General features: G+C 38.9%; 6 protein-coding genes across 7 annotated transcripts; 3 read left to right on the top strand and 3 right to left on the bottom strand.

Moving 5' to 3' along the window:
• Window positions 1-26,062: 26,062 nt before the first annotated feature.
• LOC107820196 (uncharacterized) lies at window positions 26,063-32,720 on the top strand. Its single transcript, XM_016646424.2, has 7 exons — window positions 26,063-26,443; window positions 27,743-27,809; window positions 28,305-28,351; window positions 31,362-31,449; window positions 31,565-31,698; window positions 31,790-31,888; window positions 32,409-32,720. Exons 1-7 carry the CDS (start codon window positions 26,120-26,122, stop codon window positions 32,487-32,489), a joined length of 840 nt encoding a protein of 279 aa, XP_016501910.1. The 5' UTR covers window positions 26,063-26,119; the 3' UTR covers window positions 32,490-32,720.
• A 275-nt stretch (window positions 32,721-32,995) lies between these two features.
• On the top strand, window positions 32,996-35,992 carry LOC107820193 (pentatricopeptide repeat-containing protein At4g04370-like). Its single transcript, XM_016646421.2, has one exon. It carries the CDS (start codon window positions 33,337-33,339, stop codon window positions 35,599-35,601), a length of 2,265 nt encoding a protein of 754 aa, XP_016501907.2. The 5' UTR covers window positions 32,996-33,336; the 3' UTR covers window positions 35,602-35,992.
• Window positions 35,993-38,100: 2,108 nt separating this feature from the next.
• Window positions 38,101-39,818, top strand: LOC107820204 (uncharacterized). Its single transcript, XM_016646434.2, has 3 exons — window positions 38,101-38,579; window positions 39,130-39,153; window positions 39,243-39,818. Exons 1-3 carry the CDS (start codon window positions 38,369-38,371, stop codon window positions 39,548-39,550), a joined length of 543 nt encoding a protein of 180 aa, XP_016501920.1. The 5' UTR covers window positions 38,101-38,368; the 3' UTR covers window positions 39,551-39,818.
• Window positions 39,819-40,120: 302 nt separating this feature from the next.
• LOC107820197 (glycosyltransferase BC10) lies at window positions 40,121-55,071 on the bottom strand. Of its 2 annotated transcripts, none has more exons than XM_016646426.2 (11): window positions 54,818-55,071; window positions 54,400-54,723; window positions 54,175-54,291; window positions 53,564-53,664; window positions 52,687-52,758; window positions 52,438-52,519; window positions 44,708-44,788; window positions 42,058-42,099; window positions 41,381-41,440; window positions 41,029-41,175; window positions 40,121-40,637 (listed from the first exon to the last, which is right to left on the bottom strand). In XM_016646426.2, exons 2-11 carry the CDS (start codon window positions 54,682-54,684, stop codon window positions 40,458-40,460), a joined length of 1,167 nt encoding a protein of 388 aa, XP_016501912.1. In that variant the 5' UTR covers window positions 54,685-54,723; window positions 54,818-55,071; the 3' UTR covers window positions 40,121-40,457. The 2 variants fall into 2 exon arrangements, with proteins under 2 accessions (XP_016501912.1, XP_016501911.1); XM_016646425.2 differs by having other exon boundaries at window positions 53,564-53,676; window positions 54,818-54,991.
• On the bottom strand, window positions 47,241-50,371 carry LOC142171599 (uncharacterized). Its single transcript, XM_075234781.1, has 2 exons — window positions 49,012-50,371; window positions 47,241-48,639 (listed from the first exon to the last, which is right to left on the bottom strand). Exons 1-2 carry the CDS (start codon window positions 49,588-49,590, stop codon window positions 48,037-48,039), a joined length of 1,182 nt encoding a protein of 393 aa, XP_075090882.1. The 5' UTR covers window positions 49,591-50,371; the 3' UTR covers window positions 47,241-48,036.
• A 4,749-nt stretch (window positions 55,072-59,820) lies between the features above and the next one.
• Window positions 59,821-69,625, bottom strand: LOC107820198 (leucine--tRNA ligase, chloroplastic/mitochondrial). The gene is made up of 20 exons (XM_016646427.2): window positions 69,196-69,625; window positions 67,140-67,284; window positions 67,012-67,068; window positions 66,149-66,268; window positions 65,951-66,055; window positions 65,586-65,809; window positions 65,429-65,495; window positions 65,192-65,346; window positions 64,767-65,031; window positions 64,414-64,608; window positions 64,185-64,264; window positions 63,210-63,272; window positions 62,989-63,070; window positions 62,487-62,564; window positions 62,317-62,418; window positions 62,033-62,205; window positions 61,712-61,889; window positions 61,512-61,589; window positions 60,752-60,883; window positions 59,821-60,371 (listed from the first exon to the last, which is right to left on the bottom strand). The coding sequence occupies exons 1-20, from the start codon at window positions 69,567-69,569 to the stop codon at window positions 60,126-60,128; spliced, it is 2,919 nt and encodes a 972-aa protein (XP_016501913.2). The 5' UTR covers window positions 69,570-69,625; the 3' UTR covers window positions 59,821-60,125.
• Between the last annotated feature and the right edge of the window lie 1,039 nt (window positions 69,626-70,664).

The raw sequence follows: 70,664 nt of genomic DNA, 5'->3' as shown, positions 1-70,664 counted from the left end.
TACGACGGGTATAATAGAACCGATCATAATCAAGCATGCCACACAACCCCGTGTAACAAATACGAAAATCATCCCTTGGAACTACAACAAAACTGTAGTAACCTACAAAGGCAAGGAAATCATAGAAGAAGTGGGGGAAACTGGAGGTTTGACTCGATCAAGGGGGTGTTACTCTCCAGAAGAGTTGAGGAAAGCTAAGCAAATCAGAGAAGGCCAAATGCCAATAAAGAAACCAGTCACTCAAGAAGAGGCGGAAGAGTTTTTGAAAAAGATGAAAGTTCAGGATTACTCAATCATTGATCAGCTGAGAAAGACTCCTGCCCAAATCTCTCTGTTATCTCTGCTCATACACTCAGAAGAGCATGCCCGTGTACTAATCAAAATCCTGAACGAGGCACATGTCTCAGAGAATACCACCGTGAATCAGTTAGAGAAGATGGCTAATAGATTTTTTGAGGTGAACAAAATTTCCTTTACTGATGATGAACTTCCTGAGGAGGGATCCGGTCACAATAGGGCTTTGCACTAGATTGTCAAATATGAGGGGCATTATGTGAAGCGAGTCATGGTTGATGGAGGCTCGAGTGTAGATGTATGCCCCCTCTCTACCTTGCAAAGTATAAAGATCAATACAGACAGGATCCGACCCAGCAATGTTAGCATCCGAGCTTTTGATGGCTCAGCGAGAGATACCATTGGGGAGATCAACCTCATCATGACGATTGGGCCTGTTGATTTTGAAATTGTCTTCCAAGTAGTGGACATGGAAACTTTTTATAACTTTCTTCTTGGAAGGCCATGGATCCATACGGCCTGAGTTGTGCCATCCACCTTGCATCAGATGCTCAAATTCGAGCACGACATGCAAGAAATTATTGTTCACGGAGAAGATGGGTCATCCATTTATAAAGACCCGTTAATCCCATGTATTGAGGCCAAGGAAGGATGTGAGTCTATTGTCTATCAGGCTTTCGAAGTGGTTGTTGTGGACCATGTTGAGGAAGGAAAGCCCATTCTGCATCCTCGTCTCTCTGCCACATCTGTAATGGTGGCTGCACTTATGATGAGACAAGGTTATGAGCCAGGAAAAGGCTTGGGGGCATCATTGCAAGGAATTTCAGAACCCATTTCTCCGTTCAGTAACAGGGGTACTTTTGGTTTAGGCTTCAGGCCAACACAAGCGGACAAAGACAAAGCCAAGCACCGTAAAGAGTACGGGTGGGTCTTGCAGCAACCTATCCCTCACATTTTCTACACTTTTGTCGAGCCACGATTCAAACATGGTCAAAATTCCACTGCGCATGTAAACATTGATGAAATTTGCCATGGCCTCAGGCAGATATTTTCTGAAGTGGATATGATCCAGGCTGGTGAAGGCACTAGTCGTGCCGATATGCAACTAATTGGCCCAGAAACCATGCTCAATAACTGGGAAGCAACTCCTCTCCCCACAAGGAAGGAGTCTTGGTAGTTGACTTTTGCAGCTTCTTTGTTTTGTACTTTGGGTTACTTTCGGGGTTGTAATCCAAATATCTTAGTATGATTATTTTATTTTGACGTTAACCCTTCTATCCTTTCAAATTCAATGAAATGCAGTTCAGTTTCATATTAAATTTTGTATCTTTTCCTTTTCCTAATTCCTGTCATTTTATTTCTATTTCAGTTTTGTTAATGTCGGCTTTAATAACATAACATGCATGCAGAATTCATGCCCAGATCTCAAAAAGCTGTCTAATTTCGAAATAATGCATCAAGAGGTCGAATATGATGAAGATAAGGTTTTTGATGAAATAAAAAGAGAGTTGGAACAATTTGAAAACAAGCCTAGGCCCAACCTAAATGAAACTGAGCCAATTAATATCGGAGGTCATGAAGAAGTCAGAGAAACAAAGATAAGCATTCATACTGAACAAAAAATCAGAGATGCCTTGATTCAACTTTTATTTGAGTATAGAGATGTGTTTACCTGGTCTTATGATGATATGCCTGGTTTAAGCGCCGATTTAGTGGTTCATAAGCTTCCCACGTATCCTGATTTTCCACCAGTCCAACAGAAGCAACGAAAATTTAAAACGGACATGAGTGATAAAATCAAAGAGGAAATAATGAAGCAATTGAGCGCCAATGTTGTCAGAGCCGTACGATACACCACCTGGGTGGCAAATGTTGTGCCCGTGCCAAAGAAAGATGGAAAAACTAGAGTCTGTGTTGACTACAGAGACCTGAACAAAGCAAGTTTGAAGGATAATTTTCCTTTGACGAACATCCATATTCTTATTGATAATTGAGCAAAGCATGAGATACAGTCGTTCGTGGATTGCTATGATGGGTACCACCAGATTCTAATAGATGAGGGTGATGCAGAAAAGACCACTTTCACCACTCCATGGGGTACCTTTTGTTACAGGGTCATGCCATTCGGTTTAAAGAATGCAGGGGCAACTTACATAAGGGCCATGACCACCATTTTTCACGACATGATGCACAAAGAGATTGAAGTATATGTCGATGATGTCATCATAAAATCAAAGACACAGGCTGACCACGTGAATGATTTGAAAAAGTTCTTCGAACGGCTTCGAAGGTATGACCTTAAGCTCAATCCAGCCAAATGTGCGTTCGGGGTTCCATCTGGGAAACTCCTCGGTTTTATAGTTAGTCGGAGAGGCATCGAATTGGATCCATCTAAGATAAAGTCCATTCGAGATCTGTCACCCCCGAAGAACAAAAAGGAGGTCATGAGTTTGCTCGAAAGGTTGAACTACATCAGTAGGCTCATTGCTCAGTTCACAACCACATGCGAGCCCATCTTTAAGTTGCTGAAAAAGGATGCTGCAATCAAGTGGAGGGACGATTGCCAAAATGCTTTTGACAGGATCAAAGATTATCTATCAAAAGCCCCTGTACTGGTCCCACATGAACCTGGTAGGCCTTTGTTTTTATATCTATCGGTGATGGATAATTCCTTTGGATGCATTCTGGGGCAACATGATGCAACAGGCAAAAAGGAACAAGCAATATATTATTTGAGCAAGAAGTTCACCAATTATGAGGTTAAGTACACCCTTTTAGAAAGGACATGTTGTGCCTTGACTTGGGTCGCTCAGAAGTTGAGACATTATCTTTTGGCCTATACTACTTACCTCATATCCAGAATGGATCCTCTGAAGTATATCTTCCAAAAGCCAATGCCCACCGGCAGGCTCGCAAAATGGCAAATCCTGCTCACAGAGTTCGACATCGTCTATGTCACTCGCACCGCGATGAAAGCACAGGCTTTGGCCGATCATTTGGCAGAGAATCCAGTTGATGATGAGTACAAGACACTTACCACATACTTCCCATACGAAGAGGTCAACTCAATAGAGGAAGTAGTTCCAGACGACAACCCTCTATGGAAAATGTATTTTGATGGAGCTGTCAATATCAAAGGAGTTGGGATCGGGGCAATCCTCATCTCACCCATTGGACAGTATTATCCTGCAACAGCCCGACTTCGGTTCTTCTGTACCAATAATACGGCAGAATACGAAGCCTGTATCATGGGTTTGAAAATGGCCCTCGATCTAGATGTGCATGAACTATTGGTTATGGGAGATTCTGACTTGCTTATCCGGTAAGCCCAAGGCAAATGGGAGACTCGAGACATCAAGCTTATTCCATACAGACAATGTGTACAAGATTTGAGCAAAAGATTCAAATCCATCAAGTTCAGGTACATTCCCAGGTTTCATAACGAGCTAGCTGATGCTTTGGCTACTTTAGCCTCGATGCTCCCTTATCCGGGAAACACCCATATCGATCCACTAGAAATCCAAGTTCAGAATCAACACGGTTACTGCAATACAATTGAGACAGAACCAGATGGTGAACCATGGTATCATGACATAAAACGATTCCTGAAAATGAGAGAATACCCAGAGCACGCCAAGGGAGATCAAAAAAGAACTATAAGGAGGCTCGCCAGCGGTTTCTTCCTGAATGGGGAAATTTTGTACAAAAGGACCCCAGATTTGAACTTGTTGAGATGCGTAGATGCCACAGAAGCTGAGCGGATCATGAGTGAAGTGCATTCGGGGGTATGCGGACCTCACATGAATGGATATGTTTTGGCGAAGAAGATTCTGCGGGCAGGGTATTATTGGCTTACAATGGAGCGAGATTGCTTCAGTTTTGTTCGCAAGTGTCACCAATGCCAGATTCATGGTGACCTGATTCACTCGCCACCTTCGGAGTTGCATCCCATGTCCTCTCCTTGGCCTTTCGTTGCTTGGGGAATGGATGTTATTGGGCCAATTGAGCCAAAGGCTTCAAATGGGCATAAATTCATTTTGATTGCAATTGATTACTTCACCAAGTGGGTGGAGGCCGTCACTTTCAAAGCAGTCACCAAGAAAGCAGTGGTAGACTTTGTTCATTCCAACATCATCTGCCGCTTTGGTATCCCAAATACCATTATCACTGACAATGCAGCCAATCTCAATAGTCATTTGATGAAGGAGGTATGCGAGCAATTTAAAATTATGCATCGCCATTCTACCCCTTACCGGCCAAAAGCCAATGGAGCCGTTGAAGCAGCGAACAAGAACATCAAGAAGATTCTTAGGAAAATGATCCAAGGTTCAAGATAATGGCATGAAAAGTTGCCTTGTGCTCTTTTGGGATACCGCACGACTGCTCGCACATCTGTTGGTGCAACTCCTTATCTATTGGTATATGGGACGGAAGCTGTAATATCGACTGAAGTCAAAATTCCCTCTCTTCGGATCATTGTGGAGTCGGAGTTTGAAGATACAGAATGGGTAAAGACCTGATTAGAACAACTAATGCTGATTGATGAAAAACGGCTAGCAGCAGTGTGCTTTGGCCAGTTATACCAGCAAAGAATGGCACGCGCTTACAATAAGAAAGTGCATCCAAGGCATTTCGTTCTGAAACGCGTTCTTCCACACCAGGTAGAAGCTAAAGAAAAGTTCGCCCCAAACTGGAAAGGACCCTACATCATCAAGAAAGTGTTACCAAAAGGGGCCTTGCACTTGGTAGATGAAGAAGGACGGGTACCAGACATGACTATTAATTCAGATGCAGTCAAAAGATATTATGTCTGATATATACCCACTGTGGAACTTTCACGCATGATTTTCTTAGATCGAGATGACAAAGGCTACCATTGCTCGCTATTCCAAGCAAGTGTCACCCTTTTGTTACCCCCTTTAAGCTGTATTTTTCTTCCTTGTTTTCCATTTTTTGGAACCTGTGTACTCAAAAAAAAAATTGAGTCATTGAACTACGTCCGACCTAATTCCGAAAGGATACGTAGGCAGCCTTACCCTAGGTTCGGTTCCATCGCAACAAAAATCCATATTCCCAATACTCCAAAACTGGAGCAGAAGTTTGTTTTTATCTTAAGGTTTTCCCGTAGAAACAGTTCCAAAAGTTGTAATTCAGTTCAAGGTTCTTTTCGACTTTTCCTGTTAAGAATTTCTGATCGATCTTTGAGAATACTTGAAGTCCCCATGCCAGGGGCATTGGCCAATCTTCCGCATGAAAAAAAAAAGAAAAAAAAGAAAAAAAAAAGAATTGAGAGTGACTTATTGGTGAAAACCCGTATGGGCACCATAAGGCAACAGTGATTAGAGAAATGAGAGAGGTCAGTTAGCGAAAACCCGCAAAGGGCGCTACTAGCCGAATGAGGGTCTTCGATGCTCCGGCATGAGCACAACCAAGACAGTTTCAAGATGAACATTTGCGACGTATTTTGAGAATTAGACAGCTCAGACAGATCAAGCGTCCATTCCAAAATGCAGGTCATGATTCATTGAAGTCTGCACATATCTCCAGATAAGTCTTCTTATTTCTCTCCCCGAAAGGAACACCTTTTATTTAGACACAATTCCTTTTTCACTTCCAATTGCTCTTCTATTCTTTTCCATAATTTTTCTTAGATTCTCTTTCGGTCTAATCTTGCATCAAAAGCAAAGCAAAAATGGCTGCAAAACTGTCTACAGTTTTTCCGTAATACCGAGCACAATTTGGAGCATATACGGCATTGACGAAGGCAGGAATCCATCTGTGATCTTTTTTGATAAGGCGGACAAAGTGTCTCAAAGAAACTGAAAAGGTCGCCTAAGCAAGACTTGTTTCATGGGAAAAGTTGATAAGCACTACAGACACAAATTGGTTCTGAGTGCAAGACAACTAAGTTTGATTTTAAAGAAAAATTGCTTTGCCTTAGATACAAGGGTTAACGGTACCGTGGACATCCGGGTATGAAACAGCCAGGGGAGACGTCAGAAAGACAAAGTCTCCAGAAAATGATACAAAGTATCCGAGCATCTTGGTACCACTCTGATAGAATCAGTTCTTCGACAACGGGGTGTCCGTGAACTCAAACTTCTCAGTGCATCATGGCCACAAACCGACCACCACTTTAAAAACTCACAAATTTTCTTTGTTTGAAGCAGGAACAAAGCAGTGCAGAATGGCGGTTCTCAAAGGATGAATGTCACCAAATGTAAGCTCCTTATTATCTTCAGCATGCATCACTACTGTCCATACCTCTCATTTTCGTAGCTTAACCCATGTAGAACCTTTTCGCCTAGGGGGATCCAGCTCATAGTTCCGGGTAGAAGTACTTTTCGCTCAGGTTGTTTTACGTAGCTTAACCCAGGTAGATCTTTTTGCCTTGGGGGATCCAACTCAAAGTTCCGAGTAGAATTACTCTTCGCCCTAGGCTGATTTTCGTAGCTTAACCCAGGTAGAACCTTTTCTCCTAGGGGGATCCAGCTCATAGTTCCAGGTAGAAGTACTCTTCGCCCAGGTTATTTTACAGTAGCTTAACTCAAGTAGAACCATTTTGCCTAGGGGGATCCAGCTCATAGTTCTGGGTAGAAGTACTCTTCGCCCATGCTGTTTTTCATAGCTTAACCCAGGTAGAACCTTTTCGCCTAGGGGGATCCAGCTCATAGTTTTCGGGTAGAAGTACTATTCGCCCAGGATTGGTTTTTGTAGTTTAACCCAGGTAGAACCTTTTCGCCTAGGGGGATCCAGCTCATAGTTCCGGGTAGAAATACTTTTCGCCCAGGCTGTTTTAGGTAGCTTAACCCAGGTAGAACATTTTTGCCTAGGGGGATCCAACTCATAGTTCCGGGTAGAAGTGCTCTTCGCTCAGGTTGTTTTACGTAGCTTAACCCAGGTAGAACCTTTTAGCCTAGGGGGATCCAGCTCATAGTTCCGGGTAGAAGTACTCTTCGCTCATGTTGTTTTACGTAGTTTAACCCGGGTAGAAACTTTTCACCTAGGGGGATACATCTCATATTCCGAGTAGAAGTACTCTTCGTCCAGGTTTGCTTTTCGTAGTTTAACCTAGGTAGACCCTTTTTCACTCCGGGGATTCAACATTTTTTCAGTAATACAGGGCGCCAACCCCTGGTTATATTTCCTTTTCCAGTAATACAGGGTGCCAACCCCTTGTTACATTTCCTTTTCAGTAATACAGGGCGCTAACCCCTGGTTACATTTCCTTTTCAGTAATACAGGGCGCCAACCCCCTGGTTACATTTCTTTTTCAGTAATACAGGGCGCCAACCCCTGGTTACATTTCTTTTTCAGTAATACAGGGCGCCAACCCCTGGTTACATTTCTTTTTTTTAGTAATACAGGGTGCCAACCCCTGGTTAAATTTCCTTTTGAGTAATACAGGGCGCCAACCCCTGGTTACATTTCCTTTTCAGTAACACATGGCGCAAACCCCTGGTTACATTTCCTTTTCAGTAATACAGGGCGCCAGCCCCTGGTTACATTTCCTTTTCAGTAATACATGGCGCTAACCCCTGGTTACATTTCCTTTTCAGTAATACAGGGCGCCAACCCTCTGGTTACATTTCTTTTTCAGTAATACAGGGCGCCAACCCCTGGTTACATTTCTTTTTTTTAGTAATACAGGGTGCCAACCCCTGGTTAAATTTTCTTTTGAGTAATACAGGGGCGCCAAACCCTGGTTACATTTCCTTTTCAGTAACATATGGCGCAAACCCCTGGTTACGTTTTCTTTTCAGTAATACAGGGCGCTAACCCTTGGTTACATTTTTCTTTTCAGTAATAAAGGGCGCCAGCCCCTGGTTACATTTCTTTTCCAGTAATACATGGCACCAACCCCTGCTTACATTTCTTTCTCAGTAATATAGGGCGCCAACCCCTAGTTACATTTCCTTTTCAGTAATATAAGGTGCCAACCCCTGGTTACATTTCCTTTTCAGTAATACAGGGCGCCAACCCCTGGTTACATTTCCTTTTCAGTGATATAGGGCACCAACCCCTGGTTATATTTCCTTTTCAGTAATACAGGGTGCCAACCTCTGTTTACATTTTCTTCTCAGTAATACAGAGTACACCAATCCCCTAATTATATTTCCTTACCAGCATAGGGTACACCAATCCCTGATCTCCTTACCAGTATAGGGTACATCAATCTCTAGATGTGTTCTCCAACATAGGGTACACCAATCCCTAGTTGATTTGATTTTAAATATAGGATACACCACTCCCTGGAATCATTGCCAATATAGGGTATCCCATTCTCTGACCATATTTTTCCAACATAAGGTACACAAATCCTTAGTTGAGACATTCTTTTGGGACAATAAAAAAAATAAAATCATCATGACCTTTTCAGGGTACACCATTTTGTTGAGACATTATTTTTTTATTTTTTTATTTTGCTTTCAATAAAGAAGTAGTTTAGAATTTTATTACAATAACTCACGAAATTTTTCTAGTGAAAACTGGGGCAGAAAAATTTCGTTCGTTTGTTTGTTGTGATGTCTGAGCAGGTTTTACCTCGAGGCACAAGGTTCGAGATGAACAAAAGAAGAAGTTTGAATCCAAAATAAAGAAAAGAAAAGAAAAAAAAGTGAATCCAAATGCAGAAGCAGATGGAAATGATATGGACTGCTCAAAACATGACTGAAGTTACGAGCTTCACATTTCCCGTTTTGCTCAGAAGAAGCCGTAGAAGAATGGACTAGCACCTACAGCTAGCAAGCATCAAGGTTCAGATCAGAGTCTGCATGAACAACCAGTCAAGACTCAAGATCAAGATTCAGAAGACTTACAAATAGGAATCTTGTAACTTATAGATGATAGGTTTGTTTAGTTCCTTTAGATTTTGATGTAATAACAGGGCCACGGACCGGAGCCTCGACGGAACCTAGCTCGACTTTAGAACTCATCACTCCATCATTTTTCTTGAACTACACGTGACCTGATTCCCTTATAACCCGGGATATGTAGGTTGTCCAAAACCAGGACTCGGTTGCACCTTTTTCTTTTATTTTCTTCCTCTTTTGAATAACGATATGGTCAAAACTTAGTCACACGGCTCACTTTATCTTTGTCTGAAAACTTTTAATGTTTCCAAGCAAAGAGGGACATGCTGAGAGCACCTAATTTTTTACCGTGCTTGAATATTTTCCGCTCCCATCTTCCCACGCGTGTCCCCACTCTTTGTCCCTCACACTTTATCCCCACTCCACTTTCTCTTGTCCTCCATGCTTGCCCTCATGCTTGTCCCCCCACACTTTGTCCTCACTCCACTTTTCTTTGTCCCCCATGATTGTCCTGACTCACAACCCCCATATATGTCCCTCCTTCAAGAAAAATGGCAAGGGACCCCCTCCCTAAAACAAAGGACACGCCCAAACCAACCCTTTGGATTCTGCTGAATAAGGGCAACAAAAATAGCTCTCAAACCATCCCCAAAAGGAGGTAAAACTCCATAGAAAGCACCAAAAATTCAGCCAAAACACAGCTGAAATTGCTCCCTAAAACCATCTCAAATCCCACCCTAAACGAGCAGCAAAAACAGTTGCGAACATCTGCAAAAACGACCTCAAATCTGTCCCAAAAACCAGCACCAAAAACCAATTCAACACTATCAAAATTCATCCCCATAACAGCCCCAAATCAGCTGCAAAATCCAGCCCAAGAGAGCAGCAAAATAAGCTACGAATCTGCTGAAAAATCAATCCAAAACCACCAGCAAAGCACCTCATTTTCAACACCAAAGCGCTGTAAAAAATGCAGCAGTTCACCTCCCAAAACAACCTTTAAATTCCCCAAAGCAGCTGAAATTCACCACCAAATAGCCATGAAAATTCCACAAAACAGCAACATCAAGAGTTGAGTTCGAGGGCGCCGTTCGAAAGATCCGATCGTCAGTTCCGGTTGAGGTTGTCGTCGAGATCGTCGCACGATAGAAACTCTGGTTTCAATGTGCCAGTCAGATTTTGATTTTTAGCATTTGAGGTGATTTTGACTCTAAAGAAGGTTCATTTCTCACCTTTATACTTGATTAATTTATGATTGGAAGTCCTATGTCGTGAATCTTGAAGCGAAATGAAGTTATGTTTCCTTGATGAGTGTGCTTGTCTGCTTTAATATTTCCCTCTATGTGGACTTCATCTCTATTGCATTATTTCAGCTATGTTAATGAAAAATTAGTATAAGTTGTTTAGTTTGTGCTATAATGCTTTTTCTTAAAAATTTTATTTTTGTAATTTTTCTTATGGTTTGTTGCAAGGCTGAGTATGATTTAGGACTTGGGCCAAATGCTTTCGATAATAAAAGAGGTACAACAGCTCAATAACAAATAATGGAGCTAACTTAGTATCTAAAGTAAGCTAATCTACCTTTTAACTAATTTACTACATTTCTTCCACAATAAATTCCATAATCAATTGCCTTGGAATAATCTCAAAATTAGTTTTTTTTTTTTAAAAAAATCTTAATAATTGCTAGTATGCTTTAGGCGCGCATTAATAAATAAATTATCGTGATACTGTACATATTTACATGACACCATTATGATTTCTAAAATTAAAATTGAAGTATGTGTTCGCGCAACTTTGGAAAAAACAATCTTAGTGTAATAAAATGCTATTAATTGTGTATACGTACACGTGACATGATTTTGGCACAATAAACAAAACGGATTCACACGAGTGATTCGTTTCAAAGATAATTCTATATTTTTATAATTAAAAGCGGATAGATAAAATATAAAAACCAATAAATTACAGTTTATCTAAAATTAATTTAAGCCAAGTTTAAGTCAATAAAGTAACCATGCTAGAACCACGGGACTCGGGAATGCCTTACACCTTCTCCCCGGTCAACAGAATTCCTTATCCGGACTTTGTTTTCGCATACCAATAATAATAGAGTCAAACATTCCTTTGACTAAGGATTCAAATAAAAGGTGACTTGGAACATCCAAAAAATCAATTCCGAGTGGCGACTCTGTAAATAAAATAATCCCTAATCAAGTTTGTCACTTTAATTGGAAAAACTCTTTAACCCACCATCCATAATACACATTATCGTTTTGGGGGGGCATAAAAGGGGTGTGACAAATCTCGATGTAAGTAATCTCGGAATTGTAGTGTTATTCTTATACCTATGTGAGGATGAGATAATAATTGCGAGATAATTAATTTCAGGATAATTAATTCTGGGATCAATTGTTTTCCAACCGACCGACCCCGAAGAGCTTATAAAGATCTTGAATTATACTCTACCACTGATATCTTTAAGATTTTGAGTTTGATGCTCAAATTCTATCACACGTTGCAATTTCATTTCCAATGCATAATGCCCCCTTCCTCTGTTTACTACACCTTTCTCTAACTATTCTCGAGCTAGCACACTAGAATCATTATAGTAAGAAAGAACAACAAAAAAGTGATGATCTCATTAATCCAACTTTGACAGCTCAATTTACTACGTGTTTATCCGAAAAATGGATAGAATTAAATTTGTACGTAGTTCTAAAGGAATGTGGTAGAACTTGACACAAATCATAAGAATGAATAGAAATATCGAGTGTTGACTGTAGAGAATGAAAAATAAGTAACATTGGAAAGAAGATGATTTATGGATTAAGCAAGATGAATCAATCTATGAAGCTAAAAAGGATAACTCTTCAATATATGAGTGTATGATATCTCAGTTACAATGTATGCTAAACTTGGTCCTTACAGAAATATAGCCATCCTTTTTTTATAGTGGGGGGATCCTACTTTAAATATAATTAAAAATGCATAGTGGGGAACTCATGATAAACCAGTTTTTCCCTAATTCCCGACGAGATTCTCTCCCTTAGTGCGACTGCAACGACTCTTGTCTATGAGCTCGATCTTGATCGGAATCGGTATTGATCAGTTTCCAGTTTTAGAGCTCGATGCGGGTTTGAGGTCGATGCTGACTCGGGGTCCGGTAAAGACTTGGGCTCGGTATTGGTTGGCCTCTGACCCTTAAGCTCGATTCCATCACATCTCATCATAGTTCCATTCCGACCCGAGCTCGGTATTTAACATGTACCTGAAATATAAAGCTCGTTTGTGCCTTCTTCGTATCCCATCTCGATATTATGAAAACTTTCTTCGGTCCATTATGTTCCCATCTTGATCAGACATACGAAGACCGAAATCAGTTTCGACCGTATACAAATAGTCCCCTCATGTATCGGGAAGGATGTGGCGAGAAACGATATGATATCCCAACGGCTCGATCAGATATAAGCTGACGTTTATATCGGGTTCGATCATAACGCACGTGATAGTTGTCCCGTCGGTATAGTTTTTCAAGGCATTTAATGCATGTCAGACGATGGTCGACCATTGTTGATACTGAACCGACGTTGCTTAATCTATATATAGCTCCTTTCTTTACCATTTACCATTTTTGCGTCTCGAATCTCCAAATTTTATAAAGTTCTTTCTTGCATCTTCTGAGTTTATCTGTAAATCTGTGATTTTTTCACTGCAAAATCTCTCTTCAAAAAATACCAAATCTTTGTGACCTCCTTCTATTTTCGATCTTTAAATCCAAAAATGGCGAAAACATCAAAAACCATTCCTCAGAAAGAAAAAGCTTCTTCTTCACAACCTGCCACCGACAAAACATCGGTGGAGCCACGGCCTGACGAGTGCGTTCCTGGGGCGTGTGTTCTTACCTACGATTTTAAGGTTGATAAAGGCTCGTCGGTTCTCGTCTGATGTGAGCCAGTATCGAGGTATATGTGTTCGATAACCGAGGGGCACCTCGAACAGCTAAAGAAAGATTGCAATTGGGAGAACAAAGAAACAGTAATCCTGTCTTCTGAAGAAGATATCACCACTTACGTGAAAGGGTTTTTAAGTGTGTATACTTACCCTTTCACGTTAGGTCCCCTCGACCCTGTTATTATTGATTTATGCCGTCAATACCAAATAACCCTTGGCCAGATCCATCCTTCTTTTTGGCGAATCGTTATTTTGATCTGTTACTTCATGAACAAAATCGAGGGGATGTCTTTCACCCTCGACCATCTCATTCGATTGTACTGCCCTCGCCTATTTTGAGGGGGGTTAATAAAACTTTAGCGCCGGGCTACCAAGGATCTGTTCTTGAGCATAGACGGGGACATGGATTGAGGCTGGATGGGCAGGTTCGTTCGAGTGAAGACTTCAGACCTGATTCCAACTGAAAAGATGCCATTTTTCGAGTGGAACATGAAACATAAATGTAATTCTGTTGTTATCTCCTACTATTTTGCCCCTTTATTTCTTTTCTCACCACTATCCCCTTTTTGTGATGCAGTGGCTCCTTGGATGCTCAGTGCAGTTCCCGACCTCAAGAACTGGGTACGGGATCTAGCTTCGACCTCCACATATGCTGAGCGCTCATGGCGTGATTTGTCAAAGGGCCGATGGGAGGCCAAAAATCGTGGTAAGCCTCTTTCTCGTATCTTTGGTAATTCGAATGAGATGCTTTGCATATACTTAAATCAGTTTTCCTGTATGTAGGTGTGGGCAAAAATACGGTTCTGAGGCCCCCGCCCGGCGAGGAAGAGGCTTCGAAGATCCAAAACCAAAGACGAGGATGGCTCGTAAGCCGAGGAAGAATACCATCCCTTTAACCATGGAATCAGTTCTGCGTCTAAGGGATGAAGACGAGGAAGAAGAAGAAGAAGAAGAAAATGATGGGTCAGTGCCGGTGGCCCGAATGAAGAAAACCATCGATGCCCCAAAGGCAGCTGCGTCGATGGTGATTTATAAAGCTCTACCTCGGACTGAGGAGATATCGGAGGAAGGTTCGGACAGAGTCCCTGAACCGTTAGAGATCGAGGATACTTCCCACTAAAGTCAACAAACGGTGGGTATATCAGAAGAGGCCGATCTTGAAGCTCTCCGAACTAAGGAGAACACCCCGAGCGAGTCACTTGGGACAATAGTAATCAGAGACTCGCCCAATCACCCTGCCTTTTCTGAAGGGGCGATTCGGGAAGCCCAAACTTTGGGGGCCCACGAGATAAATCGATCTCATGAAGGATGTTGTTGGCCCTAGTGATGTGTCGGGCCTTTTCTGTGAAGTGCAACAAGCTAAATCGAGTAAGCTCTAACTCCCTTCGTTGATACCACTTTCATGTTTGCTATTCTTTTCTAACTTCTTTTCTTCTTTCTTCGTAGGTCGCAGTAGTTCATCGAGAAGCATGTTCCCAGTCTAGAGTCGAGCTGCGTCGATACGAGGCCGACCTTCAACGGGTCATGGAGGAGAGGAACGCCCTTAAACTCCTCTTAGGGCAAATGGGAGAGGAAATCAAAGACCTCCGAGCTGAGTTGGCCAAGGCTCACCATGATCATACCGATATGTCCGAGCAGGTTGGCTAATTTTTCGGTCTCACAGCTGTAGCAAAAACTTGAGATGATAGGGAAACTCCGTGAGGAGGTCGATGTGGTAAAGGCGGAGTCCTTGAAGTAGAAAGAAAGTATGGACCACTTTGCTACAGAGAAAGAGGCTGCTCGAGCCCAATTATCATCAGTCGAAAACCAATTTCAAAGCATGAAGGAGAAAAGCTCGGTTCAAGAAAGAAAAATAGAGGAGCTTGAGGCTCGGTTGGCCTCCGAACGTGCCAAGGCCAAATCTGACGCCGAAAAGGCAAAGGCCGATGCGGATGCATTCGTGGCCGTCTATCGGGCCGATGCTGAAGCTGCTCAGATACAAGTAAAAGAGGCAGCCGAGACCGCCAACACTCGAGCACATTGGGTTGCTGAACTTGCTAAGTGCCGATCTCGGAGGGAGACCTTCGAGGAGATCCATGCTCGAGGTTTCAATCTCACCGAAAAGATAAAAAAGGCTAAGAGCTTGAAGCCGATGCTGAAGCCTTGGCTTCCGATGATGATGATGATGGTGGTGATGGTGATGATGATGTTGATGATGGGAGCAAGAGTGGGTCCGAGAGCGGGGAGGAGCCCGATGGAGAAGAGACTGCCCCCGTAGATAACCAAGAAATTTTAGCCCTTAGTTTTCATTTTGGTTTTTTGTGTAGGGTCTTGTTCGGACATTGTAAATATTCTTGTATATATATAAGGATCTTTTATTTTCCCGACTTTCCTCGGTTTTATATTCTGCCTCGTGAAGATTTTGTTTCATTCATGCCTTATGAAGATTTTCATAAGGCTTTAGGCAATTTGATCGTATTTGGACCTTGTAGCCTTTATAACCGAGTGAGTGATTGCTCAAACTCGAAGTGATATAGCCCGTAGGCTTTATTAGTCGAGTGAGTGATTCGAACTTGAAGTAATGTAGCCTGTAGGCTTAATGATCGAGTGAGTGATTCGAACTCGAAGTAATGTAGCTCGTAGGCTTAATGATCGAGTGAGTGATTCGAACTCGAAGTAATATAGCTCGTAGGCTTAATGGTCGAGTGAGTATTTGCTCGAACTCAAAATAAGAGTAGCCCGTAGGCTTAGTAATCGAGTGAGTGCTTTCTCGAACTCGAAGTGATGTAGCCCGTAGTCTTTATTAGTCGAGTGAGTGATTCGAACTTGAAGTAATGTAGCCTGTAGGCTTAATGATCGAGTGAGTGATTTGAACTCGAAGTAATGTAGCTCGTAGGCTTAATGATCGAGTGAGTGATTCGAACTCGAAGTAATGTAGCTCGTAGGCTTAATGGTCGAGTGAGTATTTGTTCGAACTCAAAATAAGAGTAGCCCATAGGCTTAGTAATAGAGTGAGTGCTTTCTCGAACTCGAAGTGATGTAGCCCGTAGTCTTTATTAGTCGATTGAGAGATTCGAACTCGAAGTAATGTAGCCAGTAGGCTTAATGATCGAGTGAGTGATTCGAACTCGAAGTAATGTAGCCAATAGGTTTAATGGTCGAGTGAGTAGGTACTTGAACTCGAAATAAGAGCAGCCCGTAGGCTTAGTAGTCGAGTGAGTGCTTGCTCGAAATCGAAGTGAGAGTAGACCATAGGCTTAATGGTCGAGTGAGTAGTTGCTCGAACTCGAAATAAGAGCAGTTCGTAGGCTTAGTAGTCAAGTGAGTGCTTGCTCGAACTCGAAGTGACAGTAGCCCGTAGGCTTAATGGTCGAGTGAGTATTTGCTCAAACTCGAAACAAGAGTAGCCCATAGGCTTAGAAGTTGAGTGAGTGCTTTCTTGAACTCGAAATGATGTAGCACGTAGGCTTTATTAGTCGAGTGAGTGATTCGAACTCGAAGTAATGTAGCCCGTAGGCTTTATTAGTCGAGTGAGTGATTCGAACTCAAAGTAATGAAGCTCGTAGGCTTAATGATCGAGTGAGTGATTCGAACTCGAAGTAATGTAGCCCGTAGGCTTAATGGTCGAGTGAGTATTTGCTCGAACTCGAAACAAGAGTAGCCCGTAGGCTTAGTAGTCGAGTGAGTTCTTGCTCAAACTCGAAGTGATGTAGCTCGTATGCTTTATTAGTCGAGTGAGTGATTCGAACTCAAAGTAATGTAGCCCGTAGGCTTAATGATCGAGTGAGTGAATCGAACTCGAAGTAATGTACCCCGTAGGCTTAATGGTCGAGTGAGTAGTTGCTCGAACTCGAAATAAGAGTAGCCCATAGGCTTAGTAGTCGAGTGAGTGCTTGCTCGAACTCGAAGTGAGAGTAGCCCGTAGGCTTAATGGTAGAGTGGCAGTCCCCGATTTGTGGGGTAATCATCGTCCCTTGATCCTGTTTGCGTAATAGATCATGAAATAGAGGATGGGTTGTGAGACATGAGATATGGGCAAAGAAGTTTCTTTTCATGTCATTATACATGTGTTAATATTTTGTACCAGGGATCGAGCAATCTACACGAGCATGGTTCGTTTTGACCATTTGGCTCTTACAATTTTTCCTATCGGAACCCTGTTGTTATGAAGTAACTTTCTTGCATCGAACTTGATATATTTGAGGGTAATGCCCCACCAGTATTTGAGGTTGATTGTAAAGAGGTATCGGATACTGTTAAATTGTTCTAAGTTAGCACGATCAATGGTTGCCTCATTAAAAACCTTGACGAAAACCCATTTGGGATAAAACAGATCTAAGGAAAAAAGAGTATAACGCGTGCTTTCACACATAAGGCTTCGTGTTGAATGATCCATCCTTGTTCTTGATTGAACTCCTGCAAGGGTTAGTTTCGAAATATAAACGAACATGGGAGGGTCGTACCTTATCAGTAGTATCGTTTTAGGTGTGACACGTTCCAATTGCTTGGTAGTTGTTTGTCGTTTATAATACCGAGTTTGTAGGATACTTTACCGATGTTTTCGAGTACTTGATACAGTCCTTCCTAGTTCGGACCCAGTTCTCCCTCGTTTGGATTTCAGGTGTTGAGGGTGGCTTTCCTTAGCACTAAGTCCCCGATTTTAAAATGGTAAAGATTGGTTCTTCGATTATAGTATCTTTCGATCCGCTGCTTTTGGGCGCCAATTGGACGAGAGCGTCTTCTCATTTTTCATCCAATAATTCGAGGCTAGCATTCATAGCCTCGTGATTTGACTCTTCTACTATATATCGATACCTGGCACTGGGTTCCCCGACTTCAACAAGAATCAAGGCTTTCGAGCCATATACTAAGGAGAACGGGGTTGCCCCCGTACTGGATTTTGATTTTGTTCGATATGCCCAAAGAACTTCGGGTAGGATTTCTCGCTATTTTCCCTTAGTGTCGTTCAACATTTTCTTTAGGTTTTGAATGATAGTCTTATTCGTCGATTCGGCATGTCCGTTCCCACTAAGTGATACGGTGTCGTTAATATCCTTTTTATTTTGTGGTCTTCGAGGAATTTTGTCACTTTGCTGCCGATAAATTGTTTCCCATTGTCACACACTATTTTAGCGGGTATCCCAAATCGACATACGATATGATCCCAGATGAAGTCTATAACCTCTTTCTCTTTTACTTTCTTGAACGCCTGTGCTTCAACCCATTTAGAGAAATAGTCAGTCATAAATAAAATAAAATTAGCTTTACCTGGGGCCGATGGCAGAGGGTCGACGATATCCATTACCCATTTCATGAATAGCCATGGGGATAGGACTGAGTGAAGTTGCTCTCCGGGCTGATGGATCATCGGTGCAAACCTATGACATTTGTCACATTTTCGAACAAACTCATTTGCATCTTTGTCCATATCGATCCAATAATATCCTGCTCTGGTTATTTTTCGGACTAATGAATCGGCACCGAAATGATTTCCACAAGTACCCTCATGAATCTCACGTAGGATGTAGTCGGTGTCTCCTGGACCTAAACATATTGCCAATGGTCCATCGAATGTCCTTCAATATAATACTCCATCTGCAGTCAATGTGAAGGGCCCTCGAAGTTTTAGGGTCCGATGGGAGTTTTCCATTCTCCCAGTATTCAATATACTTATTCCTCCAATCCCAGGTTAAGCTTGTAGAATTTATCTCGGCATGACCTTCTTCAATCACGGACCTCGAGAGTTGAATGACAGTCCCCGAGCTGATCTCATCTTCCTCGACCGATGATGCCAAATTCGCAAGTGCGTCAGCCTCATTGTTTTGTTCTCGAGGTATATGCTGTAAAGTCCATTCTTTGAAACGGTGCAAAGTTACATGTAGTTTGTCCACATACCTTTGCATTCTATCCTATCGAACTTTGAAGGTTTTGTTTACTTGATTTACCACCAGTAAAGAGTCACACTTGGCTTCAATGACTATTGTTCCCAAGCTTTTAGCTAACTCGAGACCTGCAACCATGGCCTCATACTCGGCCTCGTTGTTAGTCAACCTAGTAGTTTTGATAGATTGTCTAATAGTTCTACCCATAGGCGGCTTTAAAATGATGCCTAGCCCGGACCCTTTTAGGTTCAAAGCCCCGTCTGTGAAAAAGGGTCCATACCCCCGATGATGTACCCGATTTCAACAAGAGTTCTTTTTCGAATTTGGGTACGAGGATTGGTGTGAAATCGGCCACGAAGTCCACTAAAATTTGAGACTTGATGGTCGTCCGGGGTTGATATTCGATATCGTACCCACTGAGTTCGACGGCCCATTTGGCCAATCGGCGTGATAGTTCGGGCTTGTGTAAAATATTACGAAGTGGGTAAGTGGTTAATACGCATATGGGGTGACATTGAAAGTATGGTCTTAACTTTCTAGAGGGGCTTATCAGTACTAGTGCCAATTTCTCTAAGTGTGGATATCTAGTTTCTGTTTCCCCTAAGGTTCGACTTACATAATAAATGGAAAATTGCGTACCTTGCTCTTGTCGAACTAGGACACCACTTACCGCGATTTTCGATACTGCCAAGTACAAGAAAAGTTTCTCGTCTGCCTTTGGAGTGTGCAGCAGTGGTGGGCTTGATAGGTATCATTTCAATTCCTCGAATGCATGTTGGCATTCCAGGGTCCAGGCGAAATCGTTCTTCTTTTTTAGCAGAGAGAAAAATCTGTGACTTTGATCCGACGACCTTGAAATGAATCGGCCTAAGGCAGTAATCCATGCCGTTAGCCTCTGTGCATGACTTTTACACTGTCCACGACGGTGATGTTTTCGATGGCCTTGAGTTTATCGGGGTTGATCTCGATCCCTCGATTCGATACCATGAAGCCAAGAAACTTGCCCTAATCGACCCCGAAAGCACATTTCTCGGGGTTGAGCTTCATGTTGTATTTCTTTAAAATCTCGAATGTTTCCTGCAAATGAGCAAAATGGTCCTCTGCGCGCAGGGACTTAAATAGCATGTCATCAATATAAATTTCCATTGGTTTACCTATTTGTTCCTCGAACATTTTATTTACTAGGCGTTGGTAAGTAGCTCCTGCATTTTTTATCCCGAAGGGTATTACATTATAACAATAGGTTCCATACTTGGTGATAAACGAAGTCTTTTCTCGGTCCTCCGAGTTCATTTGGATTTGATTGTACCCGGAATAGGCATCGTGAAAAGTTAGGATCTCGTGGCCGGCCATGACATCGATCATGCGATCGATGTTAGGCAGTGGAAAAGAATTTTTAGGGCACGCCTTGTTTAAATCCTTGTAATCTACACACATTCTAAGTTTGTTTCCCTTTTAGGGACTATAACTACATTGGCTAGCCATTCGGGGTATTTCACTTCCCGAATATACCCTATTTTGAGAAGTTTAGTTACATCGTTCTTTATGAATGCATGTTTTACCTCGGACTGGGGTCTTCTCTTTTGCTTCACCGGTTTGAACCTAGGGTCCAGGCTTAGCCGATACATCGTTATATCCGGTGGGATCCCTATTTATGTCTAAATGGGACCGAGCAAAACAATCTATATTATCAATAAGAAATCGAATAAGTTTTGTCCTGAGTTTGGGGGTTAATCTCGTTCCTAAGTATACCTTTCGTTCGGGCAGATGTTCGATTAGTACGACTTGCTCCAGTTCTTTGACCGTTGATTGGGTAGCGTCGGAATCATCGGGGACCACGAAGGATTGAGGGATCCCTTGCTCATCATCTTCGTCAATCTTATGATATTCTAGTTGGGTCGAAGCTGATGTCTGTGATTGCTATTTGGCATCACGTTTCCCCTTCGAGCCCCACCCTTTTGTCGATGAAGGCGAGGATATCTAAATTGGTTCTTCGACGGCAAAAATTTCCCTTGCGGTCGGTTGTTCTCCGTATACTGTTTTGATTCCCTCCGATTTTGAGAATTTAATAACCTGGTGAAAAGTCGAAGGTACAACTCTCATATTGTGGATCCACGGCCTTCCAAAAAGGATGTTGTATCTCATATCGCATTCTATTACGTGGAACTTCGTTTCCTGGATAGTTCCGGCCACGTTTATCAGCATAATTATCTCGTCTTTGGTAGTTTCACATGCCATATTGAATCCATTTAGAACCAGGGTTGCGAGTACGACCTCGTCCTGTAGACCGAGCTGTTTTACAACCTTCGATCTAATAATGTTGGCCGAGCTACCTAGATCAATTAACACACGCTTAACTTTAGTTTTATTCATAAGTACAGATATTACCAGTGCATCATTATGAGGTTGCATGACTCCTTTTGCATCTTCATCATTAAAGGATAAGGTTCCTATGGGTGCGTAATCCCAAGTTCGAGGTCGCTTTTCTCTCATAATCGATGTCTTAGTGCGTTTAAGTACTGGCCCCTAAGGGGTATCAACGCCACCGATGATCATGTGGATTATGTTTTGTGGTTCTTCCTGTTCGTTTTGTTTACCGAAATCCCTATTTTTGAAATGGTTTTTGGCTTTGTCGCTTAAAAATTCTCGAAGGTGCCCTTTATTGAATAACCGGGCTACCTCCTTTCTTAGTTGCCTACAATCTTCCGTTCTATGTCCATGGGTGCCATGATATACACACATTTGATTGGGGTTCCTCTAGGTAGGATAGGTCTGCATGGGTCTTTTTGTGTCTTTGATGCATCTGATAGCCGACACGATGGCGGATGCATCGATGCTGAAGTTATACTCCGATAACCGTGGTGCTTCCTTAGGTTCGGTATGCCTATCGAACCCATTTCTGTTCATCAGTCCCCAAGACCCTTGGCTTCGATCATTTCTCTTTTCGCATCGTACGGGGTTATGTGAAAGTTTGCTACCCCGACGATCTCCGTTGTACGACCGATATAGATCCTTGCTTGACCTTGGTTCTCGATCGGTATCCCTTTTAAAATCGGATCCAGAACCCAACTGGTCGTCTTCGACCCTTATTTTAGATTGATACCGAATGTGCACATCGACCCAAGTAATAGCTGGGTATTCGATTAGGTTATGCTTCAGCCGTCGTGAAGCCATCGAGCTTCGTTCGTTCAAACCTTGAGTGAAAGCTTGAATAGCCCAATCATTTGTGACTGGTGGTAGATCCATTCGCTCCATTTGGAAACGAGATACAAATTCTCTTAGCATCTCGTTATCCTTTGGTCTTACCTTGAATAGGTCCGACTTCTGGGTCTCGACTTTTATGGCCCCGGCATGTGCTTTTACGAAACAATCTGTAAGCATAGCAAAGAATCGATAGAGTTAGATGGTAAAGTATGATACCATATCATTGCCCCCTTCGACAGGGTTTCACCGATTTTTTTCAATAATACAGATTCGATCTCATCATCCTCTAGAAGGTGCCATGGCCGAAGTGCTGAAATTCCATGCACAACACCCAGGATCGAGACTCTCCAGATGCTCTCGTTGTTCCGTTTAATGGCACATGTGTAAGAGGTGACATGTTCGTTGGGGTCGGTCGTCCTATTATACTTAGGAATTTCGGGCATGCGAAACTTCTTTGGGATTGGTTTAGGGGCCGCGCTCGGGGGGAAAGGCTTTTGTACGAATTTTTTGGAATCTAAGCCTTTCAATAACATGGGTGCCCCCGGGATCTGATCAACCCTGGAGTAGTACGTTTCCATTTTTTTGTTGTTTTCTTCGATCCTTTTTTCTCCTGATTCTATTCGTTTTGTCAGTTCTTCGAACATCTTAACAACTTCGGGATTAGTCCCCGATTCTTGCTCATTTGACCTCACTATAGCTGGTTCCGTTCTGTGGGTGACTTCCCGAGGTGGATTAGGCTCTGGCCTGCTCGGTATCTAGGTTTGACTCTGCAATTGAGCTATTGTTACCTGTTGAGCTTGCAATATTTTGAAAATCATACGCAAGTTGACTCCGTTTTCTTCAACGTTATAGGTATCTCGAACTGCAGATCGAGTACCACCATGAATGTTATTTTTAGGTTCAGAACGTTGGTCTGCCTTGATGGCCACATGTGAGTTAACGTCCAATGGTACTTCGACTCGAGCTCCAACGACATTGACGAGCGGCCTTTCTCCACCGGGCGCCAAGTTATTGTTCTCATCTTGAAGGCCAGCTTCGTTGTCGATATGCAAGGCCATTAATCGGGAGTTCGATGTTGCTAGTATGAAATCAGAGATGCTTCAAAATAAGCGTGACACGGTGAGTATTTTAGAGATTCGTGTTAAATAGCCACTGTTATCCTTAGCCCTACGGTGGGCGCCAAATTATTTACTCGAAAATGGATAGAGTTAAATTTGTACGTAGTTCTAAGGGTATGTGGTATAACTTGACACAAATCGTAAGAATGAATAGAAATATCGAGTGTTGACCGTAGAGAATGAAAAATAAGTAAAGTTGGAAAGAAGATGATTTATGGATTAAGCAAGATCAATCAATCTACGAAGCTAAAAAATGATAATTGTTCAATATAGGAGTGTATGATATCTGAGTTACAATGTATGCCAAACTTGGTCCTTACAGAAATATAGCCATCCTTTTTATAGTGGGAGGGACCCTACTTTAAATATAATTAAAAATACATAGTGAAAAACCCATGACAAATCAGTTTTTTTCTAATTCTCGCCGAGATTCTCTCCCTTAGTGCGACTGCAACGGCTCTTGTCTATGAGCTCGATCTTGATCGAAATTGGTATTGGTTAGTTTTCAGTTTTAGAGCTCGATGCGGGTTTGAGGTCGATGCTGACTCGGGGTCCGGTAATGACTTGGGCTCGGTATTGGTTGGCCTCTGACCCTTAAGCTTGATTCCATCACATCTCATCATAGTTCGATTCGGACCCGAGCTCGATAATGACTTCGAGCTCGGTATTTGACCTGTACCTGAAATTTGAAGCTCGTTTGTGCCTTCTTCGGATCTCATCTTGATATTATAAATACTTTCTTCGGTCCATCATGTTCCCATCTCGATCAGACGTACGAAAGTCGAAATCAGTTTCGACTGTATACACTACGGTATAAACGTATAATAAACAACATTATCAAGACATTCAATCCATATGAAATGAAAAAACTTAAGGAGAAAGAGTTGGTTTCTTTCTTCTTCTTTTTCCCCTTTTTTTTTCTTCTGGTTATTGCCTTTTCTTGTATAATTTCTATTGTGGTCGTGATTAAAAGTATTTTACAAGACGCCTAATTAAAACCACTAATAGGAATTTGACAAGACAATGGCGTGATATCTAGAATTATAGGGATATTAGATGAATATGAAACAAGTAGTCAAATTCTCTTTTCCAGAATTTGCACCTTATTTCGTCTGACAAAAATGAGAGTTTTTCTTTTCCAATTTATCAGTTACATGTGCACTTATAATATGCAGACTTTTAGAGTAACACGTTCATCTTTGCCTTAAGGCCCTTGTGCTAAAATGCTTGTCAATTTGCTCGGCTATATTTGGATGATACCAACTTTATCTTTATTTTTCAACTGATGTGATTGTGACACACTAACATAACTATTTACACCCCTTGTAACTTTGGTTGTTATTATTCACAGTTCTCTAAAGTAAATTTAAACGTCTAAACTCTTTCCGAAAATATTCATATTTGATGCAAGGTAAAAAATAAATAAAAATTTTCCTTTCCCCGAGATAAAGGATCAACATTGACACTCGGAAGAAGAAAACAAAAAATTCTCCTTTTTTTTTTCCTTTTCATTTTAAAGCTTAGAAGTACCAAATCGAATGGATGAAGGTGTTAAAATTGACCATATACTATTTGAGTTGAGATTTTTTGTTACATTAATCTTTTGGTATACTAGAAAAAAGTTTTATTTTCCCCTTAGAACTGGGCTCCAATTTAATTAAGTAATTTTAAATTATAATAAAATTTTGGAGGAATAAATTTAATTTTTTTAAAAAAATTGAAACATATTGGACACGATTAACATCAAGATTTAACGGACCTAAAAATATTCTATTAGTAAAATTGAACAATTTTAAATGGTGCAAGTACATATTTGACCCTTTTTCACAAAAAATATGTAAAAGACGTTTACGGTCAAACCTCTCTTTAACAGCCTCGTTTGTTCCGAATATTTTTGGATGTTATAGCGAAGTACTGTTATAGAGAACATATATTATAACATAATATAAAAATTGGTTTCGAAAAAGCTTGACTTTTATAGTGAAGTGTTGTTATATAGGGATGTTGTTATGTAGAGGTTTGACTGCATATGGTTGAAAACTTGAAATGTATATGTAATTATGGTCAATATTTTGGCTAATGGAGTCCATCTCACATAAGCATAAGCATCTTTGCAAAGTGTAGACTTTATTGGCAGTATTCTTTGGGACCCAAAAATATTGTATTATATGGTTTGACACCATTTGCACAAGTTGTATCTTTTCTTTTACACCTAAGAGGCCAAGACTTTTTTGCCTATAAAAGGGGAGGTCATTAGTTCATTTTACACACACCAACAAGACTTGAGTCTTCATTTCTTGTTTCTTCCTTTCCTCCTTTATTAAGAGTGTTTTGTATGAGAGTTAGTGTTGGAAAACACTTGTGTGAACCCTTTCTTTGAAGTGATTTGTGAGGTTATTCTCTTAGGGTATTTGGGATTAATTAGAGTGTTTACTCTAATTTTGTATTCTCTTTTGTACTCTTGTTGGTATAATAAAATTGTTTATCTACGCTTGTGGACGTAGGTCACACTGACCGAACCACGTTAAATTTGTGTCTTCTTTATCTACTTTAATTGTCGTTATTATCAACTTGCATTGTTTGTTATTGTCATTATACCGTTGTTTGGTAAAATTCTGCACTACCCGAATTTCCGATCCTAAGAGTGTATTTCGGAGAATTGCATATTAATCCTTGGTTCACCTTTACTTATCTATTATATTAAAATTATATTTTTAATTTTTTAATAAAAAGATAAATATTTTTTTCTTATTTTACTCTTATCCTTAAATACTCATTACTCAAATCATTTGAAAAAAAGACTTTTTGTAATTGTAAAATACATACTTCTGTTTGAACGGAGTTAGTAAAAGCCACTAATAAATTTCGAACCAAGATGAACAATCTAGAAAAATCTGTGGAAGAGGAGAAGAGGAAAAACGAGGAAGAAGATTTATCAAGTGCAGTGCAGGCGACGGACCCGTCAGATTCAGGAATGGCTGCTGCTTCCGCCACCGACGGCGTCGCTGCGACGGCACTACGATCGGTACTTCATCGGATTCAACACGCCGCCGAACGCTCTGGCCGCAGATCGGACCAAGTACGGCTGGTGGCTGTAAGCAAGACGAAGCCGGTGTCTCTTGTCAAACAAGTTTACGACGCCGGTCACCGTTCCTTCGGTGAAAATTATGTCCAAGAGCTCGTTGATAAGGCTCCTCAGGTAAAGGTTCTATGCTCGTGTGCGATTGCCTCTACATAGTTTAAGCCTGTGTTTATATGATTGATTGGTTTCCCTGATTTAATTGTTCTAGTTTGACTACAGGAATCGCCCTATTGGGGTTTATTTCAGTCCAATACTAATAATTTACGAAAATTAGAGGTTCTCTAAATCTAATCCTACACTGTTAACTAGTTTTATCTCAAGTAACTGGTATCTCGTGTGGGAATATTTTGCTTCCATTGTGCTTTTTTAGCTAAGCATGGATAAATTGAGATTTTAGATTTTTTGGAACAACTGCCCTTCATATGGTTTTAGGTCTTTTTAGTTGGGGTTAAAATTAAAATTTGAATCTTTGTCTATTTGTTGTTTGGGATACTCTGTATGTTGGATCATGAAGCTTTTGACCAGTAGCTTTGATTTTCTTTCTGAATGTCGCCAAGAGATGTTTGCTTTGATATTTTTGTAATTGCTTGATCTTGCTCATGCATATTCTCCGCTTGTCCAATGGACCTTACTGATTTGTCCCTTGAGTAAGTCACATGGACCTGCTGCTCCAGTGTGGGTTCGCCTAAGGTGTCATAAAACTCTTTCAAAAGCTCGCTAGGTGAGAACTCTGCCAACTATCCCAAGATTCCCAACACAAAGATATTACTCCATCAAAGGGGTACTTGAATGAAACGAAGAAATAACTTTTAGAATATTGCCTATATTGCCAATACTTCAAGAAAATCCGAAATTTAATAGAAAAAAAGAAATAAAGATAGAAAGATGAAGAGACCAAAGCTAGAGAGAAAAGTGGCTATTTATTCTTTACCAGGATGGTCTTCAACACAAAGAGTGGCCTTTATTTATAGAAGTGCATGCCCACATTAACTATCATGACGCGTCGTAAAGATGATGCATCACAGGACTTTGGGGTCATGATGTCACAAAATTTTGGGGGCTTTTGCCGTCGTGAAGAGGAGCATGACACGTCGCAACAGTGATGTGTCGTGAAGTGGTCACGATTCGTCGTGAAGAAGAGAATGACGCATCACAACCAACTTGTTTTTCCCCTTTATTTGCTTTATTCATGGTCTTTTTTTCCTGCAAAACATTGTTAGAATTATACAGGGAATTAATATATATTATATAAATTCTTTATTTAAAATAGTGTATTAAGTATATAATATGAACATCTTTTATTCATCAAGTTGTATGTATTTGTGATGTGGACCATTGTAATTTTCTGTGGGGAACAATGTGAAGTATTGTGTTTCAGATGAGGTGGTTATACTGCTTTCGTTTGGTAAATTGCAGCTTCCAGATGATATAGAGTGGCATTTCATAGGGAATTTGCAGAGCAATAAAGTCAAGCCACTATTAAGTATGTTCTCCTTTCTTCCTTCACTATTCCTTCTCCTATCCTTTTCCCTTCGGACCAGTAAGGTGAAATGTACATTTCTATGAAAATATGTTGAGGATGAAGCAGGAAATCATAAAAAAATGTGATTACTGGACAAATTCTGTAAGAGAAATAAGGGGAGGAGATCTTTTCTTTTGGCATGCTGGTGGAGAGCAGGGTTGCTGCAAGAGTTGTAAACTTTATCTTGGTGAATAGTAACATGCTTGCTTCATCAAATTTTGGTTACATTAAGTACTGCAAATATTTCAAAAAACATTAGAGGTCGTGCTGGCACTTGCATCAGTTAGACAAGTGAACATTTGGCCTTCACTTACATCAGTCAGACAAGTGGACAATAAGTTTCTATCTCCTTTCTGAGTTAGCATGCATGACATAATAACGGTAATGAAGAGTTTGAATCAATTGTGCAACTGATATAAAGCTTATAATCAAATCTCCTCATCTTTGTTTTTTCAGCTGGAGTGCCAAATCTTGCTATGGTGGAAACTGTAGATGATGAAAAGGTAATTAACACCGACTCCACTAGTAGTTTATCTCATCTAAATAGTCTACAGGTTAACTAATACTCCCAGCTCGAAATATTATGTTATGCAGTTTGATTGAACATAAGAGCTAGAGCTATCTTACTCGTATTATACCAGTTGTAGAAAGAATGAAATAAAACCAGTTTTAGTAAGAAGAAGAAAATTGGGATTTTAAGTGAATTTAAATTTCGGGAACTTGTGGAGTTATTAAATATGTATGGATTCCAAAGTTCTCTGTCCATGCCTGAAAAGCTACCTAAAGTTATTCACATCTAGTATAAGCTAGCAGAGGGGAAAAAATATTTAACCAGTGTTATTAAAAGCCATCCCTTTGTTTCTTAAAGCGATGAAGCAATGCGAAAGTGAGGTGTTATCAATTCACACTGAAGCTGTGCGCTTTAGAGAAGTGTTCGCTTCAAAGAGTGGTATGGAAAGTGAATTTAAGGAGAATTGATTGCTTCTATGAATCTCAACTTTGTGGAGTTGGTTTATTCTCTTTTTATTTTTTTTATTTTTTTTTGGGTATACGGCTTGTATACGGGGTTAGTCCCCAATTGTTAATAAAATTATTTACCTTTTATCAAAAAAATAATATCTACCTTATTGTATATTAGATGTTAAAATTAGCTATTTTAATTGGAGTTAATTTTACTGTATGAACTCCTTATATATTTAATATTTTTAATGTCCTGTAAATTGCACACTGATTTCTCGCTTTCCGCTGCAAGCCCTACGGGACCTTCTCCTTTTTTTTTTTTTTTTTTTTTTTTTTGCACATTTCGCTTTTGAAAACACTGAATATAGGAATATCCTTCTGATAGGAAGTGGATTAGGTGGAAGTATCTTGTCTGCTTCATATCAAAGTTTCTCGGAACTGCTTTGAGGAATAAATTGATAACAATTGGTTTCTTTAACCTGTTTCTTTATTATGCCTCTTTGAGTCTGCGTAATTTCTCTTTTTTTTATAAGGCGCTTTGAGTCTGTGTAAATGGAAGACATCCAAGCAATGGTAAGAAGCCCAGCCTATGTTCCTGTCTATTCTTTCTTTCCGTATTGGTGAAGGACTAGGTTCCTTCTTTCTTCGTTTTATTTGCTACATTTTTCATCTTGATAAACATTTTATCTGTGCACTCCTTGATGGATGAGGAGATTCCCTACAAATATGTGTAATCTGCATGTGAACAAAACTTGTTGCCAAAGGTGGGGGGAGTTCTGGGTCCAGGGTTCACCAAATTACCTTGATGTGATATCACCAACTTTACGAAGAATACCTTTTAACCTCAATGCCTATTGAATATGAGATTGTAATGGTTGTAAAGCTCTGAAGGCATACTTTCTTCTGGACTGTCCCAATTAATATTGGAGAATTTTTAATCCTTTGATTCTTCTCTTCTTTATTGCTTTCTTAAACATGCCACTGATGGACACCTTCGATGTGCATGAATTAGGATATTAGAACTTATTATATGAAAATTTTGATTTTGTAAGATGTGAAAGTCTTCCAATTCATGAATTAGTTAGTAGTTCTGAAGGATGTAATGCCGATTGATGACTTGAGAATGCAGTATCCTGCCTCTAAACCTGTGTGTATCTTAGCCAATTAGATGCTAAAAAGCTATACTCGAGACTTGTGCTAGTTACAAAAGTGGCTCTATGTAAAAAAAATCAGATAATGTTAGATCAGTTATTCGGGGGGACAGAGAGATCAACGAGGACGTTACTAACCGTATAGGGGCGGGCTGGATGAAATGGAGGCTAGCATCTGGAGTCTTGTGTGACAAGAAAGTGCCACCGATACTCAAAGGTAAGTTTTGTAGAGCCGTGATTAGACCGGCCATGTTGTATAGGGCAGAGTGTTGGCCGGTTAAGAACTCTCATAATCAAAAGATGAAGGTCGCAGAGATCAGGATATTGAGGTGGATGTGCGGGCACACTAGGATGGATAAGATTAGGAATGAAGTTATCTGGGAGAAGGTGAGCGTGGTCCCTGTGGATGACAAGATGTGGGAAGCGAGACTCAAATGGTTCGGGCACGTGCGGAGGAGAAGCCTTGATGCTCCGGTGAGGAGGTGTGAGCGGTTGGCTATGGTGGGTACGAGAAGAGGTAGAGGGTGGCTTAGGAAATATTGGAAAGAGGTTATCAGGCAGGACATGGCACGACTGCGGATTTCCGAGGACATGGCCCTTGATAGGAAGGTTTGGAGGTCAAGCATTAGGGTTGTAGGCTAGGGGGTAGTCGAGTTTTTCCTACTTAATACCGGGGGTGAGGCGGGGTTGGATAGGGTTGATCTTAGACGGCTTGTGGTTATTATTGAGCGCACACTATCCTTTCTGTTTTTCTTAGCCCCAGGCCTTAATTACTGGTTACTGTTATTGCATGCATCTATTCTTTGGTTTTTATGCTCTGCTACTATTTCTACGGTTTCTGCTGACGTTACTGATGGATTGTCTCTTGTTTTATTCCCGTCTTCCTGAGTCGAGGGTCTATCGGAAACAACCTCTCTGCCCCATTGGGGTAGGGGTAAGGTTTGCGTACACATTACCCTCCCCAGACCCCACTTTGTGGGATTTTACTGGGTCGTCGTTGTTGTTGTTGTTGTATAATGTTAGATCAAGGGCATGATAGAACTATTTTTTTTTAACTTTACCTTATTCAAAAAGAAAAAGATAGAACAACTTTTATAGAGTACCCTTCTTGTGCCCATAAAAATTAACCTTCTTTCCCTTTTGGTCCTTCCGTAGAACTTTCACCTCATAAAATGAAAAACTTTTCTCCTTCCAGCAATTCTGACTAGTATAAACTTATATTCTTTTATAACACAATGACAACGATAACAATTATGCCTCAAACCCAAATTAGTTGGATCAGCTTTGGACCAGTAGCAATATAACTGTGCGTATGAACACATTGACAGACATTCAATATTGTGAGCTAGGACAGACTTCCTTTGGCTGACATAGTTTATATTTTGTTTTCTGCATTCAATAGATTGCAAATCAGCTCAACCGTGTGGCTGGGAACATTGGAAGAAAGCCATTGAAAGTTTTTATCCAAGTTAATACAAGCGGGGAAGAAAGTGGGTAACTGGAGTATGTCTCTGATTTATTAAAGTCATTTAGTTCCTCCAATTTTGTGAAGGTTCTGCTCATATTCAAGAAGGAAAAAGTAACTGTGATTGGGTTCTGTTGCAGCTAAATCTGGTGTTGAACCAGAGGGGTGTTTGGAACTCGTAAAACATGTTACTTCAAACTGCCCTAATCTTGAATTTTGTGGCTTGATGACTATTGGGATGCCAGATTATACGTCAACTCCTGATAACTTTAAGGTTGTGGTTTTATAGTTGTTTCTTCTTGTCCTGGTTGCTATTATTCCATCTCAACTCAAATATCCTGATATTCATCATGCTTTGGTTTCAGACTTTAGCAAGATGTAGAAGTGAGGTTTGCAAGGCTGTTGAAATATCTGAAGATCAATGTGAGCTGTCAATGGGCATGTCGGGCGACTTTGAACTCGCTGTGAGTGACCTGACTTGTCACTAAGCCTATCAAACCATTAGTAGGCTTAGAAAGAACTTGAATTCCGCGATTCTTCTCCTTCTAGGGATCAATGTGGTAGTCTGATTGGACCATGTATACAATATTCTCTTTATAAACCAAGTATGATTAATTAGACATCTGACTCAGTTTTCGTTAATGGTCTCTGTTATTAGAAGGCTTTTGAGTCTGATTTGTAATTCCTAATATCTGGACCATCAACTCGCCCAGCTCCCGCGCACACCCATGCGATTAAGGCACTTTTGCAGACTAGCATAGTAGTTTCACCCCTTAACCGTTTGCTGCAGCTCAAGTTTTAGTCTGAATTTTTCTCTTGATATTTCTCTGTTCTTTATTGGTTTCCTCTGTATGCTTGTTAAAGTAGAATTTCATTTATTAATTAGCCAGCAGTGGTACTGAATTATACATATGCTCCATTCTGACCTCATGTTAAGATATGTTTGAGCACAACATACTGATATTGCTTAGTTTATTGCTACAGGTCGAGATGGGCAGTACAAATGTTCGAGTTGGATCTACAATATTTGGAGCAAGAGAGTATCCAAAGAAGCAAACAAACTAGGTCGATGAACCCATTTTAGTTAAAGAAACTGAGGCAAACTTGTACCTTAAATTATTGCTGCTTTATGGCGAAATCTGGAGCGTTTTGGCGTGCTCTGAGCAACGATGAACCTCATTTGCTATGTGGCCTATAGCATCTTCGTATTCCATTTATTATTACTGCTGGCATTGTCTTGTGCTGTGATCTAGATGTTCTTAATAATGTCATGGAATTTGATATATTCTCGTCAAACAGTACTGATTGATGGTATCTTTGTAGAATGCAGTCTCATGGCCTTGCCCTTGGATCTTGTTATGGGAAAAACAGCTAAACTACTTATGGCAGCTAACAGTCATAACTTGTGCGGACAAACGTTAGACTATATATCGTTCGGTCTTACGAAATCAATTTACATGTTACCGGACATTATCTACTAACATAATATTAAACGTTGATGTAAGGTAAAGATGCTTTCTCGCAATATTAATGAGTGGTAGTACAGCCGTTATACAATTTCTTGCATTATCAGTTGTAGGAATATCAGTTCTATATACGAGAATACTAATTCCAATTTCAGTAGGACGATTTTTATATGCACATCAATTTTTGGTGACAATGATTTTTATCGTAATTTTAAAGATGAAATGAAAGGAGCAGAAATGTTTTATCCAAGTGGAAGTCATCGGACAGTTATAAAAGCAAATTGAATGACGAAGGCCCAGAAAGAAGTGGAACGAGAATTGAAAAACCTTCAAAAAGAGTTGGGAAGTAGAAACATTTGTTGGAAGGTGAATGAAGAGGATTTTAGCTGCGCAGAGCTGTCCGTGACATTGAGCGTAGTCATCCAGGAAGAAAGTGACCATGAATAATGCACAAGCTCAAACTCAACATCCTCTTCCGCGCTTTAACACAGGCGCCATTTCGGCGCTCCTCCGCCGCTGCCACCGCCACCACCAAGTCCTTCAACGCCACCCTCCACCGCCTTTACTCGGAAGGTGCCCACCATCATGCTTTACTCACATACAACTCCATGCTCAAATCCTCTGTTCCTCCAGACCCTTTCACTTTTCCCACTCTCTTCAAAGCCTGCATTTCCCTCAACCTCCTCCCTCACGGCCTTTTGCTACACCAACACGTAGTCGTTAATGGGTTCTCGTCTGATCCTTATATTGGGTCTTCTTTGATCAGTTTTTATTCGTCTTTTGGGCTTACAGAGAGTGCACACAAAGCGTTTGATATAATGCCTGACAGGAACATTGTCCCCTGGACGGCTGTTATAGGGTGTTATGTACGGAGTGGTGATTTTGAGCATGCTTTTGTTATGTACAATTCTATGTTACATGATAGAATAAAGCCTACTTCTGTTACCATGTTGACAATGCTTTCTAGGGTATCAGAGAGCATTCATGTGGAGTGTTTGCATGCTTCTGTAATAAAATATGGATTCATGGGTAACACTGTTTTGTTGAATTGTATGTTGAATGTGTATGGCAAATGTGGAAGAATTGAGTATGCTAGGAAGTTATTTGAGTGGATGGATGAAAAAGATATTGTTTCCTGGAATTCTTTGGCTTCAGGGTATTCTTTAGTGGGGGACACAGAAGAATTATTGAGCCTAATGTATAGAATGAGGTTGGAAAATACATGGCCTGATTATCAAACATATGGGTCCTTGGTTTCTGCAATTGCAAAAGAGGGTTGTGCCGAATTGGGAAAAGTGGTGCATGGACAGATAGTTGCTGCTGGATTTGAATTAGATGTGCATCTTGAGACATCACTTATGTTTATGTATTTAAAATGTAGGAACATGGATTATACGTTTAAGATTTTTGATCGAGCAAATGATAAAGATGTAGTTTTGTGGACGACTATTATCTCAGGACTTGTTCAGAATGAACGTGCAGATAAAGCACTTCAAGTGTTTCAAAGCATGTTGTGTAGTAGAATTGAACCGTCTACAACTACTATAGCAAGTGCCCTTGCAGCTTGTGCTCAATTAGGTTCATTGAAAGTAGGAACTTCTATACATGGCTACATGTTGAGGCAAAGAATTTCCATAGAGACTCCTGCCCAAAATTCACTTGTCACCATGTATTCAAAGTGTGGCTATTTGAAACGAGCGCTTGCTGTTTTCGATATGATAAAAAGCAGAGATGTGGTTTCCTGGAATGCAATTGTTGCAGGGAATGTTCAGAATGGGCAATTAGCAATGGCCTTGCATCTGTTTAATGAAATGAGGATAGCCCACCAAAGACCTGACTCAATTACAGTGGTTTCTCTTCTTCAAATTTGTGCCTCGGTAGGAGCATATCAGCAAGGAAAGTGGATTCATAATCTTGTTGTAAGGGGCTATTTTGAACCTTGCGTCAAGATAGGCACGGCTTTGGTTGATATGTACTGCAAATGTGGTGACCTGGACAGTGCGAGGAAGTGTTTTGACAGGATCGTAGAACATGATCTCATTTCATGGAGCACAATTATTGCGGGATATGGCAGTCATGGCAAAGCGGAAACTGCCCTGGAGTTGTATTCGGAGCTTGTGCAAAGTGGTCTTACACCAAATAGTGTTATTTTCTTATCTGTTTTCTCTGCCTGTAGTCATAATGGACTTGTCGACCAGGGTATGAGCTTGTTTGATTCCATGGAAAGGGATTTTAAGATTGCACCTGAACTCGAACACTGTGCTTGCATAGTTGATCTACTTTGTCGAGCTGGTAGGGTAAAAGATGCATACAACTTCTATAAGACAAAATTTCCGGAACCAATGGCTGACGCACTTGGTATCATTCTTGATGCTTGCAAAACGAAAGCCCTTGTAAAACTTAGGGATATTGTTTGCAAAGAAATCTCAATGTTAGATCATGGGGATGCTGGAAGGTATGTGCAATTGGCTCATAGTTACGCTTCAATGGCCCAGTGGGAGGGCGTTGGTAAGGCATGGGTCCAAATGAGGGATCTTGGGCTCAAAAAACTTCCTGGTTGGAGTTTTATTAACTTACATGGAGTAATAACAACCTTTTTCATGGGCCAAACCTCTCATCCTCAGCAGGAGGAGATAATGTCGGTTCTCAAGAATCTGAGTGAGGAGATTAGTGAAAGGGTAATCAAGTCAAACATAGAGAATATCCCATAGGCGCTTATGTACGACATCTTCTCCGTGCTATTTTTCCCATTGGGATCACTGATGTCAAAGGCTTGGTGAAACCCAGGAGGAGATTTCTGAGAGTAAATGTCAAGTTGCTCAGGATACTATTGTGCTATTAGGAATTGAGCAAGGAATATCAGTTTAATCTGTGCGAGCCAGAATTCCAGAAAGTGTTTATAACTGCCAATTGCAAATCCATCATTCAGTTGTTCAGTCAACTATAGAGCGCAATATATGTCCATGAAGTTGAGAACTGAATCGAACATGTGACAGTGGATAGGTGTTAGAATATAGCACATTCTATGAAGGAATTCACTGTCATATTTTTATTTGATCTTGGTCAATCATTACCTCTTGAGCGAGTTGAATTAGCACAAAATCTTTTCTTTACAACAGGAAGTTCTTATTCACTCTGTACAAAGGACCCCTTAGGAAACTTCAAAGCATCAACTGTCATATCACCTTGAATTTATTTTATATTAAGAATTGGCAAAGTAGCCTCTCGGCCACTTAAACTTGTACTCATTTGTCAACCCGGTACAGAAACTTTGGGCTTTCCCGTTTAAACACCCCAACTCAACTATTTGCACGTCAATAGACACCTCCAATTAAGCGTGTTTCTCAGTCGCGACGACATAATTAATCAGTCTTTTATAGTTTGACATGTGTAATTGGTGGGTCCTACCTTTTTTTAATAAACCAATTTACCAAATGCTCTTCAAAATACCCTATCCTCAACGGGTTCTACCATCTCCACTGCAACCATATACCACATGCCGCTTCTCATCTTTGTTTTCAGAACTCCAATCCGGCATTCCAGCATCAATACCGCCGCTAGCACTGCCGCCATCTTTGCCATTAGAAACCTACAATCCCTTTTCTAAACATCAAAACTAAAATCCAGAAATGAAAAACATGAAGAAGAAAGAAAAAAATCTTAATAAAATTTTGAAACCCAAATGTCAAGATAAAAGAAAAATCACTTGTGCTTCAAGTTTTCTCATCTTCAAAGTATTTTCTAGTCCTCTGTAAAATCAGAAACAATGAGTCAATTTGACCGGGTCAATTCACCGGAAAATATTTTTGGCCGGAAAGAATTGTAATGCTCATATCTATACTCTGATTTTTGGCACATTTATTCTTTCTTGAAATTAGAAGGTGATTTAGAAGTAAGTTAATTAGTTATTTTCAACGTATTTTGTGAAGAATAATCTAAATCTTGACTTATTGAGGAGAAAAGAGGGGGGAGAGGAAGGGGGAAAGAACACAAAAGTTGGAAGGGAATTAATTAGGGAGAAGAAGATTAAAGAGAAACTGGGGGAGAAGGGGGATGGGAATTCTAGAAAAGAAGAACAGAAAGTGGGAATGGGAGGTGGGGGATGGGAAGAACAGCGAAGAGAGAAGGGGACATCGTGCATTACCATATCACACACGATATTGCCACATAAGCATAGTCAACGGTCAAATATGTTTATTAATGTACAAATAGTTGAGTTGGAGTGTTCAAAACTAGAAAACTCAAAGTTTATGTACCGGGTTGACAAATGGATACAAGTTTAAGTGGCTCGGAGGCCATTTTATATTAAAAATTGCAAGGGTCTGCATAAATTTGAGGTACTATCCCTGATTATTTTCCATAGAAAATTTCATTCGATGACATCAATATTATCTATTTTTAGTCGTGCAGATACCACAAGAATGAATAATTTTGGTAATAATTCTGTTTTCAAGATGCCGGGTAATATTAGTTTGTTATATGATATTTCTATATGTACGGCAATGGATGCAAAAACGTATTTGCAGGGTCTAATGAACTGAATTAGTGAATTTGATAACGTTTCCTTTTTTGCTTTTACTCCTTTTGATTCTTGGCATTGAGGTTATGTTCAAGATCTAATAAGCTTAAAGCTGATGCAACTCGTAGTTTCAATTTTAGTGAACTTGCACTAACCAATATCAGTGAATAATAGCTTGGGCAACTTAAATACAACGTTGAGATGTGCAAGTAACTTATAACTGAATTTGTTGTTTTGACATTGCGGAGTTCTTGCTAAAGCGTTGTAATCTTCTACATAAATCTTAGTTGCTTCTACCACCATTAGAGATGGGACCTATATAATATCTCATTTGCAGACAAACATAAAATCATGTTATATACACACACACAATCCTTTGCATTTACACGAGACCATATTCAGTGTGGGCGTTTGGGTGTATATATTACAAAATCTTTTTTGTTTTCACGTTTTTCTTCTTTTTACTTTCATTTCCCCCCTTTTTCTTAACCTTTGATGCAAATGTGTAATCCGATTAGATTCATAATTTTGCTAATCAGAAGCTATTAAACTATGGGATGTTTCATATTCCTACAACATGACACAGGCAATTTTTATTTAAAAAAGAAAATTCAGGTTAACATAAAAAGGTTTGTAGAACGTGTTGTTTACATAATTGTAAGTGTTTTTTTTCGCCTAATTATACGATGGTAATGTCATCTAAAATCTAGAAAAAAATAATACTTTTAATTTTCCTAATTTTAGAATTTACCACGTATAGAGTTTTCCAGTTTTAACATCTCCCAAAATCCATGCACCAAGTCTCGCAAAAACCAAGTCCTAAAGATTAGATATCAAAAAGAAAAGTTCAAGAGTAGCTCAGTCACAGTTATATTATAGATCCTTAAAAACCTCTTTAACATAGACATAACAGTTCAAGAAAGAGAAGAAAAGATCCAAACATAAAGAGAGAGAGGGAAATGAATCCACAACATAAACATGGAAGAAGCAGGTGGAATGGGAAGATGGTGATGTTTGGAGTGTTAATTATGGGATTATGCATTACTGGTTATGTAGCAGGTCCACCACTCTATTGGCATCTCTCTCAAACTATTTCTTCCTCTGCCCATTATTCTTGCCCCTCTTGTCCTTGTGATTGCGCTACTCGGCCCCTTCTCTCTTTTCCACAAGGTACGTACCTCTTTAATTAATTTCCTCTCTTGTTGTGAACATATATCCTTTAATATATCACATGCTTATTTATGATAAACCGCATGCACTTTGAACTCACTGAATCTAAATTTTAAATTTTCGGATATTTGAGAACTAAGACTTGAGCCGAAAGTCTATCGGAAACAGCTTTTTTACCTTCTCAAGGTAGAGATAAGGTTGCGTACACACTACACTCTCAAAATCCCATCTGTGAAATTACACTGGATCTTTTTTTTTTTTTTTTGGTTATATTTGAGAACAAATGGTGGGATGATTAGGCTAGTAAAGTCATAATTTCATTGTGGTAGTATGTACGTTAATTTATGATAAACCGCATGCACTGTAAATCCACCGACTTCAAAAATTTTGATTCACATATGAAAGAAAACATTTGTCTTGGAATTGACCTAATATTCATAAGCTATGGAGTCATTAAGTAAATATAAACAGTTCATAGTTACTCCCTTGATGTTGAGATGTTTTCAATAGTATGTTTGGTATGGATCACCTCTTTATTTCTCTTTCTCAGGTGTGAATGTGACTTCTTTTACAGGTCAGTTTTCTCAACCCTTAATTTGCTAGTTATTATTGTAAGCACCTTTTCTTGAATGATAGCTTTTCTTTTTCTCCATTGTCCCACAGATTGCATGGAACATGATCTGGGGGTGAGTGAGGAGGAAGAGAGAAACTTCACGGCGTCGTTGGCGGAGGAATTAAAGCAAATGGAGAATGAAACAACGGAAAATCAGAGAAGAGCAGACATGGCACTGCTGGAGGCAAAAAAGATGGTGTCTCAATATCAAAAGGAGGCAGACAAATGCACTTCAGGGATGGGAACTTGTGAAGAAGCTAGGGAAAAGGCTGAAATTGCTTTAGAAGCACAGAGACAAATCACTGCTATGTGGGAACTCAGAGCACGCCATCAAGGATGGAAACAAGACCTTGTTTAACTCTTATAGTGTCTAGATATAAAGCAAGTAAACTGGCATTTCACCAGTTTATTATTGATAATATTCATCCAAATGTATTAGTGCCTAGCTAATCAGGAAATTTCCCTAACAATAGAAGTCATTTTCTTAAAGCCAGTCAATGTTATATAATTATAGAGAAGCAAGAAACTGAAACAACTCCTTCTGTTCATGGTTTATCGGTTTGGATTCACTTCAGGAAATATATCTTTCTCTGTACGTTCATTCATTCTGTAGCAAAATCGGGTTGAAACTGTCGCAGTCTTTTGCGATTAAGATAAAACATTCATTTAGTTATCTACCTGTACTGGTAGAGAGCAGACAGCAGTAGGTACCGATTAAATAGTCGAAGTTTGGACAAACTAATCCGATCCCCATCATTAAAAAAATCAATAGTTATCGCGCCTGAATTTTAAATGATCGACAGCCCCAAGTGATGAGATCATGTCCCTTTTTGCTTGGAGCACTATAATCTAACCAATGAGAATAGTTCTCTCCGTTGAAATTGACAAAGAATGGACAAACTTTTATAAGCATCTTTGGGGAAGAAACTGGAAACAGAGGTATTTATTTCCTGTCTCAAGACAATCATACAAAAATCAACAACCCTTGCTTTTCCCATTCGAAATATAATGCACTATGCGCCGAATGATAAAGAAAGAAAAGAATTCCTAGCATATTAGGCAGATACCAAGTAATGTGATTTTATCTACAGTACTAAGTCTTACATGAACCATACTACAATCAGCTTCCACCTGTCTGTCTATTTCCTATATCAGTAAGCTAGAGGTGTTGTAACACACGTAGATTGTAATTCTATCAAGGGCAACTAATCCCCTCATCGAAGTATACTGTGAAGGTCAAAACTATTAAAAAGAGACTCATGAAATCACGGAGTTGAGTTCATTATGGAGGAGGCATCGAACTGAGAAACTACTCCTTCACTCAAGAGGCGCATTGCAGCCCCTCGTGAGAATTTCCTCGCAAACAAAAAACAGGGGACCAGAGTAGAATTATTCCGACACCACTCTGTTCTGTACTCAGTTTCATAGTAAACATTGTTGATATCCTGTAAAAATTGGAAGGGAGAAGTACAAAGCAATCAGTTCAGTAGGCAAGATATCTTGATGCAATAATAACTAGAGTTGAAACAAAAACAACTAGAGAAGTTGAATAAATGACTAACAAAAAATATTAAGAAAGAAAACAACTAAGGAAGTCAGAGAAGGGAAAAAAAGAAAAGCAAAGTTGAAGCAACAAAACCAACTGAGAAGGTCAAAGAAGAACCAAAAGGCAAAGCTGATAAAAGAAAACCAACGTGAAAGTCAACAAGGAAAACCAAAAAGGAAAGTTGAAGAAAGAGAAGTTGAAACTAATCCAAGATGAAAAATTAAACAGAGATGATCATAGCCAAATTCCTAAGCTAGAGAAAGCAGAATATTATACACATCCTATACTACCTTTATTCTCTTGATCTGTACAGGCCCAGCATCCGCATAGCTAAATGTAATAGGATGCCAACCCCTCTTCTCCATATTTGTCACAGATTCATTCCACTCTGTATAGGTTATCGTTCTACGTTCAAGTTCTCCTTCAAAACCATGCATCTGTAAAACAATTAAAAACTAGAACCTTTAGTCTCACAAGCAATCCACGAAGAGAATTCCTTGGAATATAAATTGAACACGACTACTTTGTGTGTGTTATCTACAAGAATGGAGTTCCAGGAAAAAAGATGTGTCGCAGAATCCTGCGAACACGCAAGAAGAATAAAGATGGAGAGTAGCCTAGATGGACAAGTCTATTACTTACCGCCAATAATGTCTGCACATAGTGTTCATCTGGAATGCAGTTGTGCTGCTTTTGAAGTTTCTGCAAGGTTCATTGCAAGGTTAGAAGAAACAAATGTAACTTAAAAAATGAATGCTTGAGGAAACAAAAGAGTGAGCTAGCATCTCTACTTGTACAAGGTCGAGGTAAAGCTGCATAAATACTACCCTCCCCACACCTTTATTGGTGCGATTTACGGCTTTGTTGTTGTTGTTGTTGTTATTGTTGTATACTTAACAAATACTTCAAGACAAACTCTGAAGGGAAGGAAACCCAATAGGAGCTGATATCGAGTAATCGAATTCCATATCAGTTGCCTGGTGGAGGACCGCCCTCCATAGTCATCCTCCGATGCCCTAGAAAATAAAGGAAAAAGGATAGAGTATATATATATATAGCCTAAGATATGATTAACTACTGCAGTATAGTTTATTTGTTATTAAGGAAAAAAGTGTGATACTGGCCTACTTTGAAATATGTCCCAATTGGTTAATGTGGTAGTGTTGGCATAAGAGTATGGTGCTGCAAAGGAGCACGCGCAAGACAAGGCAACCACGGAAGTGGACAAAAGAGCCCGAAAAATGTGTACAGTGGATCTCCTTTCCTCACATATTAATAGAGCCAAATGCATCTACTTTGCAGAAGGCACACTAACTTACCATATTCTTTTTCCCCTTACTGGCTTCCAGCGATGGACGTCTCTGCAAGATTAAGATCCTGAAGCTATTAGTTATCAGATAAATGAAGCATATCGGATATTGATATATGGTGCATCAACGTAAATCCACATTAACAGTTCCATTTAGAGAATGTAACTGGCAGTAATTATAAACTAAGGAAGGCATTATTCATAAAGCATGTTGAATCATCATGGGTTTAGTAAAAATGGGCTTTTAGGCTGTTGAGGCTAAGCAATCTATATATATATATAATTGAGGGACATTGGCCAGGTGATGTGGCAGTCCTCATTGACCAGGAATTACATTTATCTAATTTCTCATTTTTTTAGTTTTCTCCTCTCATTTTAATAGGATACTCAATTATTAAATCTAAACAGTTAAGCTATTACAAATGAAAAGCACCGTTTCAGAATTTTCGGCAAACCAACCGTTACAAAGCAAAACTTTCACGTTTAAGTTCATCCAAACTATTAAGGTTTAATTTAATTGCACCTCTTTAATACTCCAAATAAAGAGGGATATATCAGTGTTTTAGAATCCTCCAGAAACAACTCAAACAAAAATTTACAAGTTCTCAATTTCAATGACGACAAGCAGGCCAGTGAAGATTAGAAACAGTCGTTTAAAATCTTCATGTTTTCAATTTCAAAGGCACCAAAGCAAACCAACATAGAAGGTAGGAAACTTCATCTTTGGTTAGTGATTGTTTTCATGTATGTCTAAATTAAATTTCTCTTACTCATCCCGGGCTTGTATTCGTTTTTCCATCTTGGTGTCACAATCGTCGGTTCAACTTTGGTTGATGTTTGACTTTATTAAATTCCTTTTTTTCATCCAGTGACCTATATTAGTTTTTACGTCTTTGCGTCACCATACTTGGAGATCGGTAGCATCATTATGTTTTGCCAAAGTAATGAACAATGAGCCCGAGTATGGAGATTTCGGGGAAACATTTTCCTCCTCTTCTATTCTTGCTTTCTATTTGGCTTATACGTAGTGTTTGTCCTGAGTGCGTTTTTTAGCAAAAATAGAATAGTGAAAAAAGAAAAATTGTGAAAATCACATTAGTCAAGAAAAGCAAAAACCAAGCAGAGATGCTTGCTCAACCTTTATATAGAAACTTTATTTTGTATCATCGCTGCACAAAGGAATAAGCAGAGTAGTTGAAAAGAAAGAAAGATAGTTGTTTTAAACTAGCAATCAAAAACTATCACCATTTTTCCCTGATCCTTTTCTGAGACAAAAAATCCAAAGAGTGACTAATTATAGAGATGTTGGAAGAATGGAAAGGGGTGGGTGGAATAGGATCCAAAGAGGCTTTATAGACAACAAACCATATAAATAAAGTAGGAAAACACATATGTTTTATATATTCTGGTCCTCAGTAGAAGTATTGTTGCTTGATATAAATCTTCCAATAACCAACCTATTCTCTCTTTTGTTTTTTTTTCCTCTGTATAATATTTGTGTTGTATTTTCGTCGCTTTGTTTCAATTCACATTCTAGCTCCATTAGCTAGAATTGCAAGCTAGAGAACACTTGTATAATGCTAAAGCATATCACATTTCACATAAATTCTTTTACTATATATCTCTTTAATGCTTCACTTTTTATAGATAATCGTGCTAAAGGGAGACAAAGGAACATAATGTCCCACCGTCACATAAAATCTCAAAAGCCCAAGCAATCTACCGCTGGTTTGATCCTCTATTTTTTTTGTTTTTTTTTTGTTGTTGTTGAATGTGTTAAGAATTAGCTCTCTTTTTTTCCACATTTTTCCTTTCATGTTAGTGGGAGGCCTGGAGCAATAAAACATGACATATTTTTGTTGAAGAGCTAGACCTCTAACACTCAAAATAATCCTATAAGTGGGATGAGAATACACATACTCATGTATATTTTAATGTTCTTCGGAAAGGCTGTGAGTGAGTATAGGTGAAGAAGTGGTAAGAACTTAACTCATGTTCAGTTTAAATGTAAAGGATTTCTTTTTTGCCTTCAAGACTTCAGCTCAGTTTGGATGTTAGGAATTTCCGTTACCTTCAAAAGGTCTATAATTTATTACGTGAAAATATAATATTCATGCATCTGCCAATATTTCAGCAAGTTTTGATTGCTATTAGCTATTGTTATCAATAAAAGAAAAACCAGCTAGCACTTCATATCTATTTTTTGCTAACTATGACTACCTTACTACCATCCTGATCCATCGTCACCCTTCTTCATGTTTCTTTATAGAAAAAAGGAGACATTGGAGCAATGAATCATGAGTTGATAAAGAATGCTATTGCCTTGATATCGATTGAACTGTTAATGCAGTTTTACCAGTTGTAGTAGGTTGTTTATCCATTATCATAGTTCATGGTAAGATTATGAATAAATAATTGGTTAGTAAAGATTGACTTTCTTTTATATGATACTATTATTTAATCTTATTTTAAATTCCTTTAAGATCGCGCAAAGCGCGAGCTAATTTACTAGTGCTTTTTATAACCCTGAAGCACCAATGCTTTATTAAGCATGTATACCTTAAACCTTATAGCACTAATCACTACGATTGCAAATTTTGCAGCATTTATTGACTAAAATATACTTGAAGATTAAAGAGGGAAGAGCATGCGATATGAACCTTGCAGAACATCTTGAAGACTCGAAGGACAGCATCATCATCTGCAACCACTTCCGCGTGCTTCCTGATTAAAGTGATCCACTGGACTAAAATGTCAAGTCAAAACTCATAAAAGCATATAGTAATGAATCATACTATCATGTCACCACAAAGCAGACAGCAGATTGTATTGATTTGAGATAATATAATTTTATGAAAACACCCGAGCTTCGAAAATTTAAGACTAGATTGGTTATAGGTACAAGAACAACTTTAACTTTAAAAGGAGAAAGAACTGCTGGATGAAACTAAAGATGCTTTTTTTTATTTATCAGAATCTAAAGATGACTTTTAAAGAGTAACAATAACTTGGGCGCCATAAATATCAGCAAAAGAATATTTCTTCTCATTGAGATTTGAGAACGACCTTTACAATTAATAGGTGATTAAAACATTTTATCAGGCAAAAACCAATCAATGCCTCTCACCTTTTTTTTTTGGATAAGGTAATCAATCCCCCTCACATTGATAGACAGTCATGCAATAAGTTAAGGAATTCAAGCCTTGATCTAACAAGAAGAAATTTTATGGGGTGTATGTTCATGCAGAGGCTAACTAATTCTTTTATCCACAGATGTAAGTTCAACAATGACCATCAAGCTGGCGGGTATTCCCTTCTGAGAAAAATCTTTAAACTTTTAATAGTTAAGTATATAGGTTGACATATTTCAAATTTATAGGTGCTTTTAGTTGAGCTTAAATGGAGAAGTCAGGATTCAAATAGCTAATCCCACTTGTTTGGGACGAAAGCATAATTGTTGTTGTCGTTTGTATCTGCATAAGTTTTTTGCAGACCTCTTTGATTCCTGATTCTTTTCACTTCTGCACATCCTTTTCCATTTTGTAGGAGTCGGTAAGTGCTTCTCGTCTTTGCTTCTTCTTTTTTTTAATAAGTATTAAGGAATTTTATTAGAAAAGGATCAGGACTAAGCTAGTGCAACAAAACAAAGTTACAAGTTGTGCAATTCCGTAATCATATCTAACAAGGCATCTATGTCCTGTACAAAGGCCAAGTTGCACCAAAAAGCTAATAAAGAAAACGCTCTAAGCTTTAGGCTAAGAATGTTTCTCTTGTTGCCTTCAAGAGGAGAACCAAGTTGCCATACCCAGCTTGTCTACACGCCTATACTCTATTTTTTTTTGAAAAAGGTAACAATTATATTCTTCAGCACCCATAAAACGGGGCTGGTATCTAATTTACAAGTACAGCCCCTGAAAATCTTACAGAGAATCAAAAAGGTCTAGTAGTGATTCTACATCACCTATCAATTGTTCTTTACACCAAAAGTGAAAAAGAGAAATACAAGAACTCTTGATTTTCTGTGTTGAACTGCTCTTGCCTTCAAAACATCTTGCATTCCTCTCCTTCCAAACTGTCCACCATATGCAAGCTGGAACAATCTTCCACCATTCCTTGTGACAGGTTCTTCCCCTAATACTGTTCCAGCTGCATATCAGGCCAATGGTGTCTTTGGGCATTACCCAAACAATACCAGCTAGTGCTATAAAGAGCTGCCAAAGTTGTCTAGTAATAACACAATGTAAGAAAAGATGCTCATTGGTTTCTTCTTCCTGTTGACATAGAAAGCATGTAGAGCTGGTCTGAATACCTCTTCTTTGAAGAATTTCTAGAGTGAGGCAGGCTTTTCTTACCACTAACCATGAAAAGCAAATAACTTTGAATGGTGCTTTGATCTTCCAAATCTTTTTCCAAGGCCAAGGATAGTTGTGGTGTCCTCTGGATGATAGATAGTTGTATGCTGCCTTGACTGTAAATTTAGAGCCCTTGCCTCCTTTCCATGTAAGAGAATCCTCCGCCTCACTTAATCCTGCAAAACCTTCTAGCATTTTGAGAATCTCAGTAGCTCTAGTGACTTCCCAGTCATTGAGAAGCCTTCTGAAAATTAGGTTCCAGCCCTGGGAGCTCCAAGTTTCTTCTACTGTGGCATTAGGTGAAGTGGTGAGATTGAACAGATCAGGAAAAAGATCTTTCAATGCTCCATCAATCCAATCATCATGCCAAAATGATACCATCCTCCCATTTCCTATCCTAAAACCTGTGTTTGTTGTAAGCTCCTCCCATAGATTCCTGATGGCTTTCCAATTGCCAACTCCATAAGGAGTTCTCACTGGTTTGGTGCTCCAGTGTCCTGATTGCTCATACCTGCAGTTGGCAACTTGTCTCTATAAGGCTTGCTTCTCAGTGTTGAATCTCCATAACTATTTCATTAAGAGACTCTTGTTATGCAAACTTAAGTTTCTAATGCCTAGACCGCCAACTCTCTTGCTGGAGATGAGAGTGTTCCGGTTAACAAGATGGGAGCCTTTGGACTCCCTGTTGCCTTCCCAAATAAAGTTCCTTCTCAGTTGGTCAATTCTTCTCCTTACTTTGGCTGGGATAGAAAATAAGGACATGATGTAGGTGGGTAGGGAGTCCAGGACAGAGCTCACTAAAATGATCCTTCCCCCTAGGGATAAGTATTGTGCTTTCCACCTTGTAAGTCTCTTTTCACATTAATCAAGTACCCCTTCCCATATATCTGCAGCTTTGTTCTTGGAACCCAAAGATAATCCCAAATACTTAGTTGGTAAATTTCCTACTTCACAACCCAAAATGCCAGCTAGAATTGGACTGTTTGGAACTACATTAATAGGCACCAACATGCTCTTACTCCAGTTAACATGAAGACCTGAGATACCTTCAAAGACTGTGAGAAGCAGCCTCAAATGCATTAGCTGGGCAGGTTCAGCATCACAAAGAACCAGAGCATCATCTGCATACAAAAGATGCGAAATCTTCATGCTATTAATTATGTTCTGTACTTCAAATCCCTTCAAGCAACCACTGATAGTAGAGGCTCTCATCATGCTACTCAGCCCTTCCATGGCTAAAATAAAGAGGAAAGGAGATAGAGGGTCTCCTTGCCTTAAACCCCTCATTGAAGAGAAGAAGCTTTCAGGAAATCCATTAATCAAGACAGAATACTTCACTGTACTGATACAAAAAAAGATCCATTTAAGCCATTTATTCCCAAAACCCATAACTTTCAAAATATTGATCAGGTACCTCCAATTAACATGATCAAATGCCTTTTCGATATCTAGTTTGCAAATAATCACTGGTTTCTTCTCCTTCTGTATACTATCGACACATTCATTAGCTATGAGAGCAGCATCCATAATCTGTCTTCCCTTGATAAAAGCCACCTGATGCTTGTTCACAATTTTATCTATCACATTCTTAAGTCTTTCTGCTAGAGTCTTGGAAATAATCTTGTAGATGCCCCCAATCAGACTGGTCTGAAGTCTCTTAATTCCTTAGCTCCACTCTTCTTGGGTATAAGCGCCACGTAGGTGGCATTTAAACTCTTCTCAAAAATTCCCAGAGTGTGAAAATTGGCCATAGTTTGTAGGATGTCAACCTTCAGAAAATCCCGGCACGCAATGAAAAACCTCATCGAAAAACCATCAGGACCTGGCGCTTTGTCTATAGCACATAGCTTTAAACTATGGAGAACTTCTTGTTCCTCAAAAGGTCTCTCCAGCCAACTTTGCTCCTCATCTGTAATTGAAGCAAAGTTCTGAAGAGTAAAGTTAGGCATCCATGCTTCTGTCTCAGAGTATAGTTGTTTACAAAATGAGATGATTTCTCCGTTAATTTCTACTGGTTCAGTGATTTCAATCACATTAATCTCCAACTTGTCTATGGTGTTGAATCTCCTATGTGCATTAGCCATCTTGTGAAAGAATTTGGTGTTCTTATCCCCCTGCTTTAACCATAGAATTCTAGATTTTTGCCTCCAGGAGGATTCTTCATATTTGGATATTTCCTCAAAATCCAAAGTAATATTGGCTTTTTGTATCAATTCATCATCAGTGAGATTTCTTTGTTCCTGCAAAACATCAAGAATGGTTAGTTGGTTCAAAAGCTCTGTCTTCCTCTTTGCTAGATCCCCAAAGTTAGTAGTATTCCACTCCTTTAGTTTAGCTTTCAGGAGTTTTAGCTTTGTTGCTAAAATAAAGTCTGGGTGTCCTTGTACTGCAAAAGATAGCCACCAAGCTTTAACCAGATCTTTGAAGCCAACCTCCAACCACCAATTTGCAAATTTAAAGTATGATGGTTTCCTTTGTTCCCAATCACCACAAGTTAGCTTAATAGGACAATGATCAGAAGTGATTCTTGGCAAAGTAGACTATCTAATATTTCTAAAGTGTTCATCCCATTCAATGGAAAAAAGAAATCTATCAATTCTCGAAGCAATTACCTGATTGTTCCCTTTGTTCAAAGTGAAAGAACCCCCAAAAAGTGGTGGATCTACTAACTGTAGATCATTGATTGCGTCAGAGAAATCTCTCATAGCTCTGGTGAGACGATGATCGTTGCTTCTTTCATTTGAGTGTCGGGTTGTGTTGAAATCCCCACAGACCACCCATGGCCCATTACAAAGTCCTCTTGAGGCTGCCAACTCCCACCATAAGTCTTGCCTCTCAATTCTGGAATTTGAGGCATATACCCCTGTGATGAACCATGAGAAATCTTGGCCTATTGCAGTCAATCTACAAGAGATACTCTGACTTCCAGAAATAATCAACTGCCCTTCTAATATCCTTTTATCCCACATGATAAGAATTCCCCCACTGGTACCAATGGCTTCAAGATTTACAAAATCCACCCATCTACTCCCCCATAAATGTCTGGCAACACGAGATATATCACCTTGTATCTTTGTTTCTTGAAGAACTACTACATCACATCTCCATTCATTAAGAGCAGTTTTAATAAGTCCCTTTGTCTCCCCATCATTCAATCCCCACACGTTCCATGATAGTATGTCGATCTTCATTAATCAACTTTGAGGGTGCCTCTCCCCCTGACCCTAGATTGTCCATCTTTATATTTAATGCCTGATTTTAACCTCTCTAATTGCTTCTGACCTTTTGGTTTTATTGCAGTGTTGCTTTGGGTAGTGATATCTTCCATCTTCTTATGCCTTACTGTCAATCTTCATGAATAAAGACATGGCATCCCCTTCACACCCTTCAAAATCAACCCCAAATTGCTTACTTAGTTTGAGAACACTCATATGCACCCACAGTGAAGCTTCTTCTTCCGCCCTTTGAATTTGCATGTCAATTGGAATAGCTTCTTCATCAATACATGCATATGGATCCCCAAAAATAACCAATTGTTTGCTACCATCATCTGCATGCAATGAATCCCATTCTTTGATGCGTTGACCTCCCTGGACTGAGTGCAAGATTAGAGGAACCTGAGCCAAGTCCTCTTCGATGCCCAGAGTAGAGACGTTAGAAGGAGAAGAAGAATTGAGTTCCAAAAGCATAGGATCATAATAGTCTTCCTTCATCTCTTTCGTCTGCTCATTCGAAGACAGAAACATCGCTGCTTCCAAAGATGGCAATTGAGATTCAGAAATTTGCCTAATGTCTAAATTAATAATAGGCCCATTAGAGTCTTTAGAAGTTGGGCCATTAGAATCCTCATCAGCTGGGCCTTTAGAGATAGCCACATGTGGTCCCTCAAATTCTTGGATCTGCATCTGAAATAAAGGGTCAAAAGAATTGGGACCCACACTAATTAATTCCTCAACTTGGGTTGTTAGGGTTGGGTCTTTGCACCTACAATCAGATGATGGATCTGTCAAAATTGGGCCCACATGAATTAATTGTTTGTGGTCCGGAACTTCTTTTTGTTTAAAGAATTCAGCATCCACCTCACGTGACTCAGGCACATGTGTAAGTTTTTTAAAAATCTCCCCTTCATTCGATGTGCCCACGTGACCTAGGTACTGCTGCGCCGAATAAGTCCCATCTTCAAGGCTACCCTTATTAACCAATAGATCTTCTCTCCTCCCATCTACACTGGCAATCGGAGCAGCCATCACCGTCGCCGGAACTTCACACCATATAGGAATTTTGTATAAATACCCATCGTTGTCTACCTGTATATATCTCGGAACCTTACTTCCATCTCCCTTCACTTTGATTCTAGCCCAGTGTAAATGGTTTTTTAATGTTGTCTCCTCCTCCGTTTCAATCCAACCGCCACATTGATCACCTATTGCTTTGAAAACTTTCTGTGACCAGAGGTTAATGGGAAGACCCAGGAGCCTAATTCAAACCCAATTACGCTCCACTTCTTCAGGCCAACAACCAGTAGTAGGTTTCCACCATTCAAGGATCACTTTGGTCTTCTTCCAATGTCATTCACCTTTAAGAACATTTTCGGCATCCTTCGTTGAAGGTAGTTCAAACAAGAACTGAGAATCGTTCATCTCGTACACATTCACACCAAAGGTAGATTTCCATGTGTTACAGGCCCATCTCCTGATATCATTTAGCGTTGGAGTCTCCTTCGCAGGAGTCATAACTTTTCCAACTATGCACCTTCTCAGCACATCTTTATCCGATAATTCTAAACCCCCAGGGATGGTGACTTTGGAATTGTTGGATTTGATCGGAGAAGATTTCGTCCCTTCTGATGGCCATCTACTGGTTCTGATTACTTCGTTGTAGGACGACTCCCACTGTGGATTTCTGACAATAGGGACATTCTTCTCTTCTTCTGGGACATTTATGAACCTTTGTATCTTTTGAGCTATTATTCCCCACCCTGCCTTTAATGTAACTTCTGGTGTAATAATTACAGACCTGCTCTGCCCCTGTACAGCAATGAAACTGATGTACCTTCCATGTTCATTGTATTTAAGAGTGCAATAAAATTCTACATAGTGATCTTTCATATTCCACCTCCTTGTTGCCCTGCCATGCTCCTTTGAGGCCACATTAAATACCTCTACGACCCACTTCATGACTTTGAGGCTTGAGGCTTACAGTTGCTTTCCTCATCAGGTTCACGTTCAACCCAGTCGAACCAAACTTCAGACCTAGAACAATTTTTGGTAATGTCAAAGGATTTAAAACCAGCATGATAATAAATCCTGTCACTATCCATATTAATAGAATAACACGATTGGGGTTTAAACAATAATCACAGTAGGTGAGGGGGTGAATTCCGGTGGAGAATCACACCAGAAAAGGTTATTCTTCAGTCCTAGAAAGTAGGAAAGAGAAGTGTCTCGGTAAAGGTGCCTGGGAGCATTTTCAAAATTTCTCCTGATGGAAAATATAACTTTATTGGATGCTATGCAGCTGAAGTGGAACTGATTAAGTCGGCTTGCGAACATAATTTGGAGAAAAACTCAGCAGCTGAAGTGGAACTGATTTCTGTGCTTTGAATGCTCTCAATCAGACAACGAAGCTCATTAAATTGACTTTCTTCTTCAGCATGCTCTTGGAAAAAGGAGAGTCCTCCATCTACAGCAGGATATATGACCTTGTCCTCGGCAACACTGCCATAAGGTAAATCTAAAGGTTAAAGTTTCAGTTTGAAACAGGAACATAAAGCCCGCTCTTGATGTTGTGGATGTGAATTCTTATGTCAGCAACAGTAATTGCCCACATTACAGTTTCTAACGCCTACACTCTATTATATGCCTAGAATTTTGTTTTTCGGGAAATAAATGGACAAGTTTACTCCACGAGCGCACCTAAATAGGTTAATGAATTTCACAGTTAAGGTTGGCGCAATAATGATGTTCTTATACAACAATTTGAGGTGGTCCTATCAGTATATGTAAATCCCCATTTAACTAAGATGGAAGGGCAATTACCTGTGACCCTTTCCGCCATTTGCTCATTGGTATATAGGGTGACATCTTTGGGTTGTAGCGGGCTTCCTTTTTATCAAGAAAACTGGAAGACAAGTAGAACCTCATTCATTCACAGTTAACGCTAATAATATGAGAATGTGAAATGATTCATCGGTAATCCAACCAGATCCTCAAATCCTGAACGCAATTAAGGGGGTGATTCACTGCAGAAGGAAAGAAAAGAAAAAGAAAAAACTATATCCAATCTACCTGTCAACAAAGCTCCTTGGAGAAGCCATCAAGTAGTTGTATATGTAGCTAAAGTTGTACAGTGGAACACAGCTGCAATATCAACCATTACACAATTAGAAAGGAATCTTAACAACAGGGCACAACCATAACTCAATAATTGGGTGAAACAAACAGAAGGAAAATGCATGGATAAAAAACTGAAAGACACTACATCTTGACATATGCTCTCTCGTGATTCATTAAGGAGAAGCCGAGAAGATAGGTTGCATAGACACTAGTCTCAAGTGCAATTGCATGCTGGACGATTTGCCCTACGTGTCTTGTTCTTATCCAATCATATCCATGTCTAATCAACATGCTAATGGATAAGCATCTGTGCTACGCATGTCTAGATAAGTTGTATAACTGTTTCTTATTCAATAGGAACCCAAATTCGTATAGCTCTACTGGAGTCTTGATATCTAACACAAGTATTAATATTGCCTCCAATGCAATTCAGATGACCCGGTTTAGAGTAGTGAGTTAACAAAACAGAAGTATGAATAGGTAAATGAGTTTGAGATGACCAATAAAAGAATTCCTCTTAGTTAGATATATACTCAAAAGGAATGCATGTATAGAGATTGATCGTCAAAAGAAACTTCAAAATAATATGAAGGATGTTTAGAAAGATAGTAGACTTTTCCATTTCAGGGAAAGAATCAAGTAAATTGGGGTGCACGAGAAAAGGGAAGTATAAAAAACCAGTTGGAGTGCAGATGGTAACAATAACTGAAGCAATTGCTGATCATGTCATGCATCAATAGCCGCACATGCATGCACACTAAGAAGCCACCTACACAGACTTATCTGAGAGATGTCATACATCCAGTGTTTGTTAAGTAAAAAAAAGTACCTGTCCGACAGGAGAACGAATCTTTGATTAGCTGGATCATCAAGCGCTGCCCCAAGTAATAATTTCTCGGCTTGGATCATACTTGATTCTCCCCAGGCTACCTGCAGGTCAATCTTAATATCAATCTGGTAAAGATATGAAAGTGATAGAAAGAGCAAAGGGGAGTGAATTAATAATACTACACTGTTAGATGAGAAATTATCTGATACAGGAAACATCACATCAAAGTTTAAAATTTTAAAAGGCAAATGATATTGAATTTTTAAGAGTCAAGAAAGTTGTACAAAATACAAACAGAATATGGGAATAATGTCAAACAATTTGGTACGTCGAAAAAGAGAAAAAGTGTCATAAAAATAGGGGTGGATGGATAACCAGAAACCAAAAATAGTTTCTAGGTTGGTGCAAGAATAATCTAAAAGAACTTAAGGTTTTAAATCTAAAAAACCAACATATTAGAAGAATTAGTGAACCTGCATGAAAAAGCTCATGTCACTAAGAAATGAAATCACTTCAATTACAAGAAAATACTAAAAAAGAACACAATGAAGATATAAATTTCTTTTTCTATTACAAACGTAGCAACAGAGTTAGCAAGTAACACCGCGTACCTTGGTGCTATTAGTCAATTGGCGGTTATAGAAGAAAGGCGATCTTGTAGTAGACTCATCAAACACAAAACCTGGCTCCGAATGTATATATATCGAGAAATTACCAGTCTCTGCATTCTGCATACACCAAAGAGATTATGGAAAAATTGAAAAAAACTTGATTCAGATTCTGAAACAGCCATTACGCACTAGTAAATTAAAAAATAACTTGAAAAATCATCTGACCTCGAAGAAACTTCCCCAAAGGAAATCGAGAGGCAAATTGCGACGGACTAGAAAGAGGAAAGCAACTTTAGGATTGCCGCTATAATCAACAGCTCGAGATCTACGAGAAATTGAAGAAGTAGAAATAGAAGAAGAAAGTTCCGAATCGGAAAGAGAGTAGCTTTGGAGCTTCAAAAAAGCTAGCACGCAAAGAGTAAGAGAAACTATAACCACAAGTTTCCACCACAACCACAACACGTTTCGCACTGATATTCCGGCGGTCGCCGCCGGCGAATTCTTCTTCATAGGTTTGAATACTCTTTCCTCCTCTTCTTCCTTCTCCTCCTGAAATTGAAACAATTCAAATTTGCATCAGAATCGCACTTTCTCTAGCTGTGTGTGTATAAATACGTATATTTATGTGCGTGTACAACTGTACATTGAAGAGGTGGCGGTTGAAGGGAGAGACGACACCAATTGCTCTTTCCTTCTTTCTTTTTTCACAACCAAATTACAAGTATCTTGCTTCCCGTGCTTTGCCTTTTTGTTTTCTTCCTTTGTTGCACAGCTGTTCAGAAACCAAAAAAGGGGGAGATACTGACGACGTCGTTCCTCGCACCTTCTAACTTTCATTTCATAAATACAAGAAGAATATGGTCCTTGGCCTACAATTCTCCCATCTGTCTTATGTCCCACAGAATTGTGATTTCGTGTTCAAATGATATGTTTAATGTGCTCTAGATGATTAAAAACTGGGGAAAAATAACATTGAGCTAATATCACAATCAAACAAAATTCCTTAACATAATACTTAAAAGATTTCTAATTAAACTACTCTTAGGTTCACTTTCGAGAAGCATATATAGGTGGAGTTATTTCCAAACAATCGTAATTTGGAAATCTTTTATAGTTAGACAATATCAATTTTCTGACTATTTAATTCTTTTTAATCGGTAATTATGTATCATAAAATTATAATTTAGGACTTTTATATTTCAAGAATTAAATGTTGTAAGAAGGTGCATAACAATGGTATAAAAGGTATCCTTTTTTATTCGTCAACACTACTATAATTGAAACGTTTATAAATCCACAAACAACACTGTATAGAAAATGGTAAAGATAATGTATTCCATATGCATAAAAGGAATGAAACCACTATTGTTTGGTGGCTATTAACTTTCTATATGTCACGACCCAAAATTTCACCACAAGTACCGTAATGGCACTTAGTATCTAAAAATAAGTAAGCCGATTAAAATTACAATTCAAGCCAAAAAAAATTTACCTCCCAAGACTGGTAATACTGAATCACGAACTCTAACTGAATACATGAAATGATCTCAAGGATCAAATACTCAATACTGTTTGATTAATAATTAACAGTACAATAAAATGGAAAGACTCCAAGGGACTGCGACGACCAAGCAGCTCTACCTTGAATCATTGCGATCACATATTAATTTTGTCTGAGCCTGATATCTTCAATACCTGACTCTGCACAAAAATGTGAAGAAGTTTAGTATGAGTACACCACAATCGATACCCAGTAAGTATCAAGACTAACCTCAGTGGAGTAGTGACGAGGTACAGTCAAGACACTCACTAGTCTTATAACATGTGCAATATAGTATACAAAAATAATAGGAAACAAATAACAATAATGGCAACAATAATCAACTAGTGATATACACAACAGGGCAACAAGAACAGCATTTACATTGCTCAACAAATGATGAATACAAGTACAACCAATTAATCAAGCCCTTCAAATACACATCTTTCGCCTATATGTTTTTCAAATAATAATCTTCAGGATATAATACTTTCCAATAAATATATTTCGAATATACTCCCTTCAAATAAATATCTTTCAAATATAATTCTTTCAAATATAATTCCTTCAAATAAATATCTTTCAAATATAATTCTTTCAAATAAATATCTTTCGAATAAAAGTCACCTTCTGACACCTCATTTCAAAATCATAAAATACGAGTCTCAACCCACTTTCATATTTCTATTGTATCTCGTGCCAATTTCCTTATCACAACCTCATGGACAACTCACTTGCCAATATCATCATCATTTACTCACGGCGACTCGTGCCCACATTTCATATCACAACTGCACGGACAATTCACGTGTCAATATCATCATTTTGTTCACTCACGGCATCTCGTGCCCACATTTTATTTCATAATCCGCCTGACAATAGCCACAGGCTCCCAATTTCAGCATAGATCAGACTATTATCAATTTACCAACAACAAGACAAATTACGCAAGATATAAAAATAAACATAAGGAAAATCACAACATCACATGAAAATTACCAACGCAATACCCCACATCATCACATAAAAATTATCAACACAATAACTCCACATCATCACGTATCATCCCTGACAATAGTCACTTTTATCTCTCATATAGCCACCATTATCACTCCTATAATAGCCTCCCTTATCCCCCACCCTTACAATGTCAATAGCCACCCTTATCGCTATTCTAGCCACCCTTATCGCTCCGTAAAATAGCCACCCTTGTACCCACATAATATCAATAGTGAAATGCCACCCTTGTATCCTCATAATAATAATTCAAATCACACAACAATTTACACGGAATATTATCACGATAACAAAACACAATCAATTCCTATCACAATTTGCCAAATGATCACAACCAGTTCTAATGATATAGTAAAATCAATAAATTTCTCAAAAATAGCCTAAGGCTCCACGCAACGTATATAAAACGTCAAAACAATCAACATAGATGGAAAATACTCAGTATAGGGCAACGCCTTCATTAATCTAATTTCTTGATAAATATATTAATACCTCAATTTAAACTTATTTAATTAATTATTTGCATATGAAAAAATTCATAATATAATTATTTCCAGGAATTATCAAATCCACAAACACACGAAATTCACATAAAATTTCAAGTCGCAATCACACCAATTTATCATATAAATACAAACTCAACAAACAAAGATTGAGGTATGACAAATCACGGATTTACTAAGTTTTCACAATTTTTTAATTTAATACATAAGGGCGTCTATGAATTTTGACCGATATAATTTGCACATATAAACCAAGTACGTACTCGCCACCTCGCGTATATGATTTTCAATTACACAATTTCCACATAAGACTCAATGTCTAAGGGGTAATTCCCTCAATCAAGGTTAAGCAAGATACTTACCTCAAAACCGCGTAATTTCTTACTCTACTATGCCCTTACCTCGTGAATTGGTCTCCAAACGTCCCGAATCCCGATATTTTCCTTGAAAATCTCTCAAAAGTCGCCTCTCCCCAAGCTCCAATTTGTCAAAAATGGAAAATGGGGCGAAACCCCCGTTTTATAACTTAAAGTTTCTTTCCAGGTGCTGCCCTCGATTTCCAGCCTCGATTTTTCTGACCTCGATTTTCCAACCTCGATTTTTTTTCAGCCTCGATTTCCAGCAGAAAAATTCCAGCAGCTGTTTAAGTCCAAATTTTGATCCGTTAACCATCTGAAACTCACCCGAGACCCTCGGGACCTCAACCAAATACACCAACAAGTCCTAAAATATCACATGAACTTAGTTGAAATCTCAAATCACATAAAACAACGCTAAAACCACGAATCATACCCCAATTCAAGCTTAAGGAATTTAAGAATTTCTCACTTCTACATTCGATGCCGAAGCCTATCAAATCAATTTCGATTGACCTCAAATTTTGCACACAAGTCATAAATGACATAACGGAGCTATAAAAATTTTCAGAGTTGAATTTTGACTCCGATATCAAAAAGCCAACTCCCCGGTCAAACTTCCAAGTTTAAATTCCTATTTTAGTCATTTCAAGCCTAATTTAACTACAGACTTCCAAATAAAATTTCGAAAATGCTCCTAAGTCCAAAATCACCATACGGAGCTGTTGGAATCATCAAAATTCTATTCCTGGGTCGTTTACTCAAAAGTCAAACTCCGATCAACTCTTTTCATTTAAGCTTCAAAAATGAGAATTGTTCTTTCAATTTAATCCTGTATCATCCGAAAACCAAACTCGACCATACACGCAAGTCATAATACACATTACAAAACTGCTCGGGATCTTAAGTCACTGAACGGAACGTAGATTCTCAAAATGACAAGTCGGGTCGTTACACTATAGCTACCATATACATAATTACTTCCTATAGTTACTATTCAGTTGTTACGGTTGTGTATTCACATGTATTCACGCTAATGTATTCATGAATACAGCAGCAAAAAACGCCTAAAATCAGGGCGGTCCAACTGTACGCGCATGTATTCACATGTATTTGCGCCATGTATTCATGAATACAACAGTAAAAAGTGCCTAAAATCAGGGCAGTCCACGCGCATGTATTCACATGTATTCGCGCCATGTATTCAGCAAAAAGTGCCTAAAATCAGAGCAGTCCACCTGTACGCGCATGTATTTACATGTATTCGCGTTGCTCAATTCATGAATACAATTGTACGCGCATGTATTCACATGTATTCGCGCTATGTATTCATGAATACAGTAACGACAATTCCTTAAAAATAGGTATGTCCAGCTGTCTAAGAGAGAAGAAAAACATAAATAGCGTATTTCATGCCTTATTTTATGCCTCAATGGTAGTATATACCATAAAATATTTATTTTGCTATAAATATAAAATGTAGCTATAAAAAATAATATTTTAAAATAATTTTGATTTATAATAAATAGGGTGTACGGAGGTAAAATTTCCTTTAAAAATCCTGAATCAGAAATATCAAATTGAAGATATTCCAAACAGTAAGCATATAAGACTAGGTACTTTCCCCTTCATAGAATTAGGAGAAATTCTGAAATCTGTCAAGCGTTGAATGGATGCACATGCACAAACACTAACAAATATATAAAATTAGATGAGTTTTGGCACCGACCATTGAAGTAAACGAGACGATGCCATTATTTAAAATGGGGGAAATTGAGACGTGAGAACATGAAGGCTTCTTCCCTTGTAGCTAAAGTTTGTTGTTACCCTTTTCTGTTTGAAACATATTACCTAATTTCCCAAGGCCACTTAAGATCACATAGGACAACACCTTATCAGTCTTTTAAATGTCTCCATTAATTTAAACTCCACTAATTGGAACAAATAAAGGGGATTTAGAAGAAAGTTAATAATGCTTATTGTTTTTTTTTCTGAAACATCAAATAATTAAACAATTTTAGTTTGCCATACTTGGGCATAAAGGGTATTTTTAAAGACTTTATTAGACTATAAATGAATAATTCATCTGCTATGGAATGCTATATCTGCCATTCCCAGGTAGAAGTGAAAATAGTGGGCGCAGGGGTACAAAGCCACTTGAAAACATTGGAGATCAACTAACAGTCCTTGCAAAATGAAACAATGTTCATTGAAGTTGTGACTTGTGATATTTCTGTGAAGAAATCTTCATATATAAATACAAGAACAGCTTATTTGAGTACAATGGGTACATATAACGAACATATGTTACACACAACTATTAGATTAACCAATGTTGCGTACCCTTCCCTGTCTCTTCTACTATACAACAAAGCCTATTCCACTTCCACTGCTCGCAAGCTTATTGTTCTCTTAACAATATTGTACAACAAATGAAGTATGGTACAGAAGCCATTGCTGCTACTCCCCGGTGTTGTTAATCCATCAACCGTTATGAAATAACACAATGTGTAGGGATTCCAGGCATTGTATCAGCTACTGTTGAGCTACCTTAACCTTCTTCTGTGCATCTATCACGATATTCAGAATTTTTCCTTGGACGTAAATTCTCTTCCTAATAGATTTTCCATCCAAAAACTTGGATAGTTTTGTATCAAGTGAAGCTAATCTAAAGGCCTCCTCTTCCGTGCATGTTTCTTCGACCTGTATGGTACCTCTAGTCTTTCCATTTATTTGGACTGGAAGGACTACAGTGCTCTCTTTTAAATATGCAGCATCAGCCTGTCATTATAACCATAAATCAGTTTAGCGTTTCACCCAATTCAATGATTCAAGATGTTCTTGAGCTTTTTTTTTCTTTTTGATAAAGTAAGATGTTCATGAGCTTTCAGTAATCCCACAAATTTAATTAGTCTCGCGAGCCACTATAGACAACAGTAGGCATTCATAACTTTCAAAAATAAATGTGTTTTAGCCTGCTTAAGTGGAATATTTGCTGAAAATGGGCTCCTGCAGTTCTACAACAAAACTTTTTTTTTTATTTGTCAAGGAAACTGGACGACTAAATATGTACATAATGAGTGATCCATCGTTTGTCGAACGGTAGGATGGAGGAGAGAGGAATAAATAAAGTAAAAATCTAGGATCAAGGAAAACCTCACCTTAGGAAAGGGCTCATATGCCAAGGAATTTGGGTGTCCCAGACGAGACCAGAGCTCCTCCGCCATGTGAGGTGCATATGGTGAGAGCAGCAAAACAAATGCTTCAATAATTGATCTCGGAAGTTTGTCCCACTAAAAACATGTGATCCAAAGGATTCGTTAAAATGCTATAAGAAACTAGTAACTTGCAAGGAGTTTCATCTAGCTACATCACTCTCTGTTTCCTTTTTATCATTTTCATTATTTTTTCTGTGGAAGAAATTCAAGTGTCAAATTTGATCTCATTCCACTGAATCTACTAAATAGCCTCTTGTAGAAATGCGCGTGCATAAAAGGAGCTCAGTGCATCGGGCTACCCTTTTTTGTCAGTGAAGTCTACAAGCAATCAATGGGAAATTGTAATTTAACAGGGAAGGAGAAAAGCTAGAGAAGTCTCTTGGGAGTAGTTCATCAATTTTATATTTTTGCCTAGAAGAGGAGACTGCAATCTCTTCCCTTATGCAATTAACTCTTACAAGGACATTAGATATTTGGACTAAGCTGCTCTCTCAACCTGCCCAAGTTTGACAATTTTGAAATTTTTGACAAGATTGAAGTGATATGACTTTTCCCTTTACTTCCTTAAAAACAGCTCCAACAGACTGACAAAAGTTAAGAAGAAAAAAATATCGAAGTGTGGATATCCCCTCTTTTTCCTTTTTTACCTATTCTTTGAGCAGTGAGGGAGAAATGAGGATAGTGTAAAAGGAGAACAAGAAACCTTATATGCTGCGTTAATAAACTCCATCATTGCAGAAATTCCAGTGTTGAACCGAGTTCCTTCAATTTCTTCAGTTACCTGTTATGTGAAACCAACTAGCAAATCAATGATTGCCGTGTAATAATAGGAAGTGCATTAACATTCCAACAATATTCAATCCTAAAGAATACATGCCAGCCATAACCAATAAGTAGTACTACCTTATCAATGCATCTGTGTAAAGAACGAAGTTGTTCAATTGAAGGTTTCTCATCAACTGTGGAAGTTCCATCCGGATATGAGCCAGCGGGCGAGGGTGAACCAACAATCAATCTCCAAGATCTTGCTAGGAAACGATGAACGCCTTCAATACCACTTGTATTCCATGTTTTCGAGTCTCTATCAGACATAATAAAGATGTACATTATGCACTAGAAGAAATACCGCCTGGATACAACTTTGAAATGGTTGGGTACATATATTACAATAAACAAAAAATTTGAAAAGCAAAAGAAATGATAAGGAAGGGCAGGAGACGCTACCTTAATGGACCCATAAACATTTCATATAAGCGTAGAGAATCTGCACCATACTCCAAAACAACATCATCAGGATTGATGACATTTCCCCTACTTTTACTCATCTTGTGAGCTCGGGCAATCAAGCGAAGATTGGGGTTATCTTTCAATACAAAGAAATCACCATATTTCATGACCTATTCACCATCAAAATACAGTTTCAAACCGATGAATTATATTCTGAAAGCTAAAAGTAACACAAAAAGATGCTATTTAAGTAATTGCACATAATCAGTATATAAATAAACCTTTTCCTCAGGTATTTTCTCTTGGTTGTACTCAGCCAGCTCAGCGACAGAGTCTGCTGATATCAAATTTCCTTTGTCATCTTTGCATGCTGTATATTGAACCTGCCAACTTGATAATTAAAGACAGGCAATGAAAAAATGGACTTTCAAGACCAAGCAAATCAACTTACTTCACCAAGGATGATGCCCTGATTTATGACACACTTAAATGGTTCCTTTGTTGACACAACACCTATGTCATAGAGAACCTGCAATAATGAACGTAGTCATGATTTTTAATAGAAACGTTAGAGAAGAAATATAACATGCTCTTGTGAATTGAATTGCTCTTCTGAAGGACCAAAAGAGAGGGCATTCCTCTTGCTTGTTAAGCCTTTTTTTTTTTTTTTTTTTTTTGAGAACCTTCTTTGATTTCTCTGTCCTACCTCATCTATTTTTCCACATGTATACTCAGACTAGAAGAGCTTGTCTAACAATTTATTGAAGTCCAATTTAGGTTAGCGAAGGAATTCACCGCCCATAAATAGGTGACAAAGGGAAGAAGAAGAAATTTTTGGCTCACATGAATTAACTGGAATAGTGACAACATCTGCAGTAGCTAAAGAAGGGTAACCAAAGCTTGAAACTGGGAGAATTCTTTTTATTTGTAATAAGTGTATTTGGAGCTCTAACCTTGTGCCAGAACCTGGCATAAAGTAAATGAAGAACAGCATGCTCAGCACCACCAACATACACGTCAACTGGGCTCCAGTACCTATAGGAAAAAAGAAGCCAATGGATGCTTAAAACTTTGAAACACCAAACTCTAACTTTCCACAATATTATGTATAACAAAATCAATGCCAGGAGAAAAATGGAACTACTGACTGTACGTAGAGAAAGTGCTCACTCACTGTTCTTTTGCCTTGTCAACCAATGCACTGGAGTTCTTTGGGTCCATAAATCTTAGATAGTACCTGGATATCAATGGAGGACATGGTTCAACTAGAAGCAGCAAGATATATATCAGACATGTCCATAGGAACCTTAAAAGTAAAGAAGGTTTCATCCTTAGAACACAGGTCCTAGAAGGGTGAAATTTGCATAGAATCTAAGATAAGTTTAATTACATATCATAATAAATAACTCATCGATTATTTGCTTCCCTTATTTTTACTTTCCATCCAGTAGTAAAAAGGGAGATTTTGAGACTGAAAATCGGGTACTCTCCTCTTCGAAATGGAGTAGATAAGCGTATGTTTTTTTACCTCCATAACTACCGGTGACAAATTATGCACCCAGCCAACCACCAATGGATAATGAACAAGAAATTCAGAGTAAAGTACTTCCTATCTTCTTCTTTTCTTCTTTTTGGTGATAAGTTCAGAGTAAAGTTCCTTCCTATCCATTTTTTGGGTGATAAGTTGTTTAAGTTCAGAGTGAAGTTCCTTCCCATCTGTCTGCTTTGCCTTGATATAATCTTTCATGCTCTTGTTCATATTATCATGCTCTTGCCCCAAAACACCCAAGAAAAAACTATAGTTTACTCCCTTTTGACAAATGACAAAAAAATACAAATAAAAGAACAAAAAGGCAGTAAAGTACAAAGTCTCTTTAGGTGGAGAAATCGTGAAAATAATAAAACTCCCGGTAAAAAAGGGCAGCCCGGTACACGAAGCATCCCGCGTTTACACAGGGTCGAGGGAAGGGCTGCACCCCAAGAGAGTGTGATGTAGGCAACCTACCCTTGTGCAAGCATTAGTGGCTGATTCCACGGCTCGAACCCGTGACCTATAGGTCACATGGAGACAACTTTACCGTTGCTCCAAGGCTCCCCTTCAAAAGAATTAAACTCCCAGTATTGAAGAAAAAACATACTAGTTAATTACCAGCAAGAACCAGCCCACTGGGGCATGGTATTTGTTTCTCGTCTAGCAGCTTTTCCAGATAAAGGATCTTTGGTTATAACCTGACAAATTGTTCAGCCAAAATAGTGAATGTTATTACATGAAGCATGGTAAGCCTAATAGGGAAGAACCAAAAGCAAAAGAAAAGTAGCAGATGACAAGGAAACAATGTTTATCCAGTTGAAATCATCACACATTAGGCAAGACATACCCAAGAATCTGCTTTGGATAGAGGAGCCTCCCCTGTCCCTGTGGGAGTGAAATCATCCAACTCGGGAAGGGTAAGGGGCAGCTCAGTTTCTGAAACTGGAATACCTTCTCCAGTGTCATCCAAAAAGATAACTGGAATAGGCTCCCCCCAATAGCGTTGCCGAGCAAAAAGCCAGTCCCTTAACTTGTAATTTACCTGAAGCAAGATAAATCTGGCAATAAGCAAATCTTATAAGAAGTAGAAATGAGAATTGCTTCCTTCTTACTCGACCTCAGAATTCTGTTTAAGATCATCTCCAAAAAACTGAGATATACAAGCTAAAGAGGTATCCTTCATAAATCAGAGAAAATTACCTTTTGCTTCCCGTTTCCGCTTTTCTCAAGCCATTGAATGACTCTTGAAGCAGCTTCCTTGCTAGGCAAACCATTAATGCCAAGCCCTGACTCTGAACTTGATGCATTTATCATAGTTCCTTCACCTGAATATGGTCTCTCAAAATTGCCACAATCGCCATCATCTGGTTTTACAACCCAAGAAATTGGGATACTGTACTTCATAGCAAATTCATAGTCACGTGTGTCATGGGCAGGCACAGCCATTATTGCTCCTGTGCCGTAGCTGCATCAGAATTGGTAAACTACTTTAAAACCCCAAAAACTATGTCACGTGTGGTATTAGGTGCTCATTCAGTACAAGAGCATTAATGCAGTCATAAACTCATAGGACATATCTTGCTAGTTAAATTTAGGAGAAGAGAAAAAGAAAGAAGGCAGACAACCTTCCCAAGACATAATCAGCAACCCAAATAGGAATATCTTGTCCATTGGCTGGATTTCTTGCATAACACCCGGTAAAGACACCTGTTTTTTCCTTTTGAAGCTCAGTCCTCTCAAGGTCACTCTTTCTAATGGCAAGTTCTCTGTACTCCTCTACCTGTCTCACATCCGTCGTCTCTTAAAGAACTAGAACAAACAGCATTTTGAGATTAATAAGATCAAGGGGCAGAAGAGCATACATGTTTACTCTGTGCTTCAGATAAAATTGATGACAGAATAGGATGCTCAGGTGCAAGGACTAAATATCTGCACAGCAAAAAGATGGATTAGCGATATGTGAAATGTAGTCTGAAAAAAAGAGAGTTGATGACACGATGTAAAAAGTAAAATGCATACGTTGCACCAAAAATAGTGTCCGGCCTTGTTGTATAAACTGTTATCCTTTTCTCTTCTTCCTGACCGTTACCATTTATGACAACAAAATCCAATTCTGCTCCTTCCGACCTCCCAATCCAATTCCTCTGCATTTCCTTTATACTTTCAGGCCAGTCTAGGTCATCCAAATCCTCAAGAAGACGGTCAGCATAGGCAGTAATCCTCAACATCCACTGCCGCATAGGCTGCTTGGCAATAAACAATGTACTGTAAAATCATGAAACCATCCAGGCCATGAAAATAAGGACTAGACATTGAATTAACAAAAGTGCGGTACTTTAGAGAAATTCCTAGCTCAAAAGGTAACAGGGTATATGAACGCCTACCTTTCTGATGACTGGATGCCCCCCTCTTTCACTTACACCATCAACCACTTCTTCATTTGCCAAGACAGTGCCAAGTGCTGGACACCAATTGACAGGCACTTCAGCCTAAATATTGGATTCAAAGAACTTTGATAAGTCGAAGAAGGTTACTTCAGCTTACTACTGAGAATTATAAAAATAAAGTTCAGAAAATTTCACCTGATAAGCTAGTCCTCTCTTCATAAGTTGAAGAAATATCCACTGAGTCCATTTGTAGTAATCAGGTTCTGTCGTAGAAATTTCACGATCCCAATCATAAGAGAAGCCTAGAGATTTAAGCTAGAAATCAATATAGATATTAGCAAAGTGACTTTTCTCAAGCATCATCTTATACAACGAAAGATAGCAAGAGATCAAAATCTCATTAAATAACTGAAAAATGAAACATTCTTGTCACATAGATTAGCAAATAAACTCCAACTATGACAATTTAAATGCTCTGAATTTTGCAGGGAAAGCGTCCTTTTCTTACAGGCACTTAGGGCAGATGGCCATATAATATCAGCTGAATCGAACCAGCTAATATTAGGAATTGGAGGAAAAGTAACGGGACTAACAGATGGTGAGGCATAACAGCAGGCTCATGGATGGATGGGTACGAGATAATTGTAGCAATCAGCCCAGTTGCAAAGACCTGAATTCATGTATCATGGTTCACCCACATAGCTACTTGGACAAAGGACTTTTAACTGTTTCTGACCGTCTTCTTATAAAGCATGCACCTCATAAACACGATCATGAAAAGGCATCATTCCCTATGGTGCTCTTCCAAATTAAATACAGATAAGTTGTGGATTTGCCAGTCTCATTTAAACTGGAATATCACACATACGTACACGAAAATAGCTCCAAGGTATGGCCATCGACAGTAAACTTGATTCTTGAACTAGGAATGCAAAATAAAAATTAAAAAAAATAGTGTTTTGATTTCATGGGTAAAAATTCGGTGCTCTTAGATATGATTTACAACCTCAAAGTAAACACCGAACATAGAATTCCAAACAAAGGAAAGCAGCAGTTACCTGCGAGCGGAAACGACTAATATTCCTCAAAGTTGTGATTTTTGGATGTGTGCCTGTCTGTCCAAGGGAAGGGGAAAGTTAGATACCTGCAAATATTAAACTGAAAACAATGACTTTTGAAAACTTACCTCAATAGCGTATTGTTCAGCAGGTAAACCAAATGCATCCCATCCCATTGGATGCAATACATTGAAACCTTGCATGCGTTTAAATCTAGCAAGGATATCTGTTGCAGTATATCCAAGTGGATGTCCAACATGCAAACCAGCTCCACTGCAAGGATAAGAAATAGCATCAAACTAAACATTAATAGACCACGACTACAGATCCTCATGAAAAAGGAAAAGTTTGTCCTATCTCAATGGCCAAAAGTTACAAGTGCCAACCTTAATGACTGAAAATTGTAAGTCCTAAGAACAGAAGATCAATTGGCAAGTTCACAATTGCTTGTCAACTATCTACACCAACATATTCCTTTCAGTAATTGACTCTGGAAATTTTGCACTTGTGCAGAAAGTGCACTTGGATCTAGGAGAACTAGAGCATTCAGTCAGTATATGGTTGAATTCAATGAGTATGATCACCATTGGCAGGTCTCATACTATATCTAATCTGGACAATCGTGGACCATGGATTATTCTGTGGCTTCAGTATTAATAAATTTTTGAACAGATTCAAGGAAATTAAATGCTATGAATGTTGGTATTATAAACATAGTGGAAACAACTATGTTGCCATTAAGCAGGGGAGTCATACTATAAGAAAAATAAGAGATTAGCTGCACAGCAGCAGCAACTTTATACTTCATTTGAACTTGGAAAGGATATAACCGAAGTTGTTAGCAGTTCATCTAAGCCAAGTCAAGCAATTGGTAATGCATATACTTAAAGTTGATTAAGCCCAGTTCATCTAAGCCAAGTCAAGCAATTGGTAATGCATATACCTAAAGTTGATTAAGCCTCGTTTGCACTTGATCGAAGTCTGAATCTGAAAGGTTTGGACCTTAGACTATTAAGTGCATTTGTTTTTTTAAGATTTAACCACTTGATGGTTCTGAATAGATCAGAAAACATCCAAATCTTGAATAGAGTCTTAAAATAATTAAGAGCTATACAGTTAAAACATTTTTGAGAAAATAACATTTCACCACCGCCAGCCACCACCACCATCCCTGTCAACCACCACCTACCACCACCATTGATAACCACTAGCGTTAATTGTATATTAGGGTTAGGGGGTATGGATCCGAGTGCAGGTACGGGTGCTGGGATACAGCCAATAAATGTATATTACGCCATATAAAGTGTATTTCGATTAGTTAAATTTATTGAACTAAAACTAACAAAATTGTATTCTTTACAAATACCAATATTTTATTCATAAGATATCTCGCGTAATAGAAAATATATATATATATGACATAAACCCAACACGGTGGACACGGGTGCGGCAGGATTGACAAACTTCAAACCCAATACCCATCAATCTATATTTCTCAGTCATAGAATGTAGTCAACGTACCCAAGGTAGTTTGACCAAATCCGGTTTAGATCCCACGCCCATGTCGTGTCGACACGAGTGCGACAGGGATTTTGGAGAGTCCATGAAACATAGGCAGTTACCCGGTGGAATGGTCGAGGTGCGCAAAAGCTGGTCTCGACACCAACGTCATATTTGTTAATAAGATTATTTACAACCAAAACAAGGTACAGAATTGTAAACATGTTGCTAAAATTTTGCTAAGTTGAAATAACTCCTTCCAATATAATTAAATGTTGCTTCGTGTCCACTGTCAAAGTTACAGTCTTTGTCTTGTATTAATGCTATAAATTACAAGTATGAAAACAAGAAAGGATCTCTAAACCTATGTGAACTTTGTATTTCTATTTTATAACTCAAACATATTACAATTTTAGTATGTTCATATTCAAATTTTGAGGTTGGTCGAAAAGTGTTACTTCTAGGATTTCGGACATTGAGATATGTAAAGACACTAATTTTTTAATTTAAATTTCTACCTAATTGTACAGAGTTGAACAAAGATGATCAATGTCCAAATTCAAGATAACTTTGTAGGTTCGACTTTGCAAAACTGATAGAGAGAGTATTAAAAAAAAGCTAGTCTATAGTCAATCCTTGGCACATAGCAAATTGAAGTTGAAAGAGTGGGATAAGAGTATGAACCTTGGATAGGGGAACATATCAAGAACATAGAATTTGGGCTTTGAAGTATCAATCTCATCAGGGGTTCGAAATGTCTTGTTCTCCTCCCAATAGTGTTGCCATTTTGGTTCAATTTCGTGAAACGGGTAAGACCTTTTAACTTGCTGTTTCTGTTGCTCATTAGCCTTTTGACCGTCAACTTCTTTTACTAGCTCAGTCACTGTATTTTTGCTAGAACTCTTTGTACAGCTGGAGACTCGTAGGCGCACATGGGTACAAGATTGGTGGCGGAGTAAGGGCCGGCGGTGAGCGGAGAGCATAAGTGTACGGCTGCATAGAGGAAGATGAAGGAGGAGCTGAGGAGGAAAGTGGTGGTGCGTGGAAGTTTGGAGCATTGCTAAGGGGGAGGGGAGTGACGGAGTTGCAGTGGTTTGAGAAATTTTGAAGGTGGCAATTTGCTAAGAAGATGAAGATTGGATAATGTAGTCATGGGCTTGGGCTAGATAGTGGACTGGGCTTACTTCGGTCTTCACAGAGACTGGATTTTATTCCTAAAAGGGATTTACTTATGGGATTGTTAAACAAATAGCCGGTCAGATTCAATGTTTACTTTTTTAGCCGGTATATATAGATTATACATTATTTATACACAGTTATACATATGTTATACACGAATTATATGTATATTATACATCTATCGGCTATTATTTATCTATCGGCTATTATTTGTTTAAAAGATCAGGTGGGCGGCTATTTAGGTTAATTCTTCTTTACTTATTGATGGTCTCTCAATTATGCATTGTATGTATTGACTTATCACTCAAGTGGCTAGAGTTTGACGTTTTATGATTAATTTTTATATATCTCGGTTATCCTTGATATATCAACAATCACCCAATTCAGTATATCAATTAAGAGCAGATGTTCATAATAAAATTTATATTACCTCAATTATGAGTAAAAATTGGCAATTTAAAAAATTTATGCCTAAGTAGTTTCTTCTTCAAGAACTCATTTACAAAAAAAAAAAAAAAAAAAAAAAATTACTACAAAAACAAATAGAATTTCTGACGATGAAAACTAATTCTTCCAACAATCCTTAAAGATTCCAAACCAAGCTCCACGGACCGTTTGTTTGGATCTGGAAATAGATAGTTAAACTTGTTCTTTTCTAGTTAATTGAAAATGAAATGTATAAATAGGAGTAAATCAAATAAAAGTACTATTATAGCAAAAATATAAAAAGTTAGGATAGCGATGACCCGAGACAAAAAGGTTGCACACTTAAATATGCTGAAGGAGCGCCACATGAACTACATTCTCTAAAATATCCCACCCACCCACCCAAACATTCTCTAAAAGGAGATGAACTCCAAATAGCACAGGGCGGGTCCCGCATGGATATATTATGTTTTGGAAGACACGTGGTCATGACCTCAAGAAGGTAAAATAGTCAAACAGCATATCACTTTTCAAACTAGCTACAGTAA

The sequence above is a fragment of the Nicotiana tabacum genome, chromosome 17 (genome assembly GCF_000715075.1).
Source record: "Nicotiana tabacum cultivar K326 chromosome 17, ASM71507v2, whole genome shotgun sequence".
In the NCBI taxonomy this organism is placed as follows: domain Eukaryota; kingdom Viridiplantae; phylum Streptophyta; class Magnoliopsida; order Solanales; family Solanaceae; genus Nicotiana; species Nicotiana tabacum.
Note: the sequence above shows the minus strand (reverse complement) of the source record. Positions and strands in the feature narration are given on the sequence as shown.

Excerpts from the sequence above, each read along its gene's own strand:
- LOC107820196 (XM_016646424.2), top strand. The coding sequence starts at position 26,120 with ATGAACAATCTAGAAAAATCTGTGGAAGAGGAGAAGAGGAAAAACGAG. Across the intron at positions 27,810-28,304 it reads TAAAGTCAAGCCACTATTAA|CTGGAGTGCCAAATCTTGCT; the intron begins GTATGTTCTCCT and ends TTGTTTTTTCAG. Across the intron at positions 28,352-31,361 it reads AAACTGTAGATGATGAAAAG|ATTGCAAATCAGCTCAACCG; the intron begins GTAATTAACACC and ends TGCATTCAATAG.
- LOC107820193 (XM_016646421.2), top strand. The coding sequence starts at position 33,337 with ATGCACAAGCTCAAACTCAACATCCTCTTCCGCGCTTTAACACAGGCG.
- LOC107820204 (XM_016646434.2), top strand. The coding sequence starts at position 38,369 with ATGAATCCACAACATAAACATGGAAGAAGCAGGTGGAATGGGAAGATG. Across the intron at positions 38,580-39,129 it reads CCTTCTCTCTTTTCCACAAG|GTGTGAATGTGACTTCTTTT; the intron begins GTACGTACCTCT and ends TCTCTTTCTCAG. Across the intron at positions 39,154-39,242 it reads GAATGTGACTTCTTTTACAG|ATTGCATGGAACATGATCTG; the intron begins GTCAGTTTTCTC and ends ATTGTCCCACAG.
- LOC142171599 (XM_075234781.1), bottom strand. The coding sequence starts at position 49,590 with ATGAAGATCGACATACTATCATGGAACGTGTGGGGATTGAATGATGGG. Across the intron at positions 48,640-49,011 it reads TGAACAAAGGGAACAATCAG|GAACAAAGAAATCTCACTGA; the intron begins GTAATTGCTTCG and ends GATGTTTTGCAG.
- LOC107820197 (XM_016646425.2), bottom strand. The coding sequence starts at position 54,684 with ATGAAGAAGAATTCGCCGGCGGCGACCGCCGGAATATCAGTGCGAAAC. Across the intron at positions 52,759-53,563 it reads TTCGTTCTCCTGTCGGACAG|CTGTGTTCCACTGTACAACT; the intron begins GTACTTTTTTTT and ends TTGATATTGCAG. Across the intron at positions 44,789-52,437 it reads AATGGCGGAAAGGGTCACAG|TGGATCACTTTAATCAGGAA; the intron begins GTAATTGCCCTT and ends ATTTTAGTCCAG.
- LOC107820198 (XM_016646427.2), bottom strand. The coding sequence starts at position 69,569 with ATGCTCCAAACTTCCACGCACCACCACTTTCCTCCTCAGCTCCTCCTT. Across the intron at positions 65,032-65,191 it reads GCTGATTATGTCTTGGGAAG|CTACGGCACAGGAGCAATAA; the intron begins GTTGTCTGCCTT and ends ATTCTGATGCAG. Across the intron at positions 63,273-64,184 it reads CAGTGGGCTGGTTCTTGCTG|GTACTATCTAAGATTTATGG; the intron begins GTAATTAACTAG and ends ATTGATATCCAG.